Below are 71,602 nucleotides of genomic sequence, written 5' to 3' on the forward strand. Positions count from 1 at the left end.
CTTGGGCAGTACTTGGAGGCTATTCTCTGAGTTTATGGCATGGCTTTGTCTCTCTGGATTAATACTGATTTTATATGAAACTGAGAGTCAAACATCCCTGAAAATTTTAGTAAAATATGAATATTATAGCTCACAGTGCTGTCTCTAGGAACATAAGCATGCAAAAATAGGTATTTGATTTCTGCAGCATCATATTATTATTGCAGTAATATTTCCAAAAGAGAAGTGTGGAGCAACTGTAGGTCATAAAATATAGCCATGTTATACGAATTCAGGAAACAAAGCTCAAATATGGATCATAAGAAAAAGATCAAAACCTCACCAATGATGACGACAGACACGTCTCTGAACTAAATCTAATTTTCTTGATGAAGGAAGGTACTGACGGTACAATAGAATATGCCTTTGAAGTACCGATAAACAAAACAATCAAATCATCCTGGTAAATGTCTTAGCTACAAGAGGAGAAAAAGCAGAGATGATGAAGCTGAAACATACTTCCTCTGGCCTGTCTTACATGTTTTCTAGGCAGTACTGTTCCAGATAAGACACATGGCACAAGAGAAAGTTTCACTGTATCAAGTTAAGGAGTTCTTATTTCGAAAAATTATTTAATAGCAACAGGCAAGGAATTTTGGGGCTCCTGAGAGAGAAATGCTCACACATTATATAGGCACAGCAGATAATCTGAAAATGGTACAGATGCTGGCCTGTGTCTGGCCTGCGTCTACCATAATCAGAGGGAAAAGTATTATAATCATGTGGAATAGCTGTTCTGAGTCTAAACGGGAAAGCTTCATCAGATAATTGAGCTCTCAGTGCATACAAAGGCAATAGATTAGGTGTTGGGGAATCAATCTGTAATTAAAAACTGCATTCTCATTTTCTCAAGCTCACAAAGTTTATGTAGTGAGACAAAATACATTTCATCTATCTCTTGCAATGCTGTAAGAGGATTTAGGAGCTGCCAGGAATATTGTGCAAAAACTCCTGCCTGCTTCAGTCTTTTGCCTATAGAAATGTCCAGTTGAGTCCCTAAAAATTGTGTAAGTGTTCTTTAACCTCGGAATATCACCCTATTACTCTCTCTTGCTGTTTGACCTCTTTTCGTGACACTTAAGATGACCTGCTATTTTGTTTGTTTACGGATGTATTCTTATTATATAGGGCTACATCTAGCATGTAGTAGGTTCTCAAAAAAATTGTAAAATTAATAAAAGTGTTAAGAACCCTGAATGTGGGCCTCCCTGGTGGTGCAAGGGGTTAAGACCCAGCATTATGAAGCTACTGGCAGCCACTGTAGCATGAGTTCAATCCCCGGCCAGGAAGGTGATCCACATGGCACAGCAGACCCCTCCTGTCTCGCCCTCTGCTCCCCTCAGCAGTGTATTTTAGTCAATCCGACTGTTCTGTTCCTCAGTCTCTGGTGAATCTTCTCACCCCCCTCGCATCTGGCCTGTACCTCAGTTCTTGTATGCAAAAATAAATAAATCTTTAAAAAAAAAAAAAAGAACCCTGAATCTTAGAATTGTTAACTTTTCAATGTTTGGCTTTTCTGTGTGTGTGTGTGTGTGTGTGTGTGTGTGTGTGTGTGTGTGTGTGTGTGTGAGAGAGTGAGTGAGAGAGAGAGAGAGAGAGAGAGAGAATAAATTTATAGACTGGTATAATTTCCAGTGTAGATCAAGTCAGGAGTCAGGGGATCAGAAGTTTATATGGGGAGATAGGAGCGTGATTGCAAAATCAAAATAACGTGTCTTATTAAATTGAAAGAATCAAACCCTGTCTAATTTTTAAAATCAAACATCTCTAAATTTCTCTCTGTTACTTCTAAAATCTAACTATAGTGAATTCAAATTCACTTTAGATTAGTTAGGTTGATATCAGCTTGCTTTCTTGATAAAACATTTAAAATTTATTTTGTAAAGATTTTTTTTCTTCCCTAAATTACTGCCGGCAATATGCAAGTTCTGGGATCAAAACAGTCTCCCATTTCTATTTTGAGATTTGCCTGAGTCACAAGGTAGTCTTGGCGAATCATTCTGCTCTATCTCTCAGTTTACTGATGTTCCCTGGGAACTTGAACTGTCAGCCAAACAGGAAGAGGGCCCTTCTGCCTAACTCCAAAAGCCCTAAGTTATATGGATGTGGTGAAGTTTAGTGATAAATATAAATCACTGCTAATGAATTTCCCACAGGGCAGTGGGGGGTGGGGAGGGGAGCAAAAATTTTACTAAACTTCCTGTATATGAATTCAGGGCTGGTGGAAAGGACTATTACAATATAGCTAAGCAAACATCCCTAATATTTGTACAATGTGTGCTTTCAACTCAAGACCCTTGTGCATTCCTACTATATATGACACCTTAAACCCCAAATATAAGCAAGCAAATGTTACTGATCTTGGCAAAGTTACACTGTTAAAAAAAAAAAAAGTCAGTGTTCATAAATGTATGTATAAACCACAAAGGCTTTCTTTTTTAAGAATGGCAGTAAAGAGTTAAGCTCATCTGGATACTCTTATTTGTGCCCCCTATGTGATCTTGAGTTCCTCCTGGTTGTGGAGCTAAAATCTCCTCCATTAAAAAGATCTTAGTGATTGTGATTCCCCTCCCCTGCCAATGATGCCTCCTGACAGAATCACTTTCTGTACTCACATATACAGAAACAGAAGAGATGACAAGCCATGGGGATGCAGCCAATGCAGGTCTCAAACTGATCCGCAGCTACATGCAACCTGAACTTCTTTGCCTCTCTCCACAGGGCTGAGTTCCTCTCTTGGCTCAGGGTTAGTGACTTTGCTTGGTATAGGAGACTTAGGACCCAGGGGGCGCCTTTCAGCCGAAAAACATCGCTGCCGCAAGCTAGCTGGGAAGCTCCCAGTTCTAAAGAGAGGCTGTTTACCAGAAGAGCATAACAAGGGCTGGTCTGACTGTAAGGCTGGGACTAGGAGGCAGAGCTGGCGCCAAGGGGACCCCAGTTGGACACTGGTTGGTCAGCCACCTGCAAGATGAAGGTGAGGATGCTGTTGGCCTGGGTGCAAACATTCCTTGTCAGCAACATGCTCCTCGCAGAAGCCGATGGATCTGGAGGTGAGATTACAATCTTTCCTTTCTGCAGCAACTTACTGAAGCAGAAAAGAGTAAAACTCCCCATTTCTCGAGCATGAGTAGGTTAGACAGGAAAAAGGCAGAAAACAATTTCAGCATGAAAGCTTTTTTTTTTCCTCCTCCTTTCTTTGCTAGGCTTGCAGCTCCATCTTTGCCATTAAGAACAAAGGCAAATAGCCACTTTCTCTTTCCTTTTCTTTGCCTGAGGCTTTTGAGTGGATGGAACTTGGAGGGGGGGATTCATCTCCCCTATTCCCTAAGTCCTGTTCTTTTCAGGGGCTTTGCATGGTGTATTCAGAGCACAGGCCCTCTTCCCCCAGTCTCTCCCTGTGGCTCTCCTGCTGAGGGGACTGGGAGTTTGGAGACACATCCTGGCAGCGATGAGGCAGGTTCCCTCTTCTGCCTGACCTAATCAAGGTTTTTGTAGAATTCTCTTGGGAGGGGGTGTTGCCAGTGGGAGTGTGGCGGTATCCGTGGAGAAGGGAGCACCAGAGTTAGTAACACATAGCCATGACAACACAGGGAGGAATTCCAGGTCTGGCTGCCCACCGGCCCCAAAACGCCCATCATCTTCAAAAGGGAGGGAGTCCGGGTCAGGCCAAAGTGGCCACAAGTTTCAGTCACCACCCGCTGCACTGGAGCAGTGCTTCCTGGCACTGGCTATGGGCTTCACAGGCACTTTCTCTTCTGCTCTGTTTCGGGTTTCACAACAACCCTTCAAGGCTGGGGGTGTGGGAGGGCGGTTTCCACGTGAGGACCTTTAGGCCCAGTAGGGTTCCCTGTACCCCCGCGGGGCAGAAGAAAGGTCAGGTGGGCCTGGACTCCTCTGCTCGCCAAGCACAGCGCCTTGGTTCGCCACCTGCCCCCCAAGAGTCTGAGGGCCTCCTCTTCCTCACAGGCTGCTTCTGGGACAACGACCACCTGTACCGGGCGGACCAGCCCTCTCCCGCTTTGGGCCTCCTCTGCCTCAACTGGCTGGACGCACAGAGCAGCCTAGCGTTGGCGCCTGAGTCAGGTGAACGACCACCCCGGGCCTCGGCGGGCGGGCGGGCGGGCGGGCGGTGGCCGCGGTCCTGGCCCCGGCCGGGGCTCATGGCGCCTCTCCCTCCTCCCAGGCGCCGGCAACCACAGCTACTGCCGGAACCCGGACCAGGACCCACGGGGCCCGTGGTGCTACATCAGCGGCGAGGCCGGCGCGCCTGAGAAGCGGCCTTGCGAGGACCTGCGCTGCCCAGGTAGCCGCCCGGGACCCGGAAACCCGCGCCCCCGCCCCCGGGGCACCTGGGAGCTGAGGTTACACCCGCCGCGCACGTGCGGCCGCGCGACGCCGGCCGGCCCCGCCCCGCCCCCGCGCCGCCTGATTGGTCAGGGCAGTCTCCAGGCCGAGGGGCCCAGCTCCCATTGGTCGCCTCCGCCAGCGCCGCGTGAGCTCATCCTCCGCGAGCGCCTTGTAAACAACCGTGGGAGGGAGGCCCCGCCCCTCGGCCGCGCGCTTCCTGCTCGGCGCGCCGGGTGGGGGGGGGGGGGGCCCGTGCCCCGCGCCGCGGGCCGGAGACGCTTAGCCAGGGGCTCCGCGCTGTTTCGGGGGCGTCTGCCGGTGCTAGGCGCTTGGCTCACCCGCCGCAGGCCCTCCTCGCCGCCTCCGAGGAGACGCCACGGGCGTTTGCTGAGCGTCGGTGTGCAGTGCCTCGTCAGAGGCGATGGCCGTGCACGGATTTGAATCCAAGTTTCTTCTGGTCCACAGAGCAGGCTGTTGCCCCCGAGGCACCAAGGCCGTGCTCAGGGATTAAGTGGGATAAACTAAATCATGTAACGGGGATTGGCAAAAGCGTGGGGTTGATAACTGTGAGCTGCTCAGAGGAGCCCTGGCTTTTCTCCTGAGTGGAGGGGACCTCTGGGAGGGGACAACCGAGTTGGGGCTTGGAAGATGGCAAAGATTTGAGCAGATGAAGACGTGGGAGCCAGCAGAGGCCCTTTATTACCTCCTCCCTTCACAGTTCCATGACCCAGCTATGGGGCAGCCCTCTCAGGCCTGGTGTTGCCCCGTGGGACAGGGTTTGAATTCAGTATGTGTGTGTGTTGCGGGTGGGGTGGGCATACTAATGTGGGCCCTCTTCGTCGCCCCCAATCCTTGGGCCAGGTTCAGCTGTGGAATTCATGCAGACCAGTCTTTGATGAGTGCTCTTTTCCACTTTACCTCCAGAGGCCACTACTCAGACTGTGCCAGCCTCATCAGAAACTGAGGCAGCATCTGAGGTGCCAGAAGGAGATGAGGTGCAAGTGTTTGCTCCTGCCAATGCCCTGCCTGCCCGGAGTGAGGCGGCTGCTGTGCAGCCAGTGATTGGGATCAGCCAGCATGTGCGAGTGAATTCCAAGGAGAAAAAGGACCTGGGAACCTTGGGTATGACTGCCCCACCCCTCTCCTTGTGAGATTCATCAGGACATGTCATTTGCTGATTGTCTGGGGTGAGGCTCATGCGACCTATCTCCTGTCCTCGGCAGGCTATGTGCTGGGCATTACCATGATGGTGATCATCATTGCCATCGGAGCCGGCATTGTCCTGGGCTACACCTACAAGAGGTCAGTAGCTTCCCTTCTGTGTTTTCTTGAAAGGAGGGGAAGAAAGTACATGAAGTCAAAAACCAGACCCCTTTGTGGCATTCTTAACCTAAAAGGAAGTGAAGTATTGAAAAAAAAAAAAAAACAAGCTCAAGATGTAGACACTTAGTTCTAGTCTTAACCAGCTGACATTGGACAGCCCTTCCCCTGATGCCTTTACCTCCTTACCCCAAAAGCCTTATGAGGTAGGGACTCTGGTTCCTCATTTTACTGATGAGAAAGATGTCATCAGATAGGTGAAATGACTTGTCCAAAGTCACACCATCTGGGAGTGGCAGAAGCTAGGTTGAAACCCAGCTCATTTTCCACCAGTTTCCTCACTCTCTAATCCAGCATTCCTGGCATGGCAGTGAATGGCACTGAAGGAACCAGGCTGGGCACCCTATAATGGCAGAGACCCAGAGACTGAATTTGTTTTGTGAGTTATAAAATTCTGCTACTAGAAAAGATTCCCAGCCATTGTTTTTGCAGTATGATTAGAATTCCCTAAGCTGAAAGAAGAGCTCTCTTCTAGGACATGAGGCAAAAAGTGAGTTGGAGGGCAGAGAATCAGCTTGCCACTCCTTACCACATATGAGAAAGCCAAGGAGGCTACCTTGAGAACTTAGGAACATGACCTGTAGCTGGGACAGCAGGAGGAGGAAAGCTTATTTTGAGAGCCCCCCTGAGAGATACCATGTGGGAAAGGTCCCTCAAATCAGAGATGGGTACAGGATAAGCCAAAGTTGCATTCAATTTTAGAGCACTGGGTGACTCTGGGAAAGTTATTTGCTGTTCTTGAGCAAAATCAGGGCATTTGATTCCAGCCCTGGGTGTCTGTGATACCTCTCTTCAATGGTCTGAGAAGGCTTATGAGGGAAGTGACATGATGGCCTTTATCTTCCAATGTTGAGGGCTACGTCCGATACCATAGCCCCAGTGGATCACCCAGTATCATCAGTACGTAGATGTCCTCATTTCACAGGTGAAAAACGGGAAACCGTCAAACATCGCATTCAATGACTAACAACAGCACGAACAGCAGCAGCGAATATTTGCCATGTGCCAGATACTGCCGTTATATAGTTTAATTTAATTCTCACAACCATCCTTACAAGGCAAATGCTGTTATTATTCCCAGTTTACAGATTAGAAAACTAAAGCAAGAGGGGATATGTGCCTTGCCAAGCATTTGGTGGAGGCAGGTCTTTGAACTAGCTCTCTGTGTGGCTTTGGGCAAGTTGCTTCCATTTTCTATTCTAGAATGTTACTCTGGAGCTAAGGCATACTCAGTAAGTGGTCAGGAAACAGTAGCTGTTTTCCTTTATAAAATGCAGATACTGAGCTAAGGTTCTCTGAGCTCTGTCGCTTCACTTATTTTCTGACTGAGGAATGAGAGGTTCAGAGAAGGGAAGTGTTGACTTGAGAGACTCTTCCTGACTCTTGAGGTTGTTACACCCCGAGGGATGGTTGATGTGGCAGGTCCAGGGGACACCTGCTTGTTCATTTCAGAGTCATAGGAAATGATATGGTGGCTCTGGCCTACAATTCATACAGACCCAAACCTTGTTGGCTAAATTTAACCCTTGAAATATTTCTTCCTCTCTCGGCTGCTGAATAGCATTTGGCTCTCTCCCAATCCTGTGACAGTTTCCAGGCCTCCAGGCGCTTGCACTGGCTATATGTCCTTAATTGTGAGTTAGGTACTCGAGCCCAGCAGGGAAGCCAGTTCTTTTTCTTCTAGATTTGCTCCCTTAGACTATTAAAGGATGGCCATGAGGCCTAGAACTAACTTCCTTGTAAACTCCCGTCGTCAGATGCTCCATCACTAACCACCGGACCACCCCTTTCCTTAGCAGAGTGCTCTGAGAACACAGTGTATAACAGGAAACCACATGTGGGTTAGAGGCAAGCTCTCAGCGCCTGTCTCTCCCCAGAGACAGAGAACAGTGTTCAGGAAAGAGCTGTGTAGATTTTACCGTTCCTTCCCACCTTGACTTCTTGTTTGGGGCTATATTCCCCCTCCACACATATTCATGCACACCTCACCCCCAGCCGTTCAAAATGATCATACGTATTAAATGTTACACCAGAACAGCAATTAAGTTAAATAATCACAATAGCAGCCAATTAAGACATACTTTCCTAATAAGTAGGGTGCTACTGAAGGCTTTTCCCTGATTATCTCACCCAAGCCTCATGATCACATTAGAATGAGAACTTTTTTTTTTTAACCTTTTAAAAGGACAGGTTTATTAGGAAAAGGAGAAAGAAAAAGAGAGGCACCTGCATAGTCACAGGCGGGCATGAGAGCTGCCATTCCTGTTTTGCCTAGAAGAAGCACTTTATACCATTTTACAGGGAGGAACTGAGACCGAGTGGACCTTAAGTGCCTTGTCCAAACTAAACAGCTACTAAGATGTGTCTGAGGATTATCAGTATCTCCCCCAAGGTCCCAGTATCTCCAGTAAGTCCCAGTGACTTCATGGAAATTTGCTTTGACTTGCAAAGAACAATAGCAAAACTAGAAACTTTCAAAAACAAAAACAACCAAAATAACTGGCTTTAAAAGTCCAAAGAACAATATTCTAGTTCTGGAACTGCCACCAATTCAGGGTGTGACACTAGGCAAGTCACTTACCTTTCTTGTTTCCTCATCTGTAAAATAGTGTAGAGTCAGGGGTTTAGATAAGATGATCCTCCCAGCTCTGATACTTCCTAAAAAGACAATGTTGCCTGCTGGTGGTGGCAGGCCGTACTAAGTTTAAATCTCAGTTCTGCCATTTACTGGAACACATGATTTAACACACAGGATTTAACCTCTCTGATTCTGCCTGCCCACCTCTAATAGCCATCATGTAGGTTTGTCATGAGGATGAAATTAGACAGTGGTCTGGGTACTCGTTGGTGTTCATCACCTTGACTGCCTTGAGGAACTTGCCCCATGCAGCAGAGTGGCACAGATCTGCTCACTGGGAAATTGGCAGTGGCTCGAAGTTACGTAATGCATTGAAGTAACCTGTGTTGCCTGAAGGAATTCTGCGGTGCCTTCATCACCCTAGAAGAGGATGTCGGGCTGGCAGCCATTCCATCCACACCTGCTTTCTCTGGCCAGCCCCCCAACCTCCCAGTCCTGGTCCAGGAGCAGCCTGGATAGAATTACCGCAAGCACAAACTCTGCCAAAGGCCTTCAGGCTAATGAGATGGAGCTTTTCCATGGCTAGGAAGGGTGGGCAGCACCACGTTTCCTCTTAAGGGATTAGGCACTTTGCCGTGGTGGGTCTTTGTCCTGGTTGTCTAGGCCACGAGGTTCAGATGGCCAGTCTGACTGTGCAGCTCCGTGCCTGTTCCAACAGTGTCAGTGCTAGATCTAGAGGGAGCGCTTATTTTCTGATAAAAAGACAAGGGAAAAACTGTAAGTCAGCACCACTTCACCCCCTAGGAAAGGAACTGAGTGGGTGAATAATTATTTTGTTCTTTCTTGGTTAACAGAAAATAGCCAGACTGCCCCTACCCCTACCTGAAAAGGCAGTGAGCAGGGATTGGGTGGCCAAGTGGTCAATGCAGCAGGGCTGGTGGCCTCTCTCATGTCTTGGAAGGACCTGTGGGCTTTCTTTGCATCTCCACGACTCACAGGCACTGGTAACAGGAGGCACATGGGGTTGAGTGTGTTTTGAGGCTCTTAAATGGCTGTGACTATTATCCAGACAAGTCCCAGCATCTGCTTCCTTTACCCTTGGCTGCTTTTACAGCTGTGCACTGCCCTGCTAATACAAATAGATTTCCACACCCTCCCCCAACCCACAAGACTTGCAGGTGATGCAACCTGACCAGAGCCAGATGCTTGGTAAAGGTGGCAGGCAAGGAAAGCAGGGCTTTGGAGTCAGACTCCAAAGCCTCAGTTTCTTCATCTGTAAAATGGGGGTGTTACCTTGCACAGTTGGATGGAAATTAAATGAAGATGGTACGTACATAAAGTGTATGTGTGGCAAGCAGTAGATGGATAGGTAGTGTTTCTCATCTAGGATAAGATAAAGGCCCTTCTTGGCATCTCAGTAGGTACTCAGAGAAGTATGAGTTCCACTCCCCTCTAGCTCCGAGCCCGCCAAGGCCTTTTGAAATTTGGTCTTGAGGAAACACACGTGCATTCTCCACATCTTTTGCAAATTACCTTTTGTTCTTCTGCTGGATTGGGGGTTCCCTTGATAAAATTGAACTCAGATCTTCAATGCTGTCCAGGTTTCTCCCTACATGGACAACCTTGAAGGGTTTGGCTTTTTGTTTAATTATGAAGATAGCTGTTTTTCCTTTCTGTGGCAGCAACTATAACTGATGAGTGCACGTCAGGCTGGGAGTGGAGATGCCTTTGAGTGAGAGAATGATCTTTTCCATGTGCCTCAGTTTCCCCTCAAACTACTGTTACTCTGCCATAGGAGTTGGTAATGTTTAGTTCAGAGGTTAATGGGAAAGGTGGGCAGGAGCCTCAGGCTTGAGCTCAGAAACTCCATCACCCAGGGTGTTTCTGGGAGATGAGCTCACAAATATGCCCCCCTGTGACCTTAAATTAAGAGGGGATCAGAGCACATCTCATAAAAGGGGTTTTAAAGGATTTCAGGGTCCTTAGAGATGCTCAAATCCAACCCCTTGTTTTACAGATGAAATTAAGGGTCAGAGAAGAAGAGAGTCGCTGAGGTCATGTAAACAATACTTGCCTAGGCTGGTCAGTAGGACAGTTTCCTTGGGAAGCCAAATTAAGATAAAGTAGCTTGGTGAGTCAAGTCGTATTCAGGGCAAATCATGACCTCCTGAGTTTTACCATAGTTTTCACTGTTTTCAAAATGCTTTCATATTTATTATCTTCTTTTGAAGCAAAATTATCCATTTCACACATAAGAAAACCAAGGCTCGGTGAGACGTGTTTTGCCAGGTCTCACACAACTAAGGCTGAGCTGGTACTAGAACACAAGAGAATTGGTTGCTCTAAAGACAGATCTGAGGTACCTGTGCAAACTCCTCTCCTCCCTCCCCTGCTGTTTCCTCAGTTTTCCTGTCTAATCTCTGGAAACTTTTGTCATTGCATACTGCCCCTCCTCCATCATGATGGATGCCTAATCCGCGTGAGCTCAGCTTTCTCCCTGAGGATATCTGAAGCATGCCTGTGGTGCTTCACCAAGTCATCCATCAAGCTGTCTGTTTTCAAGGCCTCTTTGGGGTGGGCGCCTTTCTGGGAGATTTTTTCTGACAGCTGAGCCCATGTGTCTGGTTGCTGGCTTCAGAGGCTGCTGATATAGGCCCTGGGTGCTGGTTCTGTTGTGAAGTCTGCCAGGCACTTACCAAACCTTTGGCTTGCAAGGGGGTGGGGCGCCCTGCATACCCGCCCAGAAGACTGGATTTGAGTCCTTGCCCCCTCTCTTCTTTGGGGTGACCCTGATCAGGTCAGAACTTCTGAGTATAAGCCAGAATCCAGCAGACTTGGGTTTGACTCTATCTACTATGTCCTTGGAGAGTTCCTCACTTTCTTTGTGCCATTTCCTTATCGTAAAACAAATGAAAAGACCTAATTATTTGGGATGAACTGAGACTGAAATGAGATAACATATCGGAAGTCCTTGGCATGGAATGAGGGTTCCATGTGAGTAAAATAGGACCGTACCATCACTTAGTAGGGAGGCTGAGCACTGTCAGATGTCAGAGGCATTGAAAATCCCCGAGTCTGACTGTCGGTGTCTCCCACTGACCACAGCGGCCCTGAATCCTTTTTGCCCCCGCGTGGCCTGGGGAAGTACTTTTATCCAGCCAGGACTTAGACCTTCCTGTACGTGGGATAATGCAACTGTCTCAGAACAGGATGGTCATGTCAGTTTTCTGAGCAGCTTTATGGGTTAGGGCTGGAATAATTCTCTGGGTCTCTTGGAGCCCTGAGCTGAAAGAACAAAACTATCTAAGTGTCCTGGCCTTTAAGACTATACTTGGTGTATGCCGCGGACCAGCACAGCAGTAGACGATGAGGCCACCTCAAGGGCCGGTTAGCCCTAAAGGTCACTGCAGGGGGAGGTGCAGCAGGTGTATCTCATGGGCACTGGTGGACTTAATCTTTCCTCTATATTAGCTTCATTGAGCCCCACTGCAAAGAGGCTCATGCTGCTATATCCTCACTTTACAGACAAGGAGCCAGAGACCAGAGTGTTAAGGCCCCCTTGTTGCATCAAGGCAGTCTGGCCGAATGGAGATCTAATACTTTTAGTCACTGATTTGCTGTGACCATGTCTAGCCCCTGCCCCTGCTGTGACCATGGCAAGCCCCTGCACCTCAGGGATGGTATCTGATGAACAGAAGCTATGCTGGAGACATAACTGAACGCTTCCCTCTTTTCCTGCCAGGGGGAAAGACCTGAAAGCGCGACATGAGCAGAAAGTATGTGAGAGGGAGATGCAGCGAATCACCCTGCCCCTGTCTGCCTTCACCAACCCCACCTGTGAGATCGTGGATGAGAAGACTGTTGTTGTCCACTCCAACCAGACTCCAGTTGACCTTCAGGAGGGCAGTGCCCCCCTCATGGGCCAAGCAGGCACTCCTGGGGCCTGAGCCCGCCCCCCACAATGGACAGGAGCCCAGGCAGACACTGGCGCAGGACAACCTACCCTCCTACAGTTGGGAGAATCTACACTTTTTGTTGTGGTTAAATCCCTCCTCTCACCTTTTTTGTGTGTGTGAATCCTGAGATAAGCAGGTGGTGCTGTGGCTGAGGGTGACACTGGGTAGGGTCCTACCAAAGTTCTTCTCCATCCCTTAGAGCAGTAATTTGCCTGTGGATGGAGACAGTGGCAGCCCCCACTGTAGTGCTGCTGACAAGGGCTTCCAAACATTGCCTGTGCCCCAGAATTGAACCAGGGGCGGATGGGAGTTTCCCCAGACTCCCTCTGTGTTCTGTTATCCAAGATGGTCTGAGTCTTTGCCTTTCCATTTATTCCCTGTGGGCTTGAGTGACGCACACTGTTATTCATAGTTCAGGTCAAGCAGGTCAGGGTTGGGGGAGGGGCATTTAAAATATATAGTTTTTTAAATATTTGGGATGAAACTCCTTACTGACCTCTGTGAACCGGAAACACGCTTTGTACAAAAATTAAAAACCGTGGGCTGAGAATGGGACCTAGGCTGCTGGGTATGCTCCAGCTTGCTGGCAGTGATGTGCCTTGACAACCATGGATTAGGCCCAAGGCCTCTTCCTGTTTCAAAGAGAATTGCACTGAACATTCCACTTAGGAAGAGGGTAGAGAAGGATCCGTGACTGCCTTAGGCTTCAGCACCTGAGGTGGACCCGGGGTGCCCGTCTCTTCAGGGTGAATGGTGACCTTTCTGCATTTTGCAGGGGTGAGAAACAGCCAGCTAACCTGTGGGAATTATACTGTGGAGCCTCGCAAACTGCCTCTGAGAGGTTACCCTGGAAACTAAGCTCATAGGCATGGCAATGAAGTGCTTCAGAGCTTGCTCCTGCAGTGGCCTGAGTTTGTAGGTGGCCCTGCCCTCCAGGCCAGTGCCTTTTGTGGGGCAGCTGAGCAAGGGTCACAATCCCGGGTCACAACCTGTAACTTATAAAACAATCATAGAACCACTGTAAGGGATCTTGGGGCTGAAGCCTTTTGGAAACGGGGGCCCACAAGGAGAAGGGATGCCCAAGGTGATTGAGCAGGCTAGTGGCATGCCCAAGAGCAGGGCATTTCTCCTCTGTCGTGTTGATGCCAGTGGCTCAGCAGGGCCTGCAGGCCTTGAGGTTACACTGGGAGGCCATGGCAGTGCTCCCTCCCCTTAGAACTTCCTTCCTAAATCCCTTCCACTGCCCCCATGTAGAATGAGGGTGGGGGCTTAGTGGGAGCCCATTCTTTTCAGCAGCTGTTCCCTGGAGGGATTTACTAATAGAACCTAGGCCTTGGGGGTCCCTTGGAGTTAATGATGAAGAGAACATTACTGGTTTTTACTTTTCTATAAAAGCATTTCTCTGTATACACATTTTATATACCTCATTCTGATACCTGCGTATAAAGTGCAGGAAATTGCTCTGCATTCGACTATAATAAAAAAAGACTTCAAATTGCCAAGTTTTTACCAAATATTGGGGAGCTTTTGGTTACCTTGTCAATAGCTGTGTGGCTCTGGCCCTATAACTGGAAGGCCCTGTAACTGGTAGGTGGCAAACTGCTTGGGTGGTAACGGTAGCCTTTACTTACGACTGTCCTCACAGCAATCTTTTGGGTTGAAGCTGTAGAGAAGATGGGTGTGCAGCGACCTGGCCACTACAAACCCTCACCCTGGGCATTCTTATGGAAGTGGAGGTAGTTAAACATCCAGACAGTCTTGTCAGTGGCTGGAGACAGGGTAGTAGTGCTACAGCAGCTGGAGGAATAGGTGTGCTGAGGGGTTGGGCCATTGGGCTGCCTGCACACATCTCAGGTGACTCCTAGGGCTCCAGAGGAAAGCTACCAAGTGTTTGCTGGACTTCAGCGATGAGGACTGCCCGGGGTAACAGCTGCTCATGTCCAGACACTGCTCTGTAGACCACCAGCAAGAGGCACCCAGGGCATTTGTTTCTCCAGAACCAGATTCTGTCCTGAAGTTGGACTCTCCAAGCTTTGGGAGCAGGCACCTTGGGTATGTGCATGTATATTGTGTCCAGGATCCCATTATTAATCAGACAGCAGCATCCTGCCAATGGACTCCCTGTGCAATGTCTCCCAAGTGCAGCAACAAGAAACAGGCTTCCTATGAAGGAAGCACTTGCAGGGAAACAAGTAGTGGGGGTGACTTGCATTCATTTCTTCCCACGATGAAGGTGGAACCAGTCCTGTGGATAGGACAGCAGGATATCCAAGCTGTAGGAGTGTATGGATATCAGGGTGGGGATGTAACACCCTAAAGGGATGACTCAGCTGGTAGGTGGGAGTCAGTCAGACCTGTTTCAAGGACTGGGTAGCCTCAGGTATGCATGTTCTCTGGAGCAGGTTAGTGTCTATACAAGGAGAGGTAATTAGAATTGGGGAGTACGAATACCCCTTGCTGTGTGGAATCATGTGACCTGGGCCCGAAAAGGGGCCAGGAACATTCTCCACATTTATCTCCCTGAGCCAGGCCCCCAGAGACTTTCACTTTCAGAAATGTCAGTGATGTTAGTTGCTTAATTTATTTGGTCTACTCCATGGCCCAGCTTGGACCCACTCTCACAATTACTAGGGACAGATGAGCCATAACCAGCCATGCAACACTGACCTTGCTGCAGCTGCTAGGAGTCTAGGCCTCAAGCCGACAGCAAACTTGGAAACTACACACGAGTATGGTCTATCTAACAAACTGGCCAGAGATGACATCTAACCCTACAACTCATCAGGTCTATCTATGTACAGTATTTCACATATTACCCAATAGATACAATAATAATATTAACAGCAACCATTCTCTTGGGTCACTCCCTACCCATCCCACCCCAATGTAGCCATCACACACTGCAGTAATGTTCCAAACCTATCCCCCATTTGTTAAATGTGGTGCAAGCTCATAAACACCTAGGAGGTGGCAAATCTATTTGTGCCGATGAGTCCCTGGTGCTCTGGGAGCCAAGGTGGAGAGCCAAGGCTTTGCAGCATCTGAGGCTGCGACTCAGGAACCTGAAGTCAGGAGCTAGTGAGCTGGCTAGTCAACAAGGGAGGTAGAAGCCAGATAGCCCAGCTCCGGTGCTGTTGTTCCCAGCATCTCCGCTCTGAGGCTCTGCCACCACCTCTTGGTATCCAAATTGCGTCCTGTACCAGGCACGGTAAAGGGTGAGCGGTGGCTGCATGAGGACAAGGTCAAGAGAGTGCTAAGATTCTTACTCCCCCAAGTCATATGCTGGTCCTGCGACAAGCCACTTTGTCCTCCAGAACCCATCTGGCTCTAGGCAAATGTCTTGGAGTTCTGACGAAGGAACATACCAGGGTATAAGCGAGAGCAGCAAGGATATGGGCTTTTTAGAAGGTAGGGTCTTTCCAACCTTCAGCCTCTCCCTGCACTTGCAGGTGACTGCTTGTTGCAGGTGGGAAGGATGCTGCCCAGAGTTCTCAGCCAGTCTCCAGCACTAATAGAGAATGTGAGATAGAAGATTCCCCTCACATTGACGTGGCTCAATGTGAACACTAAGGTAACTAGACCAGCCCTTCCCCTGACTCCCGGCCAGTCCCACCACAAACCAAAAAAGGCCACTTCAAAACCTACTCCCTCAACCCCTGAGGTGGACATGGAGTGGAATGAGGGTAGCACCACTGTCATTTCACATCCTTGGAGTACCACCTGGCCACCAGTCTTTCTCTCGTCCACACTCCCGCTCGAAATCCTTCTGTACCCAGGTGAAACAGAGCCCACAGAGCCCACAGGCAGGTTCATTCTGGGATCCTGACCAGCAGGTCCAGGTCACGCTGATTAGTGTTAAGAAGAGCCTCCCGGAATCCCACTGCCAGGGAGGTCCCAAGTGATCCAAAGTAACAGATTCTTCTTGGCCTAGGAGCCAGGCTATTTTTTTTTTTTTTTTTCTTCTTCACAGCTTTCAGGCGAGTGTTGGATTATAGACAGTAATCAGTCCCCAAAACCTGTGGAGATGCATTTCCCTGGTGCGCGCCTGCTGGCCTCCTCAGGAGGTAGTAGAGATGGCATGTTCCACTTCTAACAAGTCGTCAATCCACACGAAGCCTGGATAGCCCTGCCCACAGCAGGGATGGGGCGCAGAGGGGGCAATGCTGGTTGTGGAACACCCCCCTGCAGGGGGCTGGACCAGGGCTAGGGGGGCGAGTCCCGGGTCAGGCCATACTGCATGCTCACAGTGTGGTCCATTTCTTCCAGCTCTGCAGGCAGTGGGATGCCCAGCTCCCCCAGGTACAGGGAGAGGGCCTCAAATGAGTCCTCCAGTTTTGAGAATGCCGGTCTAGAAAGAAAAGGAGTTGGAAGAAGGTTAAGATTTGGCAGGGTCATGGCAGGGGGTCGGAGGCACCCAGGCCTGAGACTTAGCTACTTCCTAGTTGTCTGATCTGGAGAACAAACCCCCTAACCCTGTCCTGCCTCTGTGGAAAGTGGGGATAATGTAATGCTACTGTTACTACATAGGGTTACTGTAAAAATTAGAGAAGACTGGCCTGGCTCAAGGAATAGCTTAGAGGAGATTGCATTCATCAAAGGTGGGATCAGACCAAGTGCCTTTTTTTTTTTTTGTAAAGATTTATTTATGCAACAAGAGCCGGGGCCACAGGCCGGGTGTGTGTGTGTGGCGGGGCGTGTGTGTGTGTATTCACCAGAGACAGAGTGGGGAATAGAACAGGCAGACTGACTGAAATACACTGCTGAGGGGCACAGCAGGAGAGACAGGAGAGGTCTGCTGCACCTTGTGGGTTGTTCCCTAGGTGGTAGGGTATCGAACTAGTGCTGCAGAGGCTGCGATAGCTTCATAGGTTGCGTCTTAACTCTTGTGCCACCAGAAGGCCCCATAAATGCTTTTTTTTTTTTTTTAAGATTTATTTATTTATGCATACCAGAGTTGGGGTACAGGCCAGAGATGCAGGGGGTGAGAGGATTCACCAGAGACAGAATGGGAAACAGAACAGGCAGACTGACTGAAGTACACTGCTGAGGGGAGCAGCGGGTGAGACAGGAGAGGTCTGCTGCGCCATGTGGGTTGCTCCCTGGCCGGCCGGGGATCAAACTCGTGCTGCGGAACCTGCGAAGTGCTTCACAGGTTGCGTCTTAACCCCTTGCGCCACCAGGGAGGCCCTCCCTTCATGTTTTTGATTAAATGTCTTGTCACTTTCTCAGACCACCAAGTATTAAAATTGATACTTGCACCCTAAACAGTCCTCCTTCCTTGGTTTGACTCTTTCCATAGCATTTCTCACTTTCTAATAGCCAATACAGTTTATTTATTTTATCTAGTGGGGTCATCTGTCAGAATGCTGGCTCCCTGAGGACCAGCACCTTTGTTTTGTTTGCTGCTGCATGCCAAGTAATAAAAACAGGATGTAGCACACAGTAGGGGCACTCAGTGAATATTTCTGGAATGAATGAAATACAAACATTTACAAACACTGTAACTTAGAAGAAATATTAGCAAACAAACACTGTATAGCTTCACATCTCCTCAGACTCTTTTTCTGGTGGTGGTAAAGGTATGTGGTTCTTTGGCCCATAAACACGATATAGAGTCTCCCGCCAGCAATCCCAACTCTAAAATGAACCTTTGGAAAACATTTTAAAATAAAGATTATGTGCCAACTGGTTATGAAGCGGGGGGAGTGGAGTTGGGGAGTGAGGAGAATGTTGATTAGGAGATTATGAAAGATAAATACTTCTTGTGCTATATATTGGTAAGTATTGGTAATGCCTGAACTTGTTTAAAAAGAAACATGATTTTTGTTACCAAAAAAATGCAATGAATCTAGTTTTCCAATGCACAGACTTGAAAAGACTGTGGTTACTTTGGTAATAATGGAAGCTATAACCTGAGCAGAGGAAAGGAAATTTTAAAAAGATTTCTTTAAAGAAGAAAATTGGGGGCCTCCCTGGTGGTGCAAGGTGTTAAGTCTCAGCACTATAAAGTTATCCAGAGCCACTGCAGCATGAGTTCGATCCCCGGCCAGGAAGGTGACCCACATGGCGTAGCAGACCTCTCCTGTCGCGCCCGCTGCTCCCCTCAGCAGTGTATTTCATCAGTCTGCCTGTTCTGTTCCCCACTCTCTCTGATGAATCCTCTCACCCTCCCGTGCCTTTGGCCTGTACCCCGGTTCTTGTATAAATAAATAAATAAATAAATAAAATCTTTAAAAAAAGAATGGTAAAGGTTTGGGCGAATTTTCTTCTGTTAAAATTGTTTTGGGGGCCTCCCCGGTGGCACAGCGGGCTTAGTGCTGGGTCGCGAAGCTGCCTGCAGCTTCTGCAGCGCCGTTCGACCCCGGCTGCTCCCCGGCCACAGGAGGAGGGTCCCACATGGCGTGCAGACCTCTCTTGCCGCCCGCTGCTCCCCTCAGCAGTGTCCTTCGGTCCTTCTGCCTGCTCTGCTCCCCGCTTTGGCTCTGGCGAATTCTCTCACCCTCCCGCGCTTCTGACTGTACCCAGTGCTTGTATAAATAAATAAATAAATCTAAATAAATAAATAAATGAATAAATAAAATTGTTTTTAATAGCAGTGTCTATGTTATATCCTGGTCATGTATTACTATGCCCTCATCTCCCTCCCCTGCTCCCTGCCTGGCACATCTGAGTTGGCAATGGTGTATACCACATCCTTGAGCTCAAGGTTTTTTATACCCTTTGTCTAGGAAAGGCTGCGGAACGGCCTAAGGCTGTGGCAAGCATTCCAGGACAGTGAGACCTGTGGGAAAAGGGGTGGGATACCAACCTGCTCTCAGGCTCCAGTTTGCAGCAGATGGCAGCCAGGGGGAAGAAGGCTGGGGGGCAATCTGTGGGGACAAACTTTTCCCAGAAAAGCTTCACATTGAGGCCAAAATCCAGTGTTCGGGGCAAGCAATCAGGATCTGCATACACCTGCCCAATGATCTGTAGATGAGAGGATGCTGGTCAGGAAGGGACTATGGAAGGTGCAGCCATATGGCAGGGGGAGAAAGTGCTGGTTGCATGGATAGGAAGGATGGGCAGAAGAGGTAAAAACCAAGGTTAGGGCTGCCCTCACCCCCAACTCTCCAAATATTACTAATCCAGACTTTATCTCTTTACTAAGAGCCTGGCTACTGAGGAGGGTTTAGAAGAGGCCTCACTGCAGCAAAAGGAGGCACCTGGAGGAGCAGCTTCCACATATGCCACCCTGCCCTGCTTGTGTCCCCTTGTGTCCATATCTCCTGCCAGAGATCAGGCTCTGTGACATGAAGTGCTGGGTCTGATTCAGGTATGAAACCCTTTGGTACCAGCCTAGTGTGTTATACATAGTAGATACTCAATAGCTCTCTATAAAAGAAAACAAACGGGCCTCCCCGGTGGCGCAGCAGTTAAGTGCTGGGTTGCGAAGCTGCCCGCAGCCTCGGCAGCGCAGGTTCGATCCCCGGCTGCTCCCCGGCCACCAGAGGAGGGTCCCACATGGCGCGCAGACCTCTCCTGCCAATCCGCTGCTCTCCTCAGCAGTGTACTTCAGTCCTTCTGCCTGCTCTGCTCCCCGCTCTGGCTCTGGTGTATTCTCTCACCCCCGCCCCCGCCCCCCCTGCGCTTCTGACTGTACCCAGTGCTTGTATAAATAAATAAATCTTTAAAAAAAAAAAGAAAAAAGAAAACAAACAAAGAAACTTCATTATTCCAACTGTCCCTTTCTCTCTATCACTCATCACTTTCTTTGCAGGTTATGGAAGCCTTTGAACATATGTGTATTCAAGTGCTGCCAGATGTATTCCTGCCTCTAGGAGCCCAGGCTCAGTCTAAGACTCACTCTGTACCCCAAGAGCCTAGCACTGGGCTGGCATTTCCAGGTGTAGCTATTTCCACTTGCTGGGCTGAGGGCAAGGGCACCACCAGGGTCTGGAGAAAGGATAACAGAGGAAAGGGTTACATCTGGCCCAAGAGTTACATGGACAGACACATGGACAATCTCTTGCTTTCCCACTGGAGTTCTGAATCTCACATGCCCTTTACTGGCTGTGTGACTAAGAGCAAGCCACTACCCCTTTCTAGCCTTAGTTTTCTCACCTAAAAACACCCTGACCAGTTCTTCTCATGGCACCCTTGAGACTCTAATGTGACAACTGGTATGTTATGAACTGTTCAACCCTACTCCTGCGTGTTGATTTCAGTGGGCACTTGTCCCTAGGAAGAGGTGGTGTAGTTCTGAGGCAGGGCCTGGCCTCTGTGCTGGTGCTCACCTCACAGAGAACGATCCCAAAAGAGAAGACATCCACTGTTTCATCGTAGCTCTTTCCTTGGAGAACACAGGAGAACAGGCTATTAGGTGTGGTCCCTTACCTGTTCTGTACTGAGGCTAGGGCCACATTTTTAGATCACAGTCAAGAACCAGGGCTAGAGGGATGCCCCAAAGGTATCAGGACAGGCACCATTTGAAAATCATCTTTCCTCAGTCCTGGGTGGATTGCCTTGTAGGTCCTTATAAAATACTGCCCAGGATGAAACTGTATGGTACAGTGAAAGCCAACTGTGTGCTTCTGGGCAAATCATTGAACTTCTAAGGCTCAGACTCCAAAAATATTTTTATCGGGCCTCCCTGGTGGTGTAAAGGGTTAAGCACCGCACTATGAAGCAATCCACAGCCTCTGCAGCACGAGTTCGATCCCTGGCCGGCCAGGGAGCAATCCACATGGCAAGGCAGACCTCTCCTGTCTCGCCCACTGCTCCCCTTAGCAGTGTATTTCAGTAGATCTGCCTGTTCTGCTCCCCACTCTGTCTCTGGTGAATCCTCTCATGCCCCTTTGATACCACAAGGGGGCACCACACTTCAGTTCTCAGCACAGAAAGTCGAAAAGGCTAAAAGGTGGGTTAGCGTGAGCTCTGAGCCATCCTTGGGGAACAACAGTCACAGTCAGGCCTAAATCAAGGCCCAGGATGGGACACTGACCAGCTCAGGGAGGTAAGAGTTTATGAAGCCTGGTCTAGACCAGCAAGGGATAAAAATTATTCAGCCCACAGCTCTGTATCTGGCCCTATACTTCACAGGTCTCCCCGGAGCTCCCAGGGTTCTACTGCCAAGATGTGGCTTCCAACTCCCCTGTGGAGAGAATGTCTGCTAAAGGGTGTCAGGACTCACCATTCAGCATTTCAGGGGCCATCCAGTAAGGGTTTCCCACAACCGTGTAGCGCTTCTTACGGTCATTCTTGCGCAAGGTGCGTTTCTTAGTGTTGGCCTTCTCCACTGCTGGTTTATTCCTTTCTTCCACTATGAGCCGTGATAGCCCAAAGTCTGCCACCACTACAGTCTTGTCCTGGTAGGACAAGGGACAGGTCAGGATTTGGTGGGGCTGGCATGTTAGGGGGAAAAGGATGTCCCAAAGCTAATTCCATACAGGCTTTGTGGACTCCACCCCCACCCTAGGTCAAAGTCAAAGACACTGGGAACTCCAAATCCCATCACCACCAAAGGGAAGGTGGCTGGGACCTGAGGGTGGGGTTAAGCAGCCAGGTGGATAGAAAAGGCAGACACGTGGGCTTTGGGGGACCCATTTTGGGCTCTCCACCAGCTCGCAGTGTCCGGCCAGCTCTGACAGTGACTTTGGGTTTCCAGGTCGTTGGATCGGGTAGGACGCATTAAAGACTTTATTTCCCTATTTTCTCCCTGAGTTGTACATTTTCCTTATTTCCTTTCCTCCTGTAAATAAACCTTTTATTAACCTTTTTGTGTGTGTCTGTAGTAGAGTATTCATAAGTCCCTTTAAAGCGCGCGGTGAGGACCCACAGCCAGGAACCCGTTTAATATCGGGGTTGCTCTATAACAGGCATAGGTAAGAGACGTCATCAAGGGGAGAGGTGTATAGCAAAAGAAAGCTCAGTAAGAGCTCCACCAGGCAGCTGTGGTTTGGCATTGGTTTTCTAACGACCTTATAGCTGTGCACAGCGCAGGCCATGGGGCCTGGAAGGTTAAGGCTCTGGGAACTGGAAGATGGAACTCAGGGCAGACAGGGAATTTCTTTGCTGTCCTTCCCCTCCCACTCCCTCCCCATCCTACCTTGTTCCCAGAAAGATTTAAGGCTATGGCTAGAACTAGGATAAGACAGAGAAAGATAAGGTGGAGGCCAGCAATGAGGGGAATTGGAGGAGATAAACTCTTCAAATAGCTAGAGGGCAGTCAAGTGAAAAAGAGATTAGAATTGTTTGGTGTGGATTTAGAGGGTGGAGACAGTGGGACACCCAGGAAGCCAGATTGCAAGTCAACAGGAGGAATAACATTGTAACAACCAGAGCCCAGAAGCAATGAAAGGAATGCTGGCCCCAAACCAGTCATTTTAAATTTACTAGCTCTGGGGCCTCAGGCTGAGGCAGCCAGTAGCACAGCTATAAAACCACGGAGAGCTGCTTTACGGAACCATCATGGGCAAAACCAGGTAAAGCGACAGGGCTCCTTATACAGTAAGGTACTTCTGAAGTCCCTTTTAAGTGAAGGGTTTTAAAGGTTGCCCTGGGAAGAGGTGGAACTGCTTGCATGTGTCCAGGAACTCCTGGAAGACAGAGGAGAAAATCAGAGGCGGCAGGAAGGTCAAGATAGGAGCTCCTGGGTGATAGCGCTGGTCTGCAGCAGGAAGGAAGAGTCAGTCTCCTCTGACAAGGAAGGCAAGTGGAGGGCCAAGTGCAACAGGACATACCAGCTTGATGAGGCAGTTGTGAGAGTTCAGATCCCGATGGATGATGCACATAGAATGCAAATAGGCCTGGAAAAGAAGCATGAGTTGAGGCCTATGGCTACTAATGTAACCAGACAGGACTCCAGAATTGGGGGCACAGAACCCGCTCTTTTCCCAGGCCGTCCCTACCCAACTTCAGTACCCAACCTGGATTCCAGGGGCCCTGCCTCCTGATGCCACTCTCATGTACCGATACCAACAGAAAGTCAAAGGTTACCCCAGTTCCCTCATTCTCCCTGCTGCCACCTCCAGCCCATCCTTTTGGTCACTGACCCCAACCAAGACTGTGGTTGTTCTAAGCCCTGACTGCTCTCTCCCGAAAGCCCCCAACTAAGCTGAGTCCTGCTTCCAGTCCCTCTACCAATTTTACTTAGATCATGGCAATCTGACCTTGTCCCCAGACTAATGTTGTCTTTAGGGACCCCACAGGAAGAGCAGTGGCTGAAACTGTGGGCTTAAAGCTCAGACTGACTAGTCCAAGATCCTAGCTCTGTCTGTTCCATCCTCACTTCTCATCTGGAAACCAGAGTTGTGAGGAATAAACACACATATGCATGTTAGTCCCTCAGTTTGGGGACTGGCATACCGAAAGCACTCAGCGATCACCACTGCCATTACCGCTATGATTGGTATCATTCTTTCCCAGGGAAAATAGTTCATTTCCTCTCCTCTCCTTCCAGGTCTTTGCTACTGTTATCTCAGCCTTGGGACTTCTCAGGACCAATTCTGATCCACCACTTGGGGCTCAACTACAACTCATTTCCCATTTCTCTGACATCCTAGGTACTAAGGTTCTCTGCTGGTTCCAAGAGCTCTCAGCATTGGCTATCTCTGAGATAGCAAGGCCTTGCCACTTTGTGCTACTTTGCTTCTCTAGCATGCTTTGTCCATGCCCTTCTTGCCCTTCAAGAGTTGAAATTCTTTGAGAGTAGGGCTGTAACTGAGAACAGTGAGCTGGGGACATTTTCACTAGCACAGAGAGCTCAATAAGTAGTTGGTGAATGGCCCAGCTCACACAAACTGCCCAGTATGGGTATCTGTCTTCCAGTGTCTGCCACAATTCTCACAGCTCTCCTGACATCCCCTTCTGCTGGCAGGGTTGTTGACAGGACTCACCATTCCAGAAGCGATGCCTTTTGCAAACCTGACCTTCTGCTGCCAGGGAAATGGATCCTGCAGGATGAGGGAGTGCTCATCAGACGTTTGTTGAGCCCCCTATCACTTGTGGTCCTGGTCCCATGGGTCAACATGGTTTGCCAGTCACCCCTCCCTGCTGATGCCTAGTCCCACCCAGCACCACCCTTTGTAGACAAAGCAGTGAGCCTCTCTGGCTTCCATGGTTCTAGGACAGTGATGACATAGGTGTCCCACCGATGACCCTTAAGGCTTTTGGAAACTGGAGGGGCAGTGTGCTTACCACACTGCGCAGAAAGTCTTTTAGCGTGCCCCCCTCAATGTACTCTGTCAGCAGGTTCAGTCTCTTGTCCTTATACAGCACACCAATGAACTTGAGCACATTGGGGTGGTCCAGGCTTCGCATCACCTTCACCTGAGGGTAGGGGAAGCCGAGGAGGGAAGTGGTTACTTCTCACTGTGTCTTCCTTTCCCCGTCCCTTCAGGGAGTCAGCTGGACATATGTTACCTTCATTTCCTACATCAGGTGCAATGGCAAGGGCACTAAGGTCAGGGTGAGGGGGAAGAACACCTCCACATGGATGGAGATGGCCTTTCAGGCCTCATCCTTGGGCTCCCGCCTTTCCAAGAATTACATGAGGTGGGGGCACTGGAATAGGAAGGCCCAAGAGTGAAACAAAAGCGGGGGTGGGTAGCACCTGGAACACAGGTATATCTACCTGAAATAATGGAGCAATTTGGGAGGCAATTTGAAAACTGTAAATGCTCAAGGGATATCAGTTCTCTGGGAGGCCCCGTTCCAGGCTCTGTTAGCAGGGTGTTCAGGGGGTGATTACAGCATCTAGTTGCATTACAATGGTTTGTTCTTATGACCACCATCCCCAAAATCTGTTAGCTCTTCTGAACCACACTGCATTTGTTGTTTCCCTTATATCTAGCTCATGCTGTTTTTAGCAAGTGTACACTGAATAATTATGCAGTAATTTAGGGAACAAGGACATTCCCTTAGTGCTCTTTTCTACTCAGCCCTCAAGACAGCGATTCCAAACTAAGTTTCCTCTTGAAACCATTATTAAGTAAGGTTTTCCCTCTTCCTGAGTGACATTAGACTCCTAGCTCCCGTGACCCCCTTCTTACCTCAGTCAGAAAGGCCTTCTGTGTCTCTTCGTCACATCGAATTAACTCCTTCATGACCATAACTTTGCCTGTGGCTTTGTGTGTCACCTACAGGGAGGGCAACTATTACAGGTGCAGAAACCAGAAGCAGTTCTGGGAGACGTTTGTGAAAATCTACAACTGACCATTCCATCCTTTGGAGGACACCCTGAGCCAGATTAGACTGACTGAGTCATGTGTAGAAGATGTATAGCACAGGGCAACAGGGGACTCAGAGGGAAAGCATATCTTCCTCCCTGGAGCTGGGCATGCACAGAAGAGAGGCAAGAATCCAGAAAAGGGAAGTAGAGAAGGTAGGAGGGGACGGTGCCAAGCCAAGCAGGGGCACTGGTCATCTGACACAGGAGTGACTTCACTGGGTGAACACAGGTCTTGGGGTAGAAGGGTCAGTGCCACAGACATGCACCAGGGTGCTGGATGGGGTGGGGTGAGCTCTCCAGCCCCACTGCCCCGCAAGCTGAGACACATGGCTTACCTGACCCCCCCTCCCAGCTCTCAGCAGAGGAGGAGAAAAAGAGACAGAGGTTAGTCCCCAAGCCTATTCATCAGGGAGGCAGGAGCCACTCCCCCATATGCTCCCTGAAGCACACCCAGCACTGAATTCTCTGGGTGCCTTAAAAAAACCACTGCGTGGAGGTGGGAGGCACCCACCGACACAGGCACAGCTCATCCCAATTCAGGTCTCACTTTAACAGCAAAGCTGCCCTTAGGTGGCCTGGGAGGGTGGGGGAGCAGTCCCTGCACCATCACCTGCAGCCACAAAGAAGGCCTGGTGTCCCATAGGAGTGAGGTCATGGGATACGAACTACTTGAAATAAGGTGGATGAGTGCTAGGGGCAGGGACAGAGCGACTACTGCCCGCGCTCACCTTGATGGCTTGCCCAAAGAAGCCCTTCCCCAGGACCTCTCCATGGATCAGGTCACATGGCCGGAAGATCTGCTGTGAGTAGCTGCTGGAACAGCGGAGGGATTCTGAGCGACTGATGTCACGGCTGAGCAGCAGTGGCTCCTTTGGGGAACTGGGGCCAGGGGACTTGGAGATACTGTTACTGCGCCTGATGACGGGAAAAAAAAGGGGTAGGGAGAGGGTAAATCGTCAGAGATCTGCTAGGAAACCCCGAAGGTAGGAACCTCAGGGATACCGGTCCATTCCAACGCCTGTAATGCAGATGCTATGATGGAGGGAGGCAGACTATTACATCAGACAGAGGTGCCATTTTGGGCCTACAGACATTAGCAGTTTATTTAAGCATAATAAACACAGTCAAGATGGGGGACTCTAAGTACTTCCTACCTGGAAAAACTGACTAGATTCTATTAGCTTATCATGGTCAATATATTACAGCACTGTGATGGTCATCTACCACCTTCCATGTCTGCTTGAATCAAGGTTAATAACTGGGTTGGAATGACAGTGTAGCACCATCTAAAAAATGACAAATGGGATTCAGATAGGTTCCACATCTTTGTACCTGTCATATTTCCTAAATTTAAAAATAATAGGCATGGGGCCTCCCCAGTGGCGCAACAGTTGAGTGCTGGGTTGTGAGGCTGCCCGCGGCCTCCGCAGCGCCAGTTCGATCCCCGGCTGCTCCCCGGCCACCGGAGGAGGGTCTCGCATGGCGTGCAGACCTCTCCTGCCGCCCGCTGCTCCCCTCAGCAGTGTCCTTCGGTCCTTCTGCCAGCTCTGCTCCCCGCTCTGGCTCTGGTGAATTCTCTCACCCTCCCGCGCTTCTGACTGCACCCAGTGCATGTATAAACAAAACAAACAAATAAATAAATAAAATGCCTCTATTAAAAAAAATAATAATAGGCATGTATGACTTTTATAGCATTAAAGCCAGTATGTGTACATTTTTAAAGCAGCCAGTAATAGTACTGGTTGATAACTGTTACTGTGACTAAGGAAGGGACAAGCCGGCTAAATTCTCAGCACCAGGCCTCCCTGGCGGCACAGGAGTTAAATCTCAGTGCTTACCAAGCTATCGCCAGTCACTGTGGCATGAATTTGATGCCTGGCCAGGGAGCTGACCCACATGGCACAGCAGACCTCTCCTATCTCGCCCACTGCTCCCCTCAGCAGTGTAGTTTAGTAGATCCACCTGTTCTGCTCCCCACTCTGTCTCTGGTGAATCCTCTCACATCTGCCCTACATTCCAGTTCTTTTATGCATGAATTAAAAAAAAATAAATCTAAAAAAAAAAAAAAATTCCCAGCACCGCAGGTAAACTGCAACCCTGCAATCTTCTGTCCGGGGCATGCTACTGTTTCACATGGACTACCCCGGAAGGACTGCCCTTGGGCTTGTGAGCCCCTTCTGCTCTTCTCCCAACCACCCCCCACCCCTGCTCCAAATGCAGCACAGAAGGTGAGCTGTCCCCTCTCCTTCAAGATGGCCCTTCAAATACCTGAGCAGCTTTCTAGCCAACCCTACAACTTCCCTCTAGGCTTGTGTTCCCTGACCTTCTCTACCAGCTGGCTTGTGATGATGGCCAGCAGGGCAGTCAGGATTGATGGAAGCAATCTGTGGCAGGGGCTGTTTCCAACAGACACCAACCGAGAGGGCCCTGCCTGATTCTCTGTTTGATCAGGAAGGTGGATAAGAATCTGACTCTTAACAATATTAACAACACCTCACATTTACTGAGTGCTGACCCTATGCCAGTCACTACTTTGCATCCTTTGCCATGTGGAATTTTTACATAATTGGTGAGAAAGCCACTTCTATCTTGCAACACTACTTAATGGATACAGAAACAGTGGCTCAGAAAGATGAAGTGATTGGTAAAGGGAGGGAGCTCAAGTCGACGGGATGGTAGGGACATGTCTGCCAGATCCAGTGTTCTGGACTCCTGTTCTTTCAGCGTCCCTGCCTGACGCCTGCACCCAGGGCCACTGCTTCCTCCCCATGAATCTGGACAACTTTGAGGTTTCAGTTATTGATCCCGCAAACCTGCAACAGCTGTATTAGTCTCTTGCTTTATACTTTTCAACATCCTTGTGTGTACTTACTATCTGTGCCCCTACTCCAACCTTTGAGCCCCACACTTCCCCACAGGACATGCTGCCCTTCAGGGCCAGCATTGCTGCTTCCTGTCTAGCTTAGGAGTTTCAGTGGACAGAGGGCGATCCTCTGGTTTCTAAGGAAACCTGGCAGCCAGCTGGAGCAGATCATGCATAGGTCCTGGCTATGAAACGTGATTCCATGGGAGGCAGGGGTGGGGTGGCTGGGTCAGCACAATCCTCGTAGCCAGTCCCTAGCCAGATGGCGCCCTTCCTGACTGCTGGCCTCGGAAAGTCAGTTCTGCCTCATTTGAAGGATAGTCATGGGAAAGAACAGAGCCAGAGTGGGAGGTGGCACCTTAGTGAGCGTCTCCTCAGCGTCCCTTCCAGATTTTCCTTGGTGTCCAGGGTGCTGAGGGTGTGGGAATGTCCAGCATTCTGCATATGGGGAGAGAGTCGAGCACCCAGCCGCAACTGGTCCAGATGTTGAGAGATGGGGTCATGTTCAATCAAGACCTGAAGCGTCTGGCTGGTCTGGCTAATTGCATCCTCTACCTGTGGTCAAGAGCAGCGTAAGGATGGCTCCCACAGGCTGCTCCACCCAGGCCACCCACTGTCAGCCCAGATGATTGAAGGACAGTGTGGACAAGGCTCAACTTGGCTAATGGTGGCCTCCGACTGCCAGTAGCCCCATGGTGCCCTCTGTCTGGCATCCTGACAGCACTTCCATTTGTCAGGTCATTCCTGCTGCCTTGGGAACATGCCCAGGCTGACACAGGTCAACAGGGATCACAGGCTCAGTGGTGAGACAAAAAAAAAAGGCTGGTGTGGGGAGAGGTAAAAGCCATAGCCAGATCTCCCAGAGGATCTAGCCCATGTTCCACCCCCTTAAGAGAGGCTGCACCCACAGCGTACCTCCTCCACACGAAGTGTACGGACTGGGATCCCGTTGATCTCTAGGATGCGGTCTCCAGGGTGGATGGCATTCCGGTTGTTGGGACTGATGTGCATCCGGTTGACCCTGGGCCAGATGAGAGGAGAGTAAGGTAAAGGCATCCTAAAAATGTGTCTAATTTTGTTTAGACATATCCTGGTACTAAGCCCTGCAAGGTCCCCCAGAACCCAGGCCAATTACAGGGAAAGGCAACACTCTTTTCAGGGTGCCCCCTCCTCTCAGCATAGGGCAGTACCACTCACCCAATGCTGATGAACATTACCCTCCCCATCTGGAGTTTCCTCACTGCTCCCCCGTCCTCACCATCTTGGAGAATGCTGCTTTCTCTCCATCAACATACTAACACACATTTCTTACCCGGCTCTTCCACCCGGGCTCTGCACTTCTAGGCTTGCCCCTTTCCATCAAACCTCCACACCTGTGATCCTCCTACAATGCTAATCTGGGCACCCTATTGTTTAAACCCCTCAATTGACCTGCTGGGTCTTGATAATTCAGGCCCTCCATGACTTGGATTAGCCTACTCTTTGGCTACTCTCAACCTACAATGACTACAATCGACACCAGACACAACCACAGAGTCCTATGGCCCTGCCCTGAACACAGCTCCCTCCCCTATAGCGCCATTCATCTAATGAGGCTTTAGAGCAGCTCTCCCTTCCTGAGCTCCCCTGCCCTAGCAACTCACTCACACTGCCCAGTCCCCAGCACAAAGCAGGCACATTCTCACTATTTACAGGCTTGGGGGCCACAGGTGCTTCATTACTGGCATTACAAGGACACAGATTCTTTCCCCACCCAGGCCCACTTGGCCTGGACCTAGGATGGATTAATTAACTTCTCAGTCATGGACTCTATTTTCTCCTCCTTGATTCACTCAGCCAACAAAATAATAATCAATGAACACCTGCTATATGCAGTCTTCCAGTTAACCTGGAAGACCGCATGCAGTACTGAATAAGACTAAGTTCCAGAGGGAATTAGTACATATAAACTAGTACATACAGTCACGTCAGATAATTTCAAAGAGCAAACATGATCTGAAACTTGACTTGTGAAAGAAGAGCGAGTCTGGTGGAAAGCGCCTAGGCAGACAGGGCAGTTTGTGCCAAGTATGTGCCAAGTATGATGACAGCAAAGTGAGTTCCAGGAGAAAGAGAGGAGATGAGAAAGATGAGATTGAAGGTAGCGCGGCATAAGATGTGGAGTCCAGAGTCCCTTGAGACCCATCCATGGACTCTGCTCAAGAGTTCCAGGCTTGGGCCTCCCCTGGTGGCACAGTGGTTGAGAGCTGGGCTGCAAAGCTGCCCGCAGTCTCTGCAGCGCTGGTTAGATTCCCGGCCACCGGCGAGGGTCCCACATGGCACGCAGACCTCTCCTGCCGCCTGCTGCTTCCCTCAGCAGTGTACTTCATCAGTCTGCCTGCTCTGCTCTCCACTCTGTCTCTGGTGAATTCTCTCACCCTCCCACGCTTCTGATTGTACCCAGTGCTTACATAAATAAATAAGTCTTAAAAAAAAAAAAAAAAATCCAGGCTCCAGGGTTCTTGAAGCTTTTTTTTTTTTTTTTGAGATTTTTATTTATTTATTTATACAAGCACTGGGTACAGTCAGAGGCGCAGGAGAGTGAGAGAATTCACCAGAGCCAGAGTAGAGAGCAGAACAGACAGAGTGACAAAGTACACTGCTGAGGGGAGCAGCAGGTGGCAGGAGAGGTCTGCGTGCCATGTGGGAACCTTGCCGGTGGCCGGGGATCGAACCAGCTGGCGCTGCAGAGGCTGCGGGCAGCTTCGCAGCCCAGCGCTCAACCGCTGTGCCACCGGGGAGGCCCTCTTTTTTTTTTTTTTTTTTAAAGATTTATTTATGCACATGAGAACTGGGGTGTAGGCCAGAGATGCGGGGGGGCGGTGAAAGGATTCACCAAAGACAGAGTGGGGAGCAGAACAGGCAGATCTACTGAAATACACTGCTGAGGGGAGCAGTAGGCGAGACAGGAGAGGTCTGCTGTTCCATGTGGGTCACCTCCTTGGCCGGGGATCGAATCAGTGCTGCAGTGGCTGCAGATAGCTTCATAGTGCTAAGACTTAACACCTTGCACCACCAGGGAGGCCCGAAATACTTACTCTTTTACTTGCACAGTGGTGGCATAGTTGGAGCAAGCACTCTCCACAGACACAGAGAAGCCCCGCCTGCCCTCCATGGTGGCCGGCATTGAGATGAGTGTGACGGAGTAGGGCAGCTGTTCTTGAACAGACTCCGTGGAGAGTCTCTCAAACATGGGTGCGAGTACCACCTCATTGTGGCACTTCCCACTGGTGAGAGAAGCACAAAGGGTACTAAGATCCTGAAGTTCCACCAGGAAGCCCCCAGCAACCACTGGGCCACGTGGCTCCACACAACAGTACTGACAGTCCCACTACCACTGTATTTGCATGTATCCAGCTGGTCACTCAGAATGAAGAGCCTTGGTTCTCTGCGGGAGGGATAGGACTAGGGGTGAGATGGTCTGAGTTCTCTTCACTCTGCCTCTAACTCAAAGTGAGAATCTTGCCCTATTCCCCTTCTCCTCTCTGGGATTTGGCCTGACTTTTGGACTGAGTGAGTTATAGAGGGCTTTTGTCTTCGATGTTCTGGGATTCTTCTCCAAGAACACCTTTCTAGTCTTTCTCTCCCTCTGGGAAAACTGAAGGATGGAGTATTATTATTCTCACAGTAGGTAAGGACAGAGGGCATAAATAATGATCTTGTATACAGGTTACAGAGTTGATTAAGAACACTGCTATGATAGGAATCCAATGCTCTGATACCTCAGTTATCTTTCTGCAATGCTGCCACCTGTCCCTTGACTACTTTTATGGGGGGGGGGGGGGTGGTGGACACAGGGCCACCGTCTTACCAGTAGAGGGTGGCGTGCTGCACCAGGGCATATGCATCCCCATCTTCAATGATCACCTTGCAGCTCATACAGGCAAAGCATTCTGGGTGGTATTTGAACTCTCCAGCCACCTGTGAGCAAGGTGGGGAAAAGTGTGGACAAACGAAGGAAGTGAGTTGCCTTTATTCCTGGAATGAGGGTAGGGGTAGATGAATGACCTCTAGTCAAGTATCTATAGACCCTAGTAGTAACCTGCCCCTTCACTCCCTGCCCTAGAGTTTCTGTAGGAATTGTTAGACGAGTGTGTCTGTTATTCCTGAGGCTGCAAAAAAATTGCTTTGGTCTCAGCCACGAGAAGAAATCTCTGGAAGTAACAATCCCTGCTAGAAAGGCTCACAGTTGCAGGAGCAACACAGGGCTACCAAGTCTGTGACTAGTTTTAAAGCTTTGTCTAGAAGAGGTAGGTAGGAGCTCTCTCTGCCAGTCCATTCCAGGGTCTTCCTTTTTGATTCCCTAAACACAGTATGATATATCTTCCTCTCAACCTGTTACGTTCTTTAAGCTCCTCGTCCCATTGTATTGTGCCTCCTCCCTGCCTGCCTGCCTATCTACCCACTCCACCACTGGAAGATTATGTGTTGAGGTAAGACTCTTACCTGGCACTTACTACGTATGCAACAAATGTCTGTTAATTGACTGAATAAAGGGAGAGGCCTTGGATGATGGGGAACTGAAGGGGTTTTCAATGAACTTTGAACAAGATGGGTAGAAGCAGAGGAACTCACTCACCATGACGGGCCCTGTCATCAGCAGAGAACACCCATGGCAGAACTCCCCAAACTTCCCCCAGTAGTCCTTGTGGCAGTAGAGCTTCCCATCCTTTTCATAGTACCAATTGGTGAGGGGTTCCTGGCATTCTGAACACCTGCAAGGTAAGAGAAGAACAGAAACTCTCCTGGATCCTTGGAACCAGACTACATGGGCTGTCCCTGGCTCCAGGGTCTAACAACAAAAATGGAGAGACCATTCTTTGACCCAAATCCAGGATGGACAAAGTACAGTTTACTGCTATCTCCCCAAAGGAGGCCAGTTCAGAGTGAACAAGACTTCAGAAACCAGCTCTGTATTGCCTGACTCAGCTGGCAGGCCAGGGTTTCTTCACTTCTTTGGGTCTTGAAGTCCTTAGAGAATCTGATAAGAGGCAAGAAGCCTCTCCCAGGAAATTGCACATATAAAGAAAATGTGCATGTGATTTAGGTATGAGGTATTATGTGACAAGGATTGACAGCCCGTTCATGGCCCCAGTTAAGAACCTCTGGTTTACAGAGATATATCTTTATTTTAAAAAAATACTTATTTTTTAAAATTTATGCATACAAGGGCTGGGGTGTAGGCCAGAGGTGGAGGGGAGGTGAGAGGATTTATCAGAGACAGAGTAGGGAACAGAACAGGCAGACTGACTAAAATACACTGCTGAGGGGAGCAGTGAGTGAGAATGAAGAGGTCTGCTGTGCCATGTGGGTCAGCTCCCTGGCTGGAGATTGAACTTGTGCTGCTGTGGCTGGCAATAGCATCACAGTGCTGAGACTTAACGTTTGAGCCACCAGGGAGGCCCTACAGAGATATATTTTGATGAACCAAACTCCACTCTCCAAAACCTACACATCACCAACATCACTACTAATGTTAACATTCTTGCCAAAAATGTTAGGCATAAAGAAACTATCAGGGGAATCCAGAATACAGGCCCTCCTATAGAATCATGGTCTAGACTTTTCTAAAAAGTTAATATTATGGGGGAAAGAGGGTACAGAGATTAAAAAAAAAAATCTAAAGACAAATGCAACGCATAAACCTTGGATTAGATTCTGGATTGAAAAAGAAAATAGTCATGAGTGACATTTTTGGAACAAATGAGGAAATTTGAGTTTGGATTATATATTATATTGTGAGTTACTGTCAATTTTCCTAGATGCAATAACGATACTTTGGTTATATGGAAGAATTCTTAGAAACACATTAAAGCAATTAAAGCAAAAGTCAACATAGCTGCAAATCACTTTTAAATAGCTTAGCAAAAATAAATGCATTATATGTATGTGTGAGCACAGAGCACAGCACAGATTGTACAGTTAACAAGTGCTTAGTTTATTGAAGGTACACATGGGTATTCTTTGAACTGTTCTTTTAATTTTTCAAAATAAAACACAAGGGAGATAAAAACCAAAACTCCATACAAGATGTACATATTAGATCTACAGCTGCTTCCTCCTCCAGCCATCTGGTCATAAAGCCCCACCTCTTAGGTCAGGTATGTTCTCACTGTGAGTGCAGACAAGCTCACCATTTCTGAGCTTCCTAGCACCCAGAGCTAAGGGATCCCTGGCCTGCTGAGCCTATGCCGCCTTTTTTTTTTTTTTTTTAAAGTTTTATTTATTTATGCATACAAGAACTGGAGTACAGGCCAGATGCACGGGAAGGTGAGAGGATTCACCAGAGACAGAGTGGAGAACAGAACAGGCAGAGTGACTGAAATACACTGCTGAGGGGAGCAGCTAGCGAGTCAGGAGAGGTCTGCTATGCCATGTGGGTTGCTCCCTGGCTGGGGATCGAACTCATGCTGCAGTGGCTGCTGATAGCCCCATAGGATACATCTTAACCCTTGTGCCACCAGGGAGGCCCTGCCTCCTTTTTTTCCCCCCCAGTTAACAGACTCCCTGTTCTTGTCAATGTCTCATACCACCAATACTGGCCCATTCTTGCTTCTGAGAGGCAAGGTACAGCTGCATCCTGGTCTGAATCCTGACCCAACCACTTACTGGTTATGTCATCTTGGGCAAGTGACTTTTCTTCTCCAATCCAATAAAGTGGACTACTGTGAAAATGAAGTAAGATGTTTTAAAGTACAGTTTATATAAAAGCCCTCGTACAACAGGAACTCAGTAACTATTAACTGCTATTAAAGATGAGGACGATAATGGTAGCTCGTGTTATTGACTACTTACTGTCACTAGCTGGATAGCTTTGGATGACTTCTCTCAGTAGTTCTTCCTCATTGACAAAATGTGGCTAATAGCATCCCACAATAAAGACCCACTGAGAAGACTAAATTAATGTACGAGAAAAGCCTTAAGCAAACTGGGAAGGGCAAGACAAGTGTGTTACTGTAGTAACTTGCTAGGCACTGCAGAGAGGCACTCCTGCCCTACCTTTCAAGAGCTTATAATGAATCAGGGAAAAGAAAATCTGAACAACAAAAATCCAAAGTTTAATTAACAAAGCAAGGTGAGAGGCCACAAAGAATCCTACAACTTTTGAGCACTGGAGAAAGAAATGAGTGGAAGCAGGTGTGGAAAGCAACTGGGCAAGGGAGGGCCAAAGAAGCAAGACCAGAAAATCCCTTTTTATGGGGTGTCTACTTCTCTTAGGTGCTTAACAAACACTGATGGCTTCTTCCCTCAGCCATTCCCACCCTGCAACACTTTCAACCTGTCCTATGACTGTTGAACTTCAAGGTCTTGAGCACTGATTGGCGTGAAGAACATGGATATGACATGCTTAGAACGGTATAGTGAGAACCATAATTTATAGGAGAGCTGGAGGGGAAACCCTGTTCTGGGTATACAGCTCAAACTCCTTTTTTTTTTTTTTTTAAAGATTTATTTATTTATGCATACAAGAACTGGGGTACAGGCCAGAGGTATGGGAGGTGAGTATATTCACCAGAGTCAGAGTGGGCAACAACAGGCAGATCGACTGAAATACAATGCTGAGGGGAGCAGCGGGTGAGTCAGAGAGTCTGCTGTGCCATGTGGGTAGCTCCCTGGCCGGGGATGGAACTGGTGCTGCAGCGCTGCCGAGAGCTTCACAAATTGCGTCTTAACCCCTTGCACCACCAGGAAGACCCTCAAACTCCTCTTAATGTAAAAGGCGTGTTATGTGAACTCTGAATTGTGGGGAGGGCAGAGATCTGGGTTCAAGTTCTTGGGAGTTACTTGCCCTTGAAAAAGCCCCTTTTCCTCTCTGGGTTGTTTCCCCACCTGTAAAAGACTACACCCTAGGTCCCTTCAACCCTATGCATACCTATGTTTTTTTTTTTTTTAAAAAAAGATTTATTTATTTATTTATACAAGCACTGGGTACAGTCAGAAGTGTGGGAGGGTGAGAGAATTCACCAGAGGCAGAGCGGGGAGCAGAGCAGGCAGAAGGACCAAAGTACACTGCTGAGGGGAGCAGTGGGCGGCAGGAGAGGTCTGCGCCATGTGGGACCCTCCTCCAGTGGCCGGGGAGCAGCCGAGAATAGAACCGGTGCTGCAGAGGCTGCGGGCAGCTTCGCAACCCAACGCTCAACCGCTGCGCCACCGGGGAGGCCCCTGCATACCTATGTTTTTAAGGTTCAAATCTCAGCACTGCCAACCGCCACTTACCACCTAAGTGATCCTGTGACAGTTGCGTCATTTCTCATTTGTGAAGTGGAAATGTTTTATTTTCAGGGTAGTAGTGAGGATTAAATGCAGCTCTGCATGCCTGTGAGGTGCCTAGCGGAGGGCCAGCTTCTTGCCTCCCACCTTGTAACTGATAGCTCCTGGATACATGTCTTTTTCCTTTGCTAGATTGGTGAGCTCCCTGAGGACAGAAACAGTGTCCTATTTACTCTTAGTAGACTTAGCACCTAGAAAAGAACCTGGCAGAGTATGTCCTTAGCAAATGTTTCCAAACTAACAATGGTGGGAGAGGCAAGAACCAGTGGTCCAGGTGGGAGCACAAGAGTTCTGTGGCTTGTTGTCACCAGGTCCTGCCCTTCTCCTATCTACAATGGAGAAAAGCTGGTGTAGATGTATTTGCACCCAACGCAGGCCTGGGCCCTGTTACACCCTTGCAATGGTATGCGTGCCGCAGGGCATGGGAGCACCAGAACACGTCTCCTTTCCATTGCCAATATCCTGCTTTTGTTTGCTGCAAGTAGCCTTGACCAAGCCCAGGAGAGGGGGCAGGGAAAGAAACGAGTGCAGGCATGTAGGAGAAAGTCACACAGGCTTGCCGGGAAGAACACCTGGCTGGAGAGCGACACATCACCATTGCCTGTGTCAAATAAAGCCTTTGGTGGGCACAGCTACACAGCTGAAATTGGCCACGAGGTGTCTCTGACCAACAGGGAGGTGAACAGTTGATAGGAGGGCTGGCTGTGGGTCCCCAAGCCACTGGAGAAGCTGTCATGAGGAGTCCTAGATTAGATATTATCAACAGCTACTGTCACTGGTTACTTGAATGCCAACATTTCGGACACTGTACGAGGTGCCTCGTTTACATTATCTCTAATACTGACCACAACCTTGCAAGGTGATAGGATTATTTCAGATTTTTCAGACCAGGAGACTGAAAACCAGAGTCAAGTGACTTCTGTAAAGTCACCCAATACCTACTGCTGGAGCTGGGATCTGAACGTATGGGTACTCGTTACCAAGCCATTTCCACTGCATCTCAAGGCCCGAGTGACGCGGCACATGTGCTAAACTGGGCCTCTGGGTTCTCATCTGTGAAAATACAGAGGCTGGAGCCCGAGAGCTCAAGGACCTCTGAGTGTTAACTGCATGGGGCTTCTCCTTTGGCCAAAGTAGTGAATGTGAAATGGCACGATTCTCCTCTGTCACTGAGTGTATAACATTTTGCTCCCCGGCAGCCTCTGCCCTTTGAAGAAAAGAATCCAAAGCACACTTTGGAAATGTAAGGTACTACTCAAAAATATCCCGCCTCAGCTTGTCAGAGACCATGTCCACAATATGTTCTTCCTAAAGACAAAGCTTTTTTCCCCCCCAGTTTTTAATTTTTGAGCATTTCAAAAACTTGGCTTCCCCCAAATCGCCAAGGGTTTCCAGTCCGTATGGGGTGGAGTCCTGAGCCCAGGGCTGAAACATCAGTCACCACCCTCTTCTGAGTAGACAGAGTGAACAGAAATGAAACCCTCTGACCAAGGAAGGTCACCAAGAGATCCACTGAAGCCATGCCAGAGGATGGTCTCTGGAATTTCTCTTCCACAGCATGACAGAGGGCCTTGAATGGAACAGCAATGGGCTTCTGATTCATACTGAATGGATCCTCAATGGGCAGCTCAGATTCACATTGAGGTCTTTTGAGTCAGCAGGGAACACACAGGTTAAAAAAAAAAAAAAAAAAAGCCTGTTGAGATTCTCATAAACAATGCTTTCAAGATCTGGGTCCATATTCTTTCTTTGCCATTGACTATCTGTGTCACCTAAAACCAGTTACTTCATGACTCTAAGGTTCAGTTTCCTAATTGGTAACATGGGTGATGGTGAAATCTCATGGGATTATGAGAATTAAGTTATGTACCTAGCAAGATGCCTGGCTCACAGCAGATGCCCAGAAGTATTCATTTCCCTGCATTTCCTCTTTAATTTGGGAACACCAAGGGTGAAAATAGACCCCCTTCTTTCCCATGCCTAAGCGATATGAACCTGCTGTTTGGTTCAGAACCAGATTTCTATAGGTGGAGAAGGCCCTAAAATGAATTATTTATCGAGTAAACTAGAAAAAAAAATCAATAGATTCTAATCAATTCCTATCAACTAGGAAAAAGTTACTGTGCAACAAAGATGTGCAAGAACAAGCAGGCAAGGTGTTGTGCTGGGAGAAGCCAAGGAAGATGACATATAGGCCCAGCCCTCACTCGCATCCAAATTCTTCAGGCCAAATGTTTACAGGTAAAATTTCCACCTTATGTGGTAAGGGAATCAGGAACTATTACAAGTGGCACAGGTTAAAGAACAAGCCCTTCCCTGTCCTGGTAAAGGCCTGGCTTGATATTCATACTTAATCTCCCAAATGAGCAGTCAGCCAGGGAGAAACTTCTGCAGCCTCTTGTCTCTGAGTTCTGCCTGGGATGAACAGAAGAATGAACAGGTCTCTTTTGCCACAGTCTGACAGTGTCAGGACTGGAGATGCCAATTCTCTCCTGGGACACAGAGATAAAATAGAGGCTACCACCAAGAGTCCTTATTACTCCTCCTTCCTGCAGACCCTGTAGGTTGAAAAAGGCTGTCAATCAAGCTGTAATTACAGAACATTTATCCTGTTTTTAAAATTTAACCAGACACATAATGAATCTGTGATCACCAGAATGTGTTGATTCTGTTCCAACCAAAAGCCAGGAAGCCTGTAGTTCTGGTAATCTGTGCAGTACACAGCAGTTAAAGGTAGAGACTCCATCATTTGGACGAAAATAGAAAAGAGCTTATGTGTCTCCAAGAAGCCACATTAGTTGCTGAGCTGGGATCCATTCACCTGATCCAAGTCCTTCATCTTTCAGATGAGGAGAAAGAGTCCCAGAGGACCTGAAACAGCTGCCAAATGTCACTGCTAAGCAGGGCAGGGTTAAGAATAATTTTTCCCTTTAGATATGAATTGCCTTAGACTACAAAGATGTACTTGTTTTCAAGAGACAGTGTGGAAACCAAACCCATAAATCAGTGTTGGACATTAAGGAAATTTCTACACAACGAAAACTAATTTAAAGACATCAGACAAACGTCACTCCTTAATTTACTTCCAATCTGAGGTGTTAACTTCCTTGGGAGCAGGCCTGTAATCTCAATGCTCACACTAGAGGTGTTGGCAGGGGAAGACAATTCACTTTGCTGAGCAAGGCCTGTCAGGCACGGGTGTATAGGGTGCAGAAATTACATTCCTCATTCCTTCCTTCCTCCCTCCTGTGCTGTCACGCCTGATCATGTCCCCATGGAATATGGTTGCATCACTTCTCTTGCAGTGACAGTTCCAGAACTCGGTGGACTTCGTACTCCCCCAGAGGTCTAGGGTCAAGGACTGAATCTGTTCCAAATAACCCGGCAGGGGTTGTGTTCAGGAGCCCAGAAAGTCTGGTCTCTAAAGGAGAAAACTGAGGGGAGAGGCAGCCGGTCAAAGAGGAGACTGTGAGGACATCCTGTAATAAGGGAGGGTCCAAATGGCAGAAGTGGGTTTCCTGACCAGGAAGTATAGTGGAGACTGATCAGAATGACACCTAGGAGAACAGAGGGTCTGGGTGGTCACTCCCATGGGGCACAGAGCTCTGTGTGCTGCCTACCTCTTTAGAAGTGACTTTAGGAATGTGGTCTCCATTTGGGGGGAGGGGAGAGGGTCTAGAGTCACTCAATCAATACCCCCTGACTCCAGCTGGGCAAACAAATCGGGTAGAGGGGGTGATGATCAGGTTCCCCAGAGGGGCTGGGGCAGAACAAGACATTAGACAGGCTGAGTGGCCGGCCTGCAGCCTTCAATGGCTTGGCCCAGGTTGAGAGCTCATTACCTGCTCCAGCCCCTGGGAAGCTGTGTCCAGTTCCCAAAGATTAAAAGGGGCACAGCATTCCAGGCTCCTAAGGGATAGCCCCTCCCCCAAACTGCCTTTCAAGATTAAGAGTAAGAGGGATTAATGAGGCCCTGGCCTAAACTAGTGGCTACTTCAAACACTTTGGCATCTTGATTCCACATGGTAAAACCTGCTCCCTAAACTCAAGATCATTTCCCACTGCTCTTCAGTAAAGAATCTCTGCCAGCCCCCTTTGATATGCCAGGCAAAGTAGGAGGGCCTTTTTCTGCTTTCTCTGCTGGGAGAGGAAAGCAAAACCTGAGAACACCTCTGGGGGAGGTGCAGGCAAAGGGAGGTGCAGTCTCCTGAAGGATGAGAGAAACTCAGGAAGACAGAAAAGGTTGACCAGAGGCCCTAATGTTAACTTTGTTGAAACTGGTGGCCCATGTGTAAAATGGAAACAGAATATCTTTAGGCTGTTGAGAGATCAAAGAATAAAGGGTGCAGCAGGATGCCATGTAAAATCAGCACTGAGGCCCAGTTCCCCAAATCCCAGACAGCTCCCTCAAATCCAAATACTTCTCATAACCTCACCAGGGTCCAGCAATTTTGTGAAACCACATGATGTTCTGCTTTTCTACCCAGGGCATGGCCATCTGACCAGTATCCCAGCAGCGAGGTCTGGGCATGGTGCTGATTTGGGGAAGCCAGAACAGAGAAGCCTACCAGGACCACTGGCGAGGGGGAGGCAACCCTGGAACAACAGGCTGCTCCCAGAGAAAGAAAACAAGCCCCACCCCAGCCAGGAATGGCTCCATTCAGGAGGGACCCTGAGGGCCAGAAACCCCCTGGGGAGTTTCTGTTGGGAGATGGGGTGGGGCAGAGAGCAAAGAAAGGGAGGTCAGAGGTAGAAAGTTTCCACACCTCCCACTGAGAAGACCCACAGCAGCCCTCAGAGGTACTCAGGCCTGTGTGTGAGGATGCCAGGCCCAGCAGCTCAGGAGCAGGCCAAAGCTCATTGCTCCAGTTTCAGAAGCAATGTATTCACCTGGGAACTCAGAAGCCTTTAAAGGTCAGAGGCAAATGTGACTACCATTAAAAGAACAAACTTTTATAGAGCTCCTACTATGTACCAGGCTGCCCACACCCAGGCCTTGCCAGCTTCCACGCTGCTTGGCAAAACCTGCCCATCCTGCTTGTTGGGATAAATTCCTGGGCAGGCAGCATGGCGGGCAGGCAGCATGGCCTGCAGGTAAAGCACACCGAACAGCACCCTATCTATTTGTGCTGTTCCCCTGGAAGTAGTTAACACCAGAGCTGGTCAGTCAGTGGCATCTTTTGGAGGCTTCACCAGGTGTGTCTGGGAAGGAAGTTCCCCAAGATCTTCCTTCTGGGAATATTCCTCACCTCACCATTTCCAGAAGATCGTAGGGAGCCTGTTCCGCAGGCCTGTTCTGCTAGGGAATAGCCTCTGGTTTCTGCCTGACAGAACGCATGGTCAAAGGACAAGAGAAATCTGAGAAGCAGATTCAGGGAGGCCGCTGCCCTCCCCTCAGGACCAGGGACCAGAAGAGGAGGTAGGGAAAGGGACTCAGAGCCCAACTCACCGAAAGGGGTCTTTGGAGGTGAAGTAAGCCGGGATGGACAAGTAACTCCCCATCTTCTTCCCACACCAGACAAACAAGTTCAGCTGCAAACCTGTGTGGGAGTGCCTCAGGCTGCCTGCAGACGACCACCATGACAGGCCTGGGCTCCCGGCACTTCTGTAGCGGGCCGGTTGCCGGGAGCTCACCTCTCCCTCCGGAGCAGCCTGGGAAGCATGAGGACTCCAGGCCACTTGCCTCCTGGCAGATTCCCGCAGGGGCTCATGGCTGGGGCGGCTTTCTCCCCAGTTCTCGGAAGCTCAGGCAGCCCTCTGGGTCTCCAGGAGAACCACCTCTCCGCGGAAGCTACTCGCACACAGGCATTCTTGGGTAGGGGCCGGTAACTAGCTAAGAAAGAAGAGCTGCTGTCAAGTTAGCCTGCTTCAGCCCCACCCCTGATGAGGGAGGGGAGAAGGAAGAGGAGGGGCTCCTCGCGGAACCGAGGTGTGTGGCTACAGCAGCTATTACGAAACAGACCTTGCAGGCAAGGGGTGGAGTTGGGCTGAAGGCTGCAGGCAGGCGCCACAGACAATAAGCAGGACTGGCTGAGCGTCCATCCCTGAGGTCAGGGAAGCCCAGGGCAGCAAAGAGAGCGAGCACATCTGCCCCCGAGGGTCCCCAGCCTGAGTTGCTGCCCAAAGGACAGTGGGAGGTGAAGAAAAGCACAGGATACCAGCTCCAGGCCAAGCCACGCCCCCAGAAGGCGGGGGGGGGGGTGGGGAACTCTGGCTGAAGAGGCAGGTCCAGAGAGCTCGCTCTGCTCTGGGCTGGTGTCTACTAAGTCCTGGCACCCGCATCCCCATTCATCCGTTCCCTCTGCTTGGCCTGGGGTCAGCCCCAAGAGCCAGCCAATGAGGGCTGCTATTCCACTTCTGGGGAGAGCTATGCTGAAGAATGAAGAAACAAGACCTAAAAGTGTTAACTGACACCTGACATTTCTGCATGTGGCCAGCACTGTGTATTCACTCTGGGATGAGAGTTATTTCCACTTTATAAATGAGGAAAATGAGGTATAGTGATATTAGGTAACTTACCCAAGACCAAAAAACTAGTCAGTGGCAGGGCTGAGATTTAAACAGACCTGTGTGATTCCAGTGCCACAGCTCACAGCGCCCTTGAGCTTTATTCTGCCTCTTCACGGGGAAATATCTTCTTTAATAGGAGGGAGCAGAGGCAGGGAGCCCAGGTCACCTGCCCCCACCCTCCCACCCACCCATCTGGTCCATGCATCAGTCAGTCTGTCCATCCCTCTCACCCTCCCTTCCTCCTTCCCCAGAATGCCATCCATAGGCTTCAGTGGCTAGAAATGCTTCTTTCTCTGAGTCCACTGGTGGTAAAAAGGTTTTTCAAGCATGATGAAGGCTAAGGGCCAGGGGGCCTATGGGGATGATGGCCTATGGGGTAATGCCTGAAGAGCCCCAGTTATGAGGATGACCAAACACAGCCCACCGCTGGGAAAATCTCTTATCCTCCTGCCTGCGGGACTACAAGAAGGAAATAAAGACTGCTGCAGAAGAGTGAGATATGACCAGACCTCACTGTTGGACTTGGTAAGTGACACCAACTCTTTTCTCCCATACACACACTCCTCTCCACTAAAGCCACCCTGCAGTTGATGCCCTCACTGCAAACCACTGACAGGAACCGTGGCAAAGGTGATGGCTGAATTCCAAAGGAGCCTTTTACTGATATAGTGATTGGGCACAGGAATAACGAATGGATAAGAGAAATAAGGTTTGTACCTTGTTATAAGCTAGCATCTATTGACCACTTAATGTGTTCCAGGCCCCGGGTTCAGTGCTCAGATATCTATCACATGTAGGGTAGAGGTTATCATCCCTATTTAACATACAAGGAAACTGAGATTCTGAAGGGTTATGGCTCTAGCCTGAGGAAAAATAGTCAGTATGTGACGGAACTTGATTTCCAATCCAGTAGTGTTTGAGCAGCAGCTGGAACACTCTCTGTAAATGGTCAGAGAACGAATATTTTAGGCTTTGCAGGTCTACATAAATAAATTCTGTCACAGCTACTCCAACTCTGTCACAGCAACACGGAAGTGCTATCTATGAAACATAAATAGATGTGGTTGTATTCTAAAAAAACTTTATGAAATTTGAATTTCATGTAATTTTCATATGCTTCTGTATAATCTTTTGTTTTCCTCACCAACCATTTAAAGCCATAGAAGTCCTGGGCCTCCCCGGTGGCACAATGGTTGAGCGCTGGGTTGTAAAGCTGCCCGCAGCCTCTGCAGCGCCGGTTCGATCCCCGGCTGCTCCCCGGCCACCGGAGGAGGGTCCCACATGGCGCGCAGACCTCTCCTGCCGCCCGCTGCTCCCCTCAGCAGTGTACTTCGGTCCTTCTGCCTGCTCTGCTCCCTGCTCTGGCTCTGGTGAATTCTCTCACCCTCCCGCGCTTCTGACTGTACCCAGTGCTTTTATAAATAAATAAATAAATATTAAAAAAAAAAAAAGAGGTCATATCTACCAAAATTACGTATATTAAAAAAAAAAAATAAAGCCATAGAAGTCCAGGCTGGACCACCCTGGTGGCACAAGGGGTTAAAGTCGCAGCACTATGAAGCTATCTGCAACCACTGCAGTATGAGTTCAAGCCCCTGCCAGGGAGCTAACCCACATGGCACAGCAGGCCTCTCTCCTGTCTCACCCGCTGCTCCCCTCAGCAGTGTATTTCAGTCAACCTGCCTGTTCTGCTCCCACTGTCTCTGGTGAATCCTCTCAGCCCCCGGCACCTCTGGCCCATACCCCAGCTCTTGTATGCGTAAACAAGTCTTAGAAGGACAGGTGCTCACCCTGCACCAAGCACTGCTCTTAGCACTTAGAATCATGAATAAATTTTAACCTACACTCATTGATAGTGCTGTGATTTCCCCTTCTACAAAGGAAGGAACCAAGGCAGTGACGTTAAATTACTTGCCTGGCATTATGCAGCTGTGTAAGAGAGAGGCGAAACCAAGACTGGAACTCAGGCTGTCTATATTGAGCTTTAGCATTGCTATGCTGGAGCCAGCCTGAGTCCAGAGCCAGACTGTCTGGGTTTGAATGTGACAATGCACAGCACGTAAGCCCTTGGCACAGAGTCTGGAACACATTAAGGGTTGATAAATGTTAGCTGCTAATATCATTAAGACTATTGTTACGACCACTAGTATGTGGCCTTCAGCAAGTCGCTGCCGCTGTCTGGGCCTTGGTTAGGTCTCTAAATAGCTTCCAGCTTCAACAGTTTTATGCTCTATGAGGCTGCAGTGTGCTCTGTTGTCCTGGCGTCTCCAGTTGGATTTAAATCTTTTGAGCTGACCTTGAGAGGATAAGGATCCCAGACCCGGGGGCCACACTTGAGTCAGAGAAAGTGGGGCAGGGTGGAAGGGGAACACTATGCACAGGATACCAAAAGCTGGAGAGCTGGGAGCTCTCTTTCTCCCATCCACAGAGCCAGCTATTTCTCATCAAAAATCTATTATGTTCACCTATAATTCGATCAGGCAAGAAGGGGGTCCCAAATTAAGTCTGGAACTAACAAATTACCTTCTAATTGCACCCTCTGATGAGCAGAATGTAGATGAAAGAAAACACAAGCCACAAGAAACCAGGGCCAGGGAGCCCATGAGCATAACTCCTCCTGACATTTCACACAGCTCTGCTGTTCCAGCGGTGTGGCGGGCCAGTGAGTCGGTGTCTAGGAATGTGAGCAGGAGGCTGCAGGCTGTCTCCACTCCCCCAACTGCCTTTACAAAGGACTCAGTAGGTGGCTGTGTGGGTAAGCAGTGAGAGGACTTAGTGCCACGCAAACTGCCTCACCCTGGAAGAGGGTTAGCTGAGCTGCCTCACCCTGGAAGAGGGTTAGCTGAGCTGAAGTGAAAGCCCCTCCTATGTGGAATCCATTTGATCCCTAAAAATCCAGACTTCAGGAGGAATCAATGAAGGACTGATTCACCACATGTGATAAGCTGCTGGCTGCTCACGGTTATGGTTCCTCATAGCCAACTTCAAAGGACTCAAACCACCCAAAACAGAGGTGAAAGGGCACAATGGAGGATATTATTTCCCCTTCCTGCTTGGACACTGGTCCTGTGTTGAAAGCTGCTCTTCTAGTCCCTAGAGCAGTTGGCAGAGGATTCAGCAGTTAAGGCTGCCAGAGGCAAATGGCAGGGATCCTTGGACTGGCAGTTAAGGACAGTATAAAATGGCAGAAGAGGTGCTAATCTCCTACATATTTCACAAATTGGAAACCTGGCGGGAAGCCGAGCAAACCAACTCCTCGAAATCAGCTCAGACACAGGGCTTCAAGGCATCTACGAGTGCAACAGCTTTCAAAGTCTGCAGTCTCGAATAAGCACTCTGGTGAGGAGGGCCAAGGAACCACACTCTAACCTCTCCTTAGTAGGGCCTTGTCGGGTAATCAGAAGCCCAAGAACTGTATTGTGTATTCAGCTGGGGCCCTCTATTGGCAGGGAGTACTCCACCCAGGGAAGGGAGCTCCTGTGGACTGGTGCTTCAAAGGTAAGCACTGCCACCCCCATCTACCTCTGCTCCTCCTTTTCTCACTTACTACTCCACTATAGCAGTAGTCATCTTTCAAAAATGAAGTTCCCTGGGCCTCCCCTGGTGGTGCAGGCGGTTGAGCGCAGCGCTGTGAAGCTGTCTGCAGCCTCTGCAGCGCTGGTTCAATCCCGGCCAGCCGGCGAGGGTCCCACATGGCACAGCAGACCTCTCCTGTTGCACCCGCTGCTCCCCTCGGCAGTTTATTTCTTCAGTCTGCCTGTTCTGTTCCCCGCTGTCTCTGGTGGGTCCTCTCCTCCTCCTGCGCATCTGGACTGTACCCTGGTTCTTATATAAATAAATAAACAAACAAATCTTTTTTTTTTAAAAAAATGAAAGTCCCAGCAATTCCAATGCTAGAAAATTTTCCTACAGAAATTTTCATACACATGTGTGAAGACATGTATTCAGCTCTGTTTAACACTAGATTAGGAACAAGTCATGTGTCCATCTGTGAGTGTGGGAGTGTGACTAATGCAGTAACACACCCACACAGCAGAATACTATACAGCTATTAGAAACAAGGAAGTAGAGCCTAGGTACTAAAACAGAAATCCTAAGTACTGAAAGAGAAATTGTCAGTGTAGTATAATCCCATTGTTTAAAAAACTCCAAGACCACCTAATCAGTTATCATCTTCTCCTTTACAGTAGTGAAACAAGAAACAGGGACGAAAAACATTCATTTTTTTACCATTTTGATATTCTTCACATTTTTTCTTACTCTTAAGTGCTGCTTTTTAAAATAATGGACCACATAAAAAGAAGCCCACAATTTAGAGCAAACACCTCCTCACACTTCCCCTAGTACTTCAGTCTAAAGGCAAAGTCTGCAAGGACACACTGGTCTCAGGACTCCTGGAGCTGTTCCTCCCCTCCAAGGTCACTGTTCAAGACACTCCTGCTCTCCTCCACTTCCTTACTGAGTCACATGAGGCTCTCCCCAGCAGTCTCCCAAGCCTTTGCTCTCTTAGCTTCTGCAGCCTCCTATGTTTCCATTTGGTGGCTGTCTCCTCCACCTTTTCCAGGTCCAACTCCAATAAAGTACTCAATCTCCTCTGGGAAGGGTTCCATTGACGTGTTCCCAAGAATACAAAGGGATTGTAATGGGATTGGACAGGGAGGGCTCTGAGTGCCTATCTTCCACTGCCCAGATAAAACTACATGAGGCCCATACCAGGCCTACACCTCTGTCCACAGATACCTAGTATATAAATATGATTCAGGACCCCCATTAAAAACAACTACAGGGCCTCCCCAGTGGCGCAGCGGTTGAGCGCTGGGTTGCGAAGCTGCCTGCAGCCTCTCAGCGCCAGTTCGATCCCCGGCTGCTCCCTGGCCACAGGAGGAGGGTCCCACATGGCGCACAGACCTCTCCTGCCACCCACTGCTCCCCTCAGCAGTGTACTTCAGTCCTTCTGCCTGCTATGCTCCCTGCTCTGGCTCTGGTGAATTCTCTCACCCTCCCGCACTTCTGACTGTACCCAGTGCTTGTATAAATAAATAAATAAAAATAAAAAATAAATCTAAAAAAAAACCAACTACAATACTAGAATAAAGATGATAGCTAATGCTTGTAAGGTATTTTCAGTTTATAAAAGGCTTTAGAAAGCTCATCATCTGGTTTGGACCCTGCAACAAAGACACAAGAAGTATAGGCAGAGCAAGGGAAACCAAAGAAGTTAGGTAATTTATCCAAGGTTACTACTGGGAAGTGAATCACTGATATTAGAAGTTGAGTTTAGGGCCTCCCTGGTGGCGCAGGTGGTTAAGCGCCGCACTGTGAAGCTGCCCACAGCCTCTGCAGCGCCGGTTCGATGCCGGCTGGCCAGCGAGAATCCTACATGGCGCAGCAGACCTCTCCTGCCTCGCCCGCTGCTCCCCTCAGCAGTGTATTTCATCAGTCAGCCTGTTCTGTTCCCCACTCTGTCTCTGGCGAATCCTCTCACCCTCCCGCACATCTGGCCTGTGCCCCAGTTCCTGTATAAATAAATAAATCTTTAAAAAAAAAAAAAGTTGGGTTTACTGACATCAAATCCCAAACCCTTTCCTCAAATGAGCCCTAACGAAGCCTTCAGGAAAACTGCCTTACAATATAGGGCCTGAGACAACTAGGTATGTTGAACTCCTACATCTGACTTTTCCCCTAGATTTTCTTTTCTTTAAGTTTTATTTATTTATGCATACAAGAACTGGGGTACAGGCCAGAGGTGTGGGGCAGGGGTGAGAGGATTCACCAGAGACAAAGTGGGGAACAGAACAGGCAGATGGACTGAAATACACAGCTGAGGGGAGCAGTAGGAGAATCAGGAGAGGTCTGCTGTGCCATGTGGACAGCTCCCTGGGAGGCTGGGGATCGAACTCGTGAGAGCTTCAGTGCTGCATCTTAACCCCTTGCACCACCAGGGAGGCCACTCAAGATTTTCTGCCTACATTCTTATTGTCAGGATATCAATGAAAGAGTTTATCAAATATCTCTTTCAAGAGAGGATCAACGACTAGTAATCCAGTGAAAACACTAAGTCAAGTCTTAATTACTCACGACTAATTCACAAGTGCTGAATCCTAGAGACAGCTTCTTTTCTAAATGCTTAGAAAAGCTTCTAGTGCATCTAGACCATCATCTGCCCAGAATTTTGTGCAGGAAAAATCAAAAGGACTATTCCGAGGATCTCTTTTTCTATGTTTTTGAAAACTAGGTAGTCTTCAGTTAGTCACGTCTAGTTTTATTTTACTAAAATATAATAGATTCCCAGCATCTAGTATATAATAGGTGTGGATGGCTTCTCAAAAGTTACTAATAGTGGGGCCTTACCGGTGGCGCAGCGGTTGAGTGCTGGGTTGCGAAGCTGCCCGCAGCCTCTGCAGCGCTGGTTCGATCCCCGGCTGCTCCCCGGCCACCGGCGGAGGGTCCTGCATGGTGCGCAGACCTCTCCTGCCGCCCACTGCTCTCCTCAGCAGTGTACTTCGGTCCTTCTGCCTGCTCTGCTCCCCGCTCTGGCTCTGGTGAATTCTCTCACCCTCCCGCACTTCTGACTGTACCCAGTGCTTGTATACATTAAAATAAATAAATAAATAAATAAAGCACAAATGTTTAAAAAAAAAAGTTACTAATAGTGGTCCTGTTACTGTGCCAATGAAGTTTTTTTTTTTTTTCAGTATATTGAGAAATAGTAACCTGAAAAACTAAACATTTCATGTGACTCGGGACCAACGTACATCTTGGGCTTCCCTTATGCTCCCTTCCCAGTTTCAAGTTACTGAAATGTAATGGGATTGAACTGAATCTCTAAGATTCTATCCAGATGTCTAAGATAAATGATAAAGATGGAGGCCAAGGATTGTCTTTTTCTGGTGTTTGTTAACATGCTACCACATTCCAGTGTTCCAAAAGTTATGGGCACTGAGCTGTCACCCTGAGAAATACTGAGTGCCTACCATGAGCCACATACTGAGGTGGACTTGGCTATATATGCTTTCATTTTAATTCTCATAACCATGAGATTGGAGTTGTTACCTGCTTTTGACATACGAGGAACTGATGTTCACAGAGAAGCTTGCTGTTCGTGGTCGCAGGTCTTATAATTGGGAGGGTTGGGATTTAAGCCCAGGTCTTTGGATTCCACACCCAAGACACTAAAGTTGTGTCCAGTAACTATTCTATACTTGCTAGTTGATTTACAGAGGCACTTAAAAAAAAAAAAGATTTATTTATTTATATAATAACTGGGGTACAGGGCAGAGGCATGGGATTCACCAGAGACAGAGCAGGGACTAGAACAGGCAGAGGACTGAAAACAATGCTGAGGGGAGCAGTGGCGAGACAGGAGAGGTCTGCTAGGGTATCTCCCTGGCTGGCTGGGAATCGAACCCATGCTGCAGAGGCTGTGGACTCCCCTGGGAAGTTTATTGAGAATGAAGATACATGGCCAAACCCACCACAGGCCTAAATGGTAAGAAGAGTTGAGATGGGGTCCAAGAATCTTCAGTGTTTATGATGCATACTAAAGACTGAAACCACTGCTTTATTCTTTCTAATGTGTTCTGCCACTAGATTTCATTTCATGCTTTTACACTAACCCTGAGAGGCAGACAGGATTGATCACTGTTATCCCCCCATTACAAATGAGGGAATGATTGCCAGACAGGGTGTTCATTTTCTTATTCTGCACACAATTTAATAAATAACTGTTTAGTGGTTGACATGTTGTAAAGCCTTGGCTCACTGGGGACTTTCACCTTCATAGTGTGGTTCTGGTTCTTGGGCATATGTAATCCCCTTTGCTGCCACTCTCTTTCCTCAGTGAGAGTGATGCTTAGGGCTTGGAAGGGAAAGGAGACACCAGAATATAGGGTCATCTCATGAAAAGGCCAACTTTGGAACAGAAAAAGTTAAAAAAAAAAAAAAAAAAGCAAAAGGGCTGATATTAGTCAAATTCAGAAACAGCTGGTGCTACTGCAAGAGTCAGTGCTACTGATGGGGGCAGAGAGGAGCACCCTCTGATATAAGCAGGATTATTATAGGGCAGCCTTAGGAAGGCATGACCAGACGATGGCTGACAGAAAAAACTACCCTAATTCAAGTCTGGCTTGAGGTATTTGGAGGTTTTATTTTCCTGGTAATGTGAGATGTGTGGAAAGAGAATTTGTTAGGAACCCCTTTCCAGGACTACCCTGGGAAGGAGGGAATCCAGCTCTTGGGAGAAAAATACATGTTGGGCTGCCAGTACGGAAGGCATGCTATCCCTTGAGGCCCTAACTTTGATGGTTTTAGACTTGGAATGACATTCACAAACAGAGGTCCTATTCCATGCCCCTGCTTCAAAAGAAAAGCTCTTGTTTGGGAGAATACTGCAAAACAAAGAAATAGGGATAATGCATACTGGAAGGTTTTACCCATATGTGCAAAGAGAAAGGTGGTCATTCAACAAAAGCAGCACTGAGTACCAGCTGTATTGTGGGCGCTCTCTGCTAACCAGGCTCTGGGATACAAAGGCAAACTAGGTATGGCTCTGGACTTAGAGAATTTCATACTTTATCACTAACGTAGATGTGTAAACAAATACTGACAGGGTTATAACTGAAGTATGAAGAGAATAACAAAGAGGGAAAGAAGTCTTCTCTGGCTGATAGGGAGGGGTGAGGGTGAATTTAGGGAGGCCCTTCCAGAGAGGAGGGGATGGATTGGCTGAATCTAACAGGCTGATTGCCAGGTAGACAAGATGCATTCCAGCCTGATGGAACAACATGTCCAAATGCACTGAGGTATAACAGAATATGACTCGTAAGTTGCAGTGTGGGGCACACGTAAGGGGTGATCAGAGAAGAGGTTGGGATGGTAGAAGACAGGGACAGATCACCGCTTGTAGTTAATCATCCACTGTTGCTCTGTGATACTAGTGTTAGAAAATTCAATGTTCAATATTCAGTGTCAAATGCTGTGTTCATATAGATGTTCTCACTGCACCAGGAAAAAACACTTTGGACACCGTAATAAATCTCCAGGTACTGCTCGCCAGAAGAAACCTGGCCTGGTAGAGAAGACCAGAAAACTTGACCTGGCTAACAACAAACTTGCTATGTGAGCTGAGGCAAGTCATTAAACAGTGCTCTGGTCTTTAATTTCTCCCCTGAAAAGGAAGGAGTTAGGTGAGCAAAAAATTCTCATCAGCAGGTCAATGCTGAAGGGAGTTATGAGAAAGGAGTTATGGGTCAGAGGAAGGTTGGCTGGTTGATCATTGGGAGACCTCTCCAAGGCTGGCATTGCTCTGGTGAATGAACCTAATCCAGGCCTTGTTTTTTGACTGTCTAGGTCCAGAAATAGGACTTCATAGTTCCCAGAGAGGTGCAGGCATTCTATGATGGTTCTATCCTAAGCATAGATCAACCCCATAATTGACACTTGAAATCAGAATGCCCACATCCAGGTACTACCTCCAGATCCTGCTTGTTACCAAGCAGTCCCAGAAGTTGAATTAGGCATCAGAAGCTGCTTTGTGAGCATGGACTTAAAATAGAGGGAAATGAGCAACCCTGCAGAAATTTCATTCTGGCAGTGGTGAGCAAGCTAGAACAGTCTTGCCCACAACAAGGAACCCCCTGTGGTGACCAAATCCAGATTTACTATCTTTATCTGGACAAACTACTAGTTTTGCCTCATTTACTTTTCACTTTCTGTTTCACTGATGGTGAAAAAAATTACATTTTCAGATATGCACCTATCACCAATTCACATATTATTCACCCTTGGGAGGCATCTGCTTCCTTAACATCTCATCACAAATGGCTAACAATCATGAGCACTCATGTGGGAGGCCCTGTTCCCGGACACAGCAGAACTATTCCCTCCACAGCATTCCTCCCCGTGCTATGCATGACTTCACTCACTTACCCCTCACAATAACATGAGGAGGTAGGCAGCTAATAACTCCATTTTATAGGTAAGGAAATGAAGCACAGAAAGGGTAAGTAACTTGTCCAATAAAAAGCATTACCATGATTTAAATGCAAATCAAAACTAAAATGAGATACAATCTTGCACCAGTGAGAATGGCACATATTAAAAAAACTAGCAATAACAAATGTTGGCGAGGATGTGGAGAAAAAGGAACTCTCCTGCGCTGCTGGTGGGAGTGCAAACTGGTCCAACCTCTATGAAGAGCTGTGTGGAGATTCCTCAACCTGCTAAAGATGGAGCTGCCATATGATCCAGCAATCCCACTCCTGGGTATTTACCCAAAGGACACAGAAACATTAATTCAAAAGGGCACCTACACCCCTATGTTTATAGCAGCACTGTTTACAATAGCTAAGCTATGGAAACAACCCAAATGCCCAAAAATAGATGACTGGATCAAGAAGATGTGGTATATATACACAATGGAATATTACTCAACATTCAAAAAAGATAAACTCATGCAATTTGCAGCAACATGGATGGAGCTGGAAGAGATCATGCTCAGCGAACTAAGCTAGAAAGAAAAAGAAAAATACCGGATGGTCTCACTCATAGCAGGAATTTAAAAAACCTAAATAAGGGGCCAGGAAAAAACCTAATTATAATAAATTAAAAATCAAAATCAACAAGCAACTATAAACCAGAGACACACTACGGTGGGGAGGAGGGAGTAGGATCAAAATGAGGGGGGTGGGAATTATATGGGGACTATAACCAAGATGAAAATGCATACGTTGTGCAAAAATGTAAAATGATGTTAAAAAATGCATAAAAAAATTTAAAGTATTTTAAAAAGAGAGAGGGAAAACAAAAGCATTACCATGATTTGAACCCAAGCAATCTGGCTCTAGAGTCTGTGTTCTCAATTATCATATGACATCACTCTCTTTACCTGTAGATCTAATTAGTTTAAACTCATAGAGAACACACGTGGGTCCTTAGTTCCTGGGAATCACCAACCTGTCCACCTCTTTCCACCTCCATAAGTAAAAGACACTTTGAAGGGCCTCCCCTGGTGGTGCAGAGGTTGAGAGCTAGGCTGTGAAGCTGCCCGCAGCCTCTGCAGCACCGGTTCAATCCCCGGCTTCGGGCGAGGGTCCCACATGGTGCACAGACCTCTCCTGCTGCCCACTGCTCCCCTTAGCAGTATATTTCATCGGTCTGCCTATTCTGTTCCTTGCTCTGGCTCTGGTGAATTCCCTTACCCTCCTGCGCTTCTGACTGTACCCAGTGCTTGTATAAATAAATAAATAAATCTTAAAAAAAAAAAGACATTTTGTAAGTATTCCATTTCTTCCCACTCTATATTTAATGGGCATCTTTAGTTAATGCCACTGTCCTTGAAAGATTTTTCTTAATTTAAAAAATAAATACACTTATGATTAAAATTTAGATTTTTCAGAATTTAGAGCAATTCATAATTTGTTTGGGCTGGGCTAGCTGAACTCATTCTTCTCTCCATTGTCCCTCTCTCTAGGGCTTGCTCCCGTCTGGATGGTACCTACAGAGAAGTGCACTTCGAGACTTGTTGCTGAGCAAGAGGACTCCTGGGTTAGCCTCTCCAACTCCTCTGGCGGTAGAAGACAAAGCTTCAACTTCTCACCTCAATACTTGCAGGCAGTTTTCCAAAAGAACCCAGTGTCCAGAACCAATTTTCTCACTGCCCTTTACAGTAACAGCAGCCCTGGTGGCTGCTAAGGGAAGGATATAAGCAAGGGGAAAGGCCTCATATCCTATCTCTTGGCAACCTCAGGGAATTCATTCAAAAAATATCCCTTCCAAGTATATGATGTGCTCAGTGGTGACACAATGAGGGGCAAAAAGCCTTATGGTCTATAACCAAATTATGCTTAGTCACACAGAGGCTTCAGGATGCCATTAAGGAATTGATCACATGAATAAACGTAAAATTAAAACCACAAAAAAGTTTCAAAGGTCTAGAAAAGCACAAAACAGGGGCCATGACCTATTTTATAACTATTTCCATAAGTTATCCAGATAAAGAGTGAGCAAGAGTTAATTAGGCCAAAAGAGGACAAGGGAGCATTCAGACAGAGGGAACAGTAGAACAAAGGAAAGAGGGTGCATTTCAGATCCTGGGAATAAGAGCCCAAGGCTGTGGGGAGAGGCCAGACCATGGGGGGGCTCTATAGGCAATATTAAGGACTTTGATTTTTACCTAACAACCCTGGAAAGTCATGGAAGTATTATAAGGTCAGAGAAATGACAGTGTGTGCATGGTCGGATTTTTTTTTTTAAATTTTATAGATACTCTTTTTTTTAAAAAAAGAATTATTTATTTATACAAGCACTGGGGTACAGGCCAGAGGCACGGGAGGGTGACAGAATTTACCAGAGACGGAGCAGGGAGCAGAACAGGCAGAAGGACCAAAATACAGTGCTGAGGGGAGCAGCGGGTGGTTAGATTTTTTTAAAGATCCCTCACACCGGCTGCTCTATGGAGAATAGATGAAGGGGTGCAGAGTGATTGTGGAGACTATGGAGAGACAGAAGGTTATTTCAGGCATCCAAATGAAAGATGACAGTAGCCTAAAATAGGGTGACAGTGGGAGAAATGGAAAGAAGGAGACATATTCCAAATGTAATCTGGATATGAAACTGGCAGGCTTGGGTATGGAGGCTGAGAAACAAGAGAGATCAAGGAGTACTCCCTGGTTTGGGCAGTGTGTCGATGGTGGTGCTATTCAATGAGGCAAGGTATGATGGAAGACCAGTTTGGAAGGGAAGATGAAGACTGTCAAATGGACATGTGATGTTGACAGCAGGCAAGATGGACATAGAGCTCAGGGGGTTGGACTAGATACTAATTTCAAGGTCATCAGGGTGGGAATTACAACTAAGATTCCTAGGGAGAAAACAGAGTGCACCTAGAGGAATGGCAATATTTTTGTGCTAGACAGAGGAGGAGAAGCAAACTGGAATAACCAAAGAAATGGGGGGGGGGGGGAACCAGGAGAATGTGAAATGTTAAGGAAGCCAAAGGAGGAGAATGTTTCAAGAATAATGACACTAATAATAAACACAACATCCATTAAGTCCTAACTATGGCCAGGCAATGTATTAAGGACTTTGAATGCATGATCAAATTTAATCTGTACCCCAAATTTTTGAGACAGGAACCATTTCTTCTCTTACAGATGATGAAACCATGGCAAAGAAAAGTTAAGCAGCAGGGCCTCCCTGGTGGTGCAGCGGTTGAGCGCTGGGTTGCGAAGCTGCCCGCAGCCTCTGCAGCACCGGTTTGATCCCCGGCTGCTCCCCGGACACTGGAGAAGGGTCCCACATGGCGTGCAGACCTCTCCTGACGCCTGCTGCTCCCCTCAGCAGTGTACTTCAGTCCTTCTGCCTGCTCTGCTCCCCGCTCTGGCTCTGGTGAGTTCTCTCACCCTCCTGCGCTTCTGACTGTACCCAGTGCTTGCATAAATAAATAAATAAAATAAATAAATAAATAAAGCTTAAAAAAAAAAAAAAAGTTAAGCAGCTGACATATGATCAGATGGCTTGTAAAAGAAGTTGGGATGGAAACACAAGCAGCCTGACTACAAACTCTGATTCGCTTTTCTCTACTACCTCTAGTGCAGTTTAGGAGGTCAGGTAAGATGAAGAATGAAGAGTGGCCAGATGACAGACCAATGTCCTCCAATGGAACATTTATAAGGGGACACTGTTTCAGGGCAAAGACAGAATGGAAGCAAACTAGAGTCCACTGTTAGGAATGCCCCATGTTTTCACTTGTTTGGCACAGCCAATTAGACTATCAGGCCACTATGTTGATTCTGTATCCCCAACAATGCCTAATTGGGTTTAATACAGCACATGATGCTCAAAATTACATGAATGACTAATGTAAGAAGCATGATGTTGCCATGTGCTGCTGTTAACCCTTTACCTTATACAGTTCTAATGTTTTCAGATCCATTAAGTCCTTGATTCTCACAACTACTCAATGAGGTATATTATTTTTTTTCTTTTTAAATAGTTTTCATTTGCTCACCTTTATTTATTAATTATTTATTTATTTTTGCATAGAAGAACTGGGGTATAGGCCAGAGAGGCAGAGGGTGAGAGGATTCACCATAGACAGAGTAGGGTGCAAAACAATGCTGAGGGGAGCAGCAGGAGAGACAGGAGAGGTCTGCTGCACCATGTGGATCAGCTCTCTGGCCAGGGATCAAACTCAGGCTGTAGCAGTGGTAGCACTGAGACTTAACCCCTAGGCCACCAGGGAGGCCCAAGGGGGTGTATTATTTTATCACATGTTATTGGTGAGAAACTGAGGCTCACAGTGGCTAAAGAACTTGGCCACAGTTACATAGTTAGTCTGGCTCAGCTAAGACTCAAGGTCTACTGACGCCAAGGCTACTGTATTTCCTGGTAGTCCCAGAGGAAAAAGGACACCCTTGGAGTCAAAGGAGACCTTATTTCAAATGTCAAGGTCTGTGTGACTCTGGGCAGGTCACTCCACCTCTCTAGGTCTTCCTGTTTTAGCATAAATGGAATTGCAGCATTACTGTTAAGGTTGAATCAGATACTTTTTTTTTTTTTTTAAATCAGATAGATACTCTAAGTGAAACAAAGCTTAATAAACATTAGCTGTCCATCCCTGACGGCACCGCCCCCTTCTCTCCATCTCTACCCCAGAGAGCAGTTGTGGCATTTCTATAAAGTCTTAGTTCTCACTTCCCACAGGACAGAGCAGGATTAAGGCATGCTAAAGATCATAGGCTACTGTTAAATACTAGGAGTCCCACTCTATGTTCATGCTGAAGTCCCAAATTGGGACAGAGGAAGATCAAGGTATCCATCCCTCCTCTGCTCTGTCAGGCAGGCCCTAGTCACCTGTCCAACAGCTAGCCTCAATGACCTGCTTCCCAGGAGATAATTAAACAAATAAGCAAACCAGAATCAAAGACTTGGGCCAACAAATGCAGCAGCAACATCATCAGTACAACAGTAGATGGCAGGGTTGCTCTACTGACTCCCACACAGGAGAAATTTAACAGCACTCTGGCTCTTAAGAGTTCTCCAAGCTTCTGAACCAATACACTTCAATGTTATCTGACACCACCAGTGTGTGGCAGTTTGAGTGTTTTTACCTTTATCATAGAAAAGGAAACTAAGTCTCAGTGAGGCTAAAGATATGACCATATTCAGAAATGCAATGACTCTTATAAGCAAGGAATCAGAATGCTTGGATTCAAAGCCTAGCTATGCTACTTAGTAATTCTCTGACTTTGAGAAAGTAACTTCCATTTCCCTATTTGCAAAATAAGTAAAAAAAACAACCCTCCCCCAACATTTATTGGGTTATTGTAAGGATTAAATAGGATAAAGCACATGAAACAAGACATTAAGATAATGTCTGGTGCAGAGCAACCATTCAATAAATAGTACCTATTTCTGTAATTACGATTCCACCACGTTGGTTTAACTGTAGGTGAGGATGAGAAAACGAGCATGGTTTTCAGCATCTCAGAAAATACTCTGTCATCAGTCAGCCTATTACACCAGTTTCTGGTTGCTACATGTGTATTTCTTCATGGTTCTTTCCTGGAGTCACAAATTTAGCGGAAACAGCTTGCTGCCTGATGAATCAACAACAGTTTTCTATCTGTATTATCCCTTTCCCAGCACATAGGCATCAGAAATCACTTCTCAAAAGACAAAGTTCACATAATCTGTGTTCATGATCCTGAGAAAGGAGGCCCTGGACAGTTCCCAGGAGTTTTAAGAATGGTGGGTTTCCCCTCTGATAATGCTGTTAAGAATCAGGTCAAGCAACAGAGTCCCAACTAGGAGCCATAAAGGATAATAAAGGCAGCTTTTCCCTTCTCCCATGATCCCACGTCCTTGACCAATCACCTCTGATGAGGGTGAAGAAACAATTTCAGAAAACTTGCATGGATCTCTGGTTTGTCAACATGCTAAGAGGCCAGGTCACCATTCATAGCTCCGCACTTGAACCTCAGGTATAAATAACTTGTACTATCACCAATTTCATGACCTCTCCTAGTGAGAGGGAGCTAGTTCAAGAGAGTTGCAGAGAGAATGATCCCGTGTTTAGAACCAACATGGGACCCTTTCTCAAGGAAAGGGAAGGCAGGTACTTGTCAAAACCTGTTTTGAATTTGAGAAGAGAAGCAGGAGGGCTGGTCAGTCAAGTGTCCAGAGATCAGACAGATCCTAGCCAGGAGTCCAGCTACACCAGCACAATTACAGACCAGGCAATTTCCAGGAGATCTGTCAACTGACCTCTACTATACAGATCCAGGTTCCAGTCTTACGTGGCTTCCTATTGTACTAGGCACCTGAGAATCTGGCAGAAGGCTATCAGCGGCAGGATTACGGATGTGGCTGCAGACAGGGGGATGGGGTATTGTAAAGAGAAGGTAAAGGGAGGAGTTTGGGCCAAACTCCAGCAATTTCTCCATTCAACATCCTACCCCACCCGGTGACTAGGAAAACAAAGGTGTGGGGGAAGGGGAGAAGAAAAGTCATTTCCTTTATTTATCCCAACTGCAGCCCAGCTGGGTAAGAATGAGGCTGGAAAGGAGCCATGAAGAATGAATTTCTTTGGATAATATGGAAGGAGGGTCCTGCTTTCAGCAGGCCTACAACCAGACATTCTGATTCTATCAGAGAACTGCAGAAAAACTAGGGTGGAAGAGACCTTAAAAGACCATTCACGGGCTTCCCTGGTGGCACAAAGGGTGAGTCTCGGCACTGTGAAGCTGTCAGTGGTCATTGCAGCACGAGTTCCATCCCCAGTCACAGAGCTGACCCACATGGTGTGGCAGACCTCTCTTGGCTCGCCCCTGCTCCCCTCAGCAGTGTATTTCAGTAGATCCGCCTATTCTGCTCCCCACTCTCTCTGGTGAATCCTTTCACCCCCCCCCACCCCGCACCTCTGGCCTACACCCTGCTCTTGTAATGCATCAATAAATAAATCTTAAAAAACAAAACAAAACAAAACAAAACAAAACAAAACAAAACAGACCATTTAGGCTAATGTCTCATGTTCCTCATGACTTCTGGGATCAAATACAGACCTTCCCAGTCTGTTGATCATCCTCCAATTTGGACAAAAGTCAAATTGGCTCAAGAGCAGCCAGTCTCCCCAAGGCAAAATACCAGGCTCCATCTGAGGGTTCCATGTCATCGAATTTGAATGGGCAAGCTCAGGAGTCAGGAGATGTGCCCTTTCAATAAAGCTGGATTAGAGAGAGAATGTCCTCAAGGGGAAGCTGCAACTAGGAGGTCAAACCTAGATGTTCTAATTCCCCCAGAGGTACAATCGTTGTTTTAATTGTGCAGGACAGTTCAAAGTTAACCTTAATTCCTGAGGCTCCATATCATATGAACAATGAGCACATAATAAGAGAAACAATTGCATGCATATAGGTGTATATAGACATACACATTAGAAAGTGAGTGCTACTGATTATTAAGGATTTTCCTTATGTCAGGTGCTATGCTACTTTATATAGGTTATCACATTTAATTCTCCCCAAAAACTTTGTGGGAAGTCACCTAAGGCCAGTCAATAAATCGTAAAGTCAGGATTTGAAACCAGTTTCATTCCATAGACTGCACTCTTTGCAACTAATTAGCCTTACTCCTATGAAAGTGTGTATTTGTGCTTCACTGTTTCTCTAACACACACACACACATACACACACACACACACCCATGGCCTGTATGTGTTACTCTTCTTGTTTTTTTGGTCTCATGCCTCTCCATCTGTATTAGTGAAAGGGTTATATCATGTATAGGGTTATATCATGTAGTTCTAAGGTTCTTCAGTTCTAGGAGAATCCAGAAATTCAAAGATTAGCTTGTTCTACTCTGCCCTGCTCATTTTGAGTAGAAAATATTCATATAAATAGGAAAAACAGCAGAAACAAATACGACTCTATGAGTTAGATGCCAAGGCAAGCCCTGGCCTATCGAATTATTAGGTGTTGATGTTGCTCATTAGTTTCAGCCTTAAATGAAAGGGTCCGGAGGCACAAGGGGTTAAGTCTCAGCAATATGAAGCAATCTGCAGCCACTAAAGCACGAGTTCGAGCCCTGGCCAAGTAGCTGACCCACATGGGACAGCAGACCTTTCCAGTCTTGTCCGCTGCTCCCCTCAGCAGTGCATTATCAGTAGATCTGCCTGTTCTATTTCCCACTCTGTCTCTGATGAATCCTCTCACCCTCCTGCACCTCTGGCCTGCACCCCAGCTCTTGTATGCATATACAAATAAATCTTAAAAAAAAAAAAAAAATGAAAGAGCCAGGCATCTGGCTCTTTCTCTAAGGTCCTTGACATAAGCACCTATCTTATCTTACTAAAAGGCATAGAAAAGGCAGAATCGATGCGAAGGAACCAAGGTAATCAGATTCACAGAAAAGACTGGAGAACAGTGAATCCCAGCTGAAAGATCAGAAAATTGCTGGTTCTTCTCCAACTCTTCTAGAAGCCGGAGCTCTCCAGGCCAATCCCCCGCATAGTTCCTCTGGTGGTGGCAAGTGCTTAAAGGTCAATTAAGTTACTTGATATCAGCATGGGGGATGATTTACAACAAGAGCTGTGTGTGGGAGCTGGAATCTACAGCACAGAGTGCTGATCTAGTCTGTCTCATTCTCAGGATGTGAGCACCCACCACTTCAGACCATGGAGGCCACTCATGCCCACTCAAGTCTCTGATAAGAAATGACCAGGCACTGTTTTTATGTTCTAGAAAAACCAAGACAAGCTCCCATTCTTGAGGATTCCAATTTCACAGGGCAAAGGAATAAATTCAGTGGTATCTACCATCTTAAACAGTTTAAGAGACAGATTATTAACATTCATTATTTTCCTGATGAGGAAACTGAGTCTCAGACAGCAGGAATGAATCTGACTTTAAAGTTTGTTATTTTCAACAAACTGAGCTGTCTCCAAAAAGTTATAATAAAAGTAACAAAAAAAACAGGTAACTAGGGAGGCATCCTGTATAGAGGTGGTTCTGCCAAATATAATAAAAACAATCCCTCCCTGGTGGCGCCAGGGGTTAAGTCTCAGCAATATGAAGCAATCCACAGCCATTGCAGCATTAGTTCGATCCCAGCCAAGGAGCTAACCCACATGGCGCAGCAGACCTCTTCTGTCTCACCTGCTGCTCCCCTCAGCAGTGTGTTTCAGTAGACCTGCCTGTTCTACATCCCAATCTGTCTCTAGTGATTCTTCTCACCTCCCCCACACTTCTGGCCTACACCCCAGTTCTTGTATCTATAATTTTTTTAAAAAAACAAAACAAAAAATCTTTATAGCACCTATAATCAAGAGTGCACTTATGGGAAAGTAGTCTTTCTGGGACTCAGGTTCCTCACCCATAAATTGAGGGTGTTGAGACATCCTGTAAACGGCTCCTGCCAGCCACACCCCAACCTCTAACTGCACAGGGCCCATCTGAAGCTCTTCCACTTTCATCTGGCATGGAAGGTCTGAGATGGAGGACATACACCTCATGTTTGCTCATCTGCTCTTCCACACATCTCTGGACTGCCTTACTTCTACTGAAATGGAAATTCTCAAGTCAGAAGCTTGTTTCTGTATTTTCCAGAACGTGAAAAACAGTAGACTGGCAAAGACAGGAGGATAGACCTACTTACCGAAAGCAAGACCTATGCCAGGCTTTGTTGGTAGTCCCATACCACCTCTCACACGCAGCGATGTGGTCCCCACAGCCCGGACACCTCCAGACTTCTCCACCTGCACACAAAACCGAGGGGTTCAGAGTTCCAAAGTAACAGGGGGCAAAAGGATGGGACTACCTACTGTGTAGAGTAAGACTGAGTTAACAGATTGAAGTTTTGCAAGGGTGTGCCAACACTCAGATGGATGTATCATTTTCCCTCTAGATTTCTGGTCAGCACTTAAGCAGCCTCTTCATCTCCCCAGGGACAAGGAATTCATGGCCTGAAAAGTAGTCTCATTCTGTTCTTTAAAACTGGTTCTAGGGCCTCCCTAGTGGCTCAAGGGGTTAAGTCTCAGCACTATGAAGCAATCACAGCCACTGCAGCACTAGTTTGATCCCTGGCCAGGTTGCTGACCCACATGGCACAGCAGACCTCTCCTGTCTCGCCCGCTGCTCCCCTCAGCAGTGTACTTCAGTAGATCCGCCTTTTCTGCTCCCCTGTCTCTGGTGAATCCTCTCACCACCCCCTCCCCGCCCCCGGCACCTCTGGCCTATACTCCAGTTCCAGTATGCATAAATAAATAAATCTTAAAAAAAAACAAAAAACCCTGGTTCTGATTATTCCCTTTTCTTACTGAAACAAAACATGCCATTTCCTAGCACTTTCAGCCTTCGCTAATGGCACTGAGCACAAGAAATGAACAAGGTCTCTTTCAATGTCATCTTTTCCTCTGTTTCTAGTCAGCACCAGAAACATCTCTTCTCTAGGTTAAACATTGCCTTTTCCTATTCCTCAAGAGCCCTGGTTGTGCGGATTTTCCATCACCTAGTCCAGGAGCTCATTTATTCAATGAGTATCTTTTTGATATAAAGCTCTATGTTGGAGACTGTTGGATAACATCATCCCTATTCCTCAAAGAGCAAATCCACTAGAAAAGAAACACTTTCCTGAGTATAACTTTTCACTTGGATCTTATTTCAGAGGTAGAGACAAAGTACCATTTTAGTTCAGAGAAAGAAGTTATTAGTATAGAAGGGAAAGAACACTAAATGAATACTTCTTATATACCAAGAACTATGGTAGGTGCTTTCATGACCTAATCTCATTTAATTCTCAAAACAATCCTATGACACAGGCATTATTATACTCATTTAATGGATGGGAGAATTGAAAGCAGGCCAAATGACAGATCTAGCATCTGAACTCGTTTGGCTCATTCTAAAGCTCACGGTCTTTCCACCCCACCATGTTAATTCCAGCTCATTCCACTCCGGAGAGCCAGGAAAGTCTTTGTAGGGGAAATTGACACTTGACCTGAGCTCGGAAAGATGGAGAAGATTTACCAAGGGCTAAAAAAGGATGGAGAAGAGCTGTATAGGTTCCAAAAAGAACAAAACACAGTATTCCTAGTATGGCTCAAATGCCAACTTCTTGGGAAAAAGGGGGCAGCTGAGATCAGTTTGTGGTACCTGACCCAGCCCTAGAAAGCAAGACAAGGTTGTTACAAAACTCCCTGTGGGGCCTCCCTGGTGGTGCAAGGGGTTAAGACACAGCTCTGTGAAGCAATCCGCAGCCACTGCAGCACCAGTTCGATTCCCAGGTGACCCACATGGCACAGCAGACCTCTCCTGACTCGCCCGCTGCTCCCCTCAGCAGTGTGTTTCAGTCAATCCGCTTGTTCAGTTCCCCACTCTGTCTCTGGTGAGTCCTCTCATTCCCACACCTCTGGCCTGTACCCCAGTTCTTGTATGCATAAATAAATAAATCTTTTAAAAAACAAACAAACAAACAAACAAAAAAACTCCCTGTGTGCTCCATGCATGTGGCTTTGTTCTCTCTGGGTGATTCCAGACTGCCAAAGGCACAGTGACAGTCACTGAGCCCTCTTTTATAGGCACAGGGTCCATGAATAGACAGACAATGCAAGGATCCAGGCACTTCAAGGTTGCTCAGCAGCACTCTGGGGCAGCCAGGGCACAGACAGCTGTCCTCATATCTGAGAGGAGAGTTAAACAAGCTGGTTCTTTTTAAGAGCTCAAACCTTCTCTCCCCCTTCCTCTCTTCTAGTTCCACAGTGACAGGACATAGATCAACTTAGTGATAGGACTTTAGATCAACTTTTCAGACTCTGAGAGGGAACTTTCTGTTTTTCAGGTGGTAGTGGGCAGAGAACACATCATCATTCTCATAAACTCCAAGGCTTAAAGTCTGGGAAATTCACTTACAGTGGGTTATGGACAGTGAGAATGAATGGATTAGTGAGGATTTTTTAAAAAAGATTTATTTTATTTATTTACGCATACAAGAGCTGGGGTGCAGGCCAGAAAGGGGGGGAGCGTTGAAAGGACTCACCAGAGACAGAGTGGGGAGCAGAACAGGTGAACTGACTGAAATACACTGCAGAGGGGAGCAGCGGGCAAGACAGGAGAGGTCTGCTGCGCCATGTGGGTCAGCTCCCTGGCCATGGATCGAACTGGTGCTGCAGTGGCTGCTGACAGCTTCATAATGTTGACACTTAACCCCTTGCGCTACCAGGGGGGCCCTACAGTGAGGATTTTTTTTTTAAAGATTTATTTATTTTTATACAAGAACCGGGGTACAGGCCAGATGCGTGGGAGGGCGAGAGGATTCACTGGAGACAGAACGGGGAATGGAACAGGCAGACTGAAGAAATACACTGCTGAGGGGAGCAGCAGGCAGGACAGGCGAGGTCTGCTTCGCCATGTGGGATTCTCGCTGGCTGGCCGGGATCGAACCGGCGCTGCAGAGGCTGTGAATAGCTTCACAGTGTGGCGCTCAACCACCGCACCACCAGGGAGGCCCACCTACAGTGAGGATTTTTAATCAACAGTCATCTAAAAGAATCTTTTAAGTTCTAAGGTACCAGTTTGAAACAATTTTATAACTCCTCATGGAAGGGCTTTCAGAATCAGTTTCTAAGCTGCTGTGTCCACTCCCAACAGATCTCCTTATTTGAAGCTATACCTTGTTTCTTGTTTTCACTTTTTAACTCAAAGGAATAGTCTCTAATCTGACCATCCATTCACTCAGCAATTCAACATCTTGGCTCTGCATGATTTCTGGCTGTTTCCAAATTCAAAAAGAACCAGGACTTTTTATGAAGATATTCAAAATAACTTGTTATTGCCAAACCCTTCAGAGCCTGCCCTGCTTTCTCCAGTCTTGAGAAACTCAAAGCCATTCAGTCAACACTCATTTAGCACCTGCTCTGTGCTAGGCACTAGAGGCACAAAATCAAGACTCAGATGCCCTTCTCTCATATTCAGCTAATTCTACCTCCCAAACACCTCTCCAACCCTTGCCTGCCCCTCACTATAGCCCTACTGCCGGTCTTTGGCTTCTTTTCCCCGTCTATTGCACAACCTTAGCTTGCTCACCCAGAAACTCCAGTATCTATAGAAAACTGCTTAGCATGGCACTCCTATTCTGGATTTCATCCTATCCTACCTCTCAGAAGATGTGCACTTTCAGGTATTGCCGCCACCAAACCTTTCCCATTTAAAAAAATCTGGTCATTTTCTCCTATAGCTACTTCCTTGGTTTCTCCACTTTATAGGCATATTAAGAAGTTATTCAGGGCCTCCCCGGTGGCGCAGCGGTTGAGCGCTGGGCTGCGATACTGCCCGCTGCCTTGGCAGCGCAGGTTCGATCCCCGGCTGCTCCCCGGCCACCGGAGGAGGGTCCCACATGGCGCGCAGACCTCTCCTGCTGCCCACTGCTCCCCTCAGCAGTGTACTTCGGTCCTTCTGCCTGTTCTGCTCCCCTCTCTGGCTCTGGTGAATCCTCTCACCGTCCCGCACTTCTGACTGTGCCCAGTGCTTGTATAAACAAACAAACAAATCAATAAATAAATAAAACATGCTTCTATTAAAAAAAAAAAAAAGAAGTTATTCAAACATCACTGCCCTCATTTCCTCACTTCCTACTTGCTAAGTAATTGCATTCTGACTTTCACCCGCACCATTTCTCTGAAACTGTTTCACAATGGTCAATAGTGACCGCTCCTTGCTAAATTCAATGGACATGGTTCAGTCATTCTTTCCGCAAATATTTACTGCATGCTGACTATGTATCTAACACTGTGCTGGGGGAAAAAGCAGCAAATAAAAGGTTAAGCTGGAGAAGATATTAACCAGTAAGATCATAATTATTTTAATTCTAATTGGGGCAAGTGGTATGAGGGAAATAATCAAGTTCACAACTAGGAAAATGGGGGTGAGGTGGGGCAAACAGGTATTCTTTAAGGAAGTAACTGTCAGGCTGAGCTTTTAAGGATAAATATAAACTGAGCAGACAAAAAGAAATAGGGAAGAATAATAAAGGACTGGAGATACATGCAAAGGTCCTGAGGATGGAATACAAGCTCCTTAAACATCATGAGTTAGCTACTGTTGACTCCAAAGGACTTGAAGAACCAACACCAGTCTCTGGCCTACTACAGTCCCTCAATAAATATTATTGAAATAATTAAGGGCCTTCCACAAGGTAGCCTCAGAGAACGTTATAACTCATTCCCTATAAAGGGATATTCTAGTCACATCTTGGATCAATTTCTTTTTTTTTTTTTAAAGATTTATTTATTCTGGTCTCCCCGGTGGCGCAGCAGTTGAGTGCTGGGTTGCGAAGCTGCCCGCAGCCTCTGCAGCACCAGTTCGATCCCCGCTGCTCCCCGGCCACCGGAGGAGGGTCCCACATGGCGCGCAGACCTCTCCTGCCGCCCGCTGCTCCCCTCAGCAGTGTATTTCGTCAGTCTGCCTGTTCTGTTTCCCGCTCTGGCTCTGGTGAATTCTCTCACCCTCCCACACCTCTGACTGTACCCAGTGCTTATATAAATAAATCTTTTTTTTTTTTAAAAAAAAAGATTTATTTATTCATTTATACAAGAACTAGGCTACAGGCCAGATGTGTGGGAGGGAGAGAGGACCCACCAGAGACAGAGCAGGGAACAGAACAGGCAGAACGATGAAATACACTGCTGAGGGGAGCAGCAGGTGCGACAGGAGAGGTCTGCTGCACCAAACTGGTTCTGCAGAGGCTGCGGACAGCTTCACGGCGCTATGCTCAACTGCCTGCACCACCTGGGGAGGCCCTTGATCTATTTCTTATACCTGTCATACACATCCTAGTCCTGTATCCTAACACTCACAACTCAAGCTATTCTCTATGTTAAGGATACTTTATCCACCTTTCTCCCCTTAAATGTGTATCCTTCCTTGGTAGTCTCCGAAAGTAGGTGGTGTTTGTTTCAATTTGTGCATATCTGTTTTATACTATTTATTCTATAATTACAGTTTATGTTGTAATCTCCTTCAGTCCCGCCCTCTCCCACAGTTCTAAAGGTCAAAGACTGCATTTTAATCATCTTCAAATCTCCAGACCCTAGCATAAATCCTGGTGTAAAACAGACACTCCTTTGTGTGGCAAACCCAAAAGAATAACTGGAAGCCACAGCCATGTTCAAAGCTAACTTCCAAAGATAAGCTCCAACGGTCAGCAGGGTTAATTCACCTGGAATAAGTGTTCTGGCTCCCAGGGTGACTTCCTACAGTAAAGTCAAATGTAGATGCACAGGCCTCAGTCTATCTAACTGTGTTGTACTTATACAGTAATCAAACAAGGATAGTTCTTCAGAGTCTTCAGTCTCCCACACCCAGACACTCTTCAAAAGAAGACACTTGGCTTCTTCTGCTCCTTTACAGTGGTAAAAATCAATGATCCTAAGGCTCTTACAACCTTTATTTCAGGGAATGTGAGAAACATAATAATGTATCTTGGAGACTTTTGTGAGTCCCAATGGGAGACCAATCCAGAGTCCAGTTTTCCTGGGAAGTTCTTCCTGTAGGAAAATACCTCATTGTGCCAGGCTGTCCACCCTCTCCCTCTACAGTGTTTACCTCTTATATTTGCGGACTTATCAACAGTAGTTACTGATCTTCAGAATCCAGAATGAGAGCCAGATTAAGGAAATGCCTTCAGCAACCTCAAACAATAAGGGGTTTAATAATTAGAAAACTGGCCTCTCTGGTGGTGCAGCAGGTTGAGCACAGCGCTGTGAAGCTGTCCGCAGCCTCTGCAGCACGAGTTCAATTCCCCAGCCAGGGAGATACCCACATGGCTTGGCAGACCTCTCCTGTTTTGCCTGGTTCTCCCCTCAGCAGTGCTTTCGGTCCATCTGCCTGTTCTGCTCCCCACTCTGTCTCTGGTGAATCCCCTCATTCTCCTGCGCTTCTGGCCTGTACCCCAGCTATTGTATAAATAAAAAATAAATCTTTAAAAACTATTAGAAAACTGTGACTTCACAGTTAGTGTTGGAATTTGTTGCTTTTAAGAAGTGCTATATCAACAAGGTGAAGATTATAACAAATGGTTTTCACTACAAAGGTTCTTACCTTCAGGATCTGTTGAGTCTGGTATATAGTTTATATGTGCTTCTCTCACCCAAGTTAGTAACTGATGATGTGAATCTTAAATAATCTGTGTATCTACTGGTACAGGCACTAGAATAGCAGAGCCTTTAGGGCCTCCCTGGTGGCACAAGGGATTAAGTCTCAGCACTATGAAGGTATCTGCAGCCACTGCAGCACCGCCGATTCAATCCTGGCCAGGAAGCTCACCCACATGGTGCAGCAGACCTCTCCTGTCTTGCCCCACTGGCCCCCTCAGCAGTGTATTTTAGTAGATCTGCCTATTCTGTTCCCCACTCTGTCTCTGGTGAATCCTCTCACCGCCCCCACCCCCAACTCTGGTCTACACCCCAGCTCTTGTAAGCAAAAATAAACAAAAAATAAAAAAAATCTTGAAAAGAATCATCTACTCTAATCCAACCATTGTATTTTCTGAAAGAAATATGGCTTAGAGAAGGAGAACTGAGTTGCCCAGCCATCAGAAAGTGGGTAAAAGCTACTCTGGGAGGGGCTCAAACCCAAGTTTAGAGACTACGGAACCAAATGTATTTTCATTACCATATATAATCTCATACAAGTTGAGATTTGCTTCTGCCACAGTTATTCAGTGGAAGGGCAGCTTGATACCTCAGCTCAGAGCCAGTGCATTTCCCACAGGATACTAACATTCATTTTAATCTTAGTCTAAGAGCTGGTTTTCTGCAAACTAGTCCTTTTCAGACTTCAAAGTGGTGAGAAATCCCCAAGTGCATGAGAAGATAAAGCCTAGCCTGAACCAACTTGCACAGAACCTATCCTTTCATTTGAGAACAATCTTTGATACTTCTCATATTCCACCAGACAAAGAGAACCAGGAACAAAACTCGCCCAGTACAGTGTGGCACAAAACAAGTATGGTAACTGCTGTACCCCCTGGGAACTGGCAGGTCACGTGTATAATCTCACTTGTTCCAGGATAAAGAAGGCAGCAGCAGGGCAGGGAAGCAGCAGGGCAGGGCAGCAGCTGGTATGGAATAGCCAAGAGAGAAAATACCATATTTTAATGAAGTGACTACTAACAACACTAACTGTAATGATTAACATTCCTCTAGATACGCTCCCCTGTATCCCAAAGGGTTTTCCTCTTCACTAGTTTACTAAATATTACCAAAGGGAGTGTCTAAGGAAAAAAATTAGATCATTTTTAGATCATTTTTAAAGGAGCTTCTGGGCTTCTCTAGACCTTAGGTACTCCTTCATAAAGGGAGGGTTGAACTAATTCTTTTTTTTTTTTTTTTTAGAGGCATGTCTTATTTATTTATTTATTATTTGTTTGTTTGTTTGGTTTATACATGCACTGGGTACAGTCAGAAGCGCGGGAGGGTGAGAGAATTCACCAGAGCCAGAGCAGGGAGCAGAGCAGGCAGAAGGACCGAAGTACACTGCTGAGGGGAGCAGCGGGCGGCAGGAGAGGTCTGCACACCATGTGGGACCCTCCTCCGGTGGCCGGGGAGCAGCCGGGGATCGAACCGGCGCCGCAGAGGCCGCAGGTAGCTTCGCAACCCAGCGCTCAACCACTGCGCCACCGGGGAGGCCCGGGTTGAACTAATTCTTTCTAGCTCTGAGAGCCTGGTACACCAAAACAGGGGTCTCTCATTTTTCAGGTTAAGGTGATAGACACAGGCATCTCAGAAGGTTTCATTTTTGCTATCCTCTTCTGCCCTGTAGTTCATTAGGAAAAATTTGGGAGAATCAAGCAGAAGAAACAGAGTTAAACCTGGGTGTGAAAACTGGCTCTGTGTCTTTAGGTACATTATTTAACCTCTCTGAGCTTGTCTCTTAATCTTTAAAACAAGGACAATACCATTTGCTTACAGGATTACCAAAAGGATTAAGAGAAATAACGTAATATATGTGAAAATACCTCCCACGGTGCCTGGCACTTAGCTGGCAATTGAATTATAAGTAGCGTTCCTTCTTTTTTTGGAGTTTGTGGGGGAGAGGGAAGGCTGAGCTGAATACACAAAACTATAAAATCTGAAGGAAATGTTTTCAAAACAAAGTCAGCAAATGTTTTCTATGTGCCCATTGTAAGACACAGATTAGGCCAACAACTGCTGTGTCCCTTATGAAGGAGAGTACTCACATGATATGTACAGGGACATGATATGTACAGAAATAACACGTCAGAAAGGGATAGGTGCTGGGAGTAGAACAGGTGCTGGGAGTAGAACAAGCTAGTACAGTAATAAGACACTTGGTAGAGAAACAAATGAGATGGATGGCTCCCGGGGCTGTAGTGCACTCAGGTTCTCCCTTCCAACCACA

General features: G+C 47.5%; 2 protein-coding genes across 2 annotated transcripts; one reads left to right on the plus strand and one right to left on the minus strand.

Annotated features, from left to right (window-relative positions):
• Window positions 1-3,007: 3,007 nt before the first annotated feature.
• PIK3IP1 (phosphoinositide-3-kinase interacting protein 1) lies at window positions 3,008-12,291 on the plus strand (the record flags this gene model as incomplete). The annotated part of the gene is made up of 6 exons (XM_084254324.1): window positions 3,008-3,089; window positions 4,006-4,122; window positions 4,223-4,342; window positions 5,311-5,508; window positions 5,610-5,688; window positions 12,087-12,291. 6 exons carry the CDS (start codon window positions 3,008-3,010, stop codon window positions 12,289-12,291), a joined length of 801 nt encoding a protein of 266 aa, XP_084110450.1.
• Window positions 12,292-16,029: 3,738 nt separating this feature from the next.
• LIMK2 (LIM domain kinase 2) lies at window positions 16,030-42,182 on the minus strand (the record flags this gene model as incomplete). The annotated part of the gene is made up of 15 exons (XM_084254325.1): window positions 16,030-16,648; window positions 19,109-19,266; window positions 20,574-20,629; window positions 21,470-21,644; window positions 23,019-23,084; window positions 24,174-24,230; window positions 24,475-24,606; window positions 25,329-25,415; window positions 26,236-26,422; window positions 28,729-28,925; window positions 29,286-29,391; window positions 31,448-31,636; window positions 32,221-32,330; window positions 32,989-33,124; window positions 42,130-42,182. The coding sequence occupies 15 exons, from the start codon at window positions 42,180-42,182 to the stop codon at window positions 16,504-16,506; spliced, it is 1,854 nt and encodes a 617-aa protein (XP_084110451.1). The 3' UTR covers window positions 16,030-16,503.
• Window positions 42,183-71,602: the final 29,420 nt, after the last annotated feature.

This window comes from Talpa europaea (assembly GCF_964194135.1).
Source record: "Talpa europaea genome assembly, chromosome: 14".
Lineage (NCBI taxonomy): Eukaryota > Metazoa > Chordata > Mammalia > Eulipotyphla > Talpidae > Talpa > Talpa europaea.